This window comes from Amblyomma mixtum, chromosome 3, assembly GCF_055824585.1.
Source record: "Amblyomma mixtum isolate Tamu chromosome 3, ASM5582458v1, whole genome shotgun sequence".
Lineage (NCBI taxonomy): Eukaryota > Metazoa > Arthropoda > Arachnida > Ixodida > Ixodidae > Amblyomma > Amblyomma mixtum.
Window position 1 is genome coordinate 54,312,212 of NC_143014.1, and position 72,089 is coordinate 54,384,300.

Here is a 72,089-nt window from a genome sequence, read left to right on the forward strand (position 1 = left end):
ATCGCAGCAAGAGGGAAGTGATGCTTAAATGGGAATATGCTTCGATTTAAACACAAAAAGGAAATGTTTTAATGGCTTATGCGAGGCTTTATGGAACGTGTAATGAATTCGTGACCAATAGCGTGTTACAGATCCTGAATGAACTAAGCAAATTCGAGAATTCCACTTGAAATCGGGAAACATTCTCGAAGATAGACGCCTCGAGGCAAAAAAGATAAGGCGAAAAAAAAATCGCTAAACACACACTCGCTCACTTGAAACTGGATAGGGAATGAAGCACCGCAATGCACGCATACGAACAATGCGAAAAGTTATTAAATACGAAGAGCATTCAAGGGTTGCATTGCAGGCTGCAATCGCGGATGAACAATAGCAAAAGCTGATCACTGGCGCGTACGTGTCGCTTCGCTGGGTGAGAGGATAGGAGGGAGCCACGAGCCATCCCGTTGGACGAGCACTGCTCTGTGCAAAAAGGTCCTCCAGGCTCTTAGGTGAGGCTCTAAGGCTCGCTCTATTTTGGTGGAGTGAGATAAGAACGATGGCTCCTCGCCAGTGCGAGTAAGTGTCCGTTGTGGGCAAGTCATACTTGCCATGTATATCCCTGTGTGAGAGCAAAAGATCGGTGCTGCCTCAGAACTGCTGTATTTATTACAACCTGCCAGCCTTCATGGATGCATGGCACTGGGAAAGGTTGGTACAAGGTACTGCTCTGTTTAGAAGTGCAATATCTACCCATTAAATGGAACGGTGATGGCATAAAAATAATATGCCCAACACCTACAACACAAATGGTCTACCCATCCAAACTGAGGAAACAGGCCAGGATTCATGTTCACTTTCGGAACATCATTCAAAATGGTGATTATTCTTGACAAAAAAAAAGCGACAAAAAGAGGAATAAACAAAATCCGTTCTGCATGAAATATCTCCCTTCTTTAATATATGGTCCTCACCTACGTTATACGAGTAATGACGTTATTCTAACACACTGCTTTTCAAGCACTGCTTGCTCAGCTTACTGAAATAGGCACTGAAATAGGCGCTCGAACAGATCAGTTTCCGTATTTTGTTGAAAGGATAAATTCGCTTGCAGCCACCTCCTTGTCCAAAAATGCCCTGATCGAGCTTGTTGTTCCGGCTTACCTGATCCCACCGTTTGCACCTCTCTGGTGCACGAGAAAGAGAGAAAAAAAATGTGCTCAGTCACTGAACTTATTGCCTTTTCGTAACTTGTATCATCACTGATGTTCTGAAAGACCTCTGAATGCTTTGGTTTAAGCTGCCAAATTCTGAGACATCTCTCCGCTTATTTGCCGGTTTGTAATAGAGAAAGGATCTGCCATCAGCCATGATCAGCCATCTACTGCAGTGGGCCTACAGATCCACTTCAGTAGATGGCTGATAATTTCTAGGAAGCCACAAAATGAACAGGAGTTTCATGGCTCAGCTTGCATACACCCAAGCGGCTTACCTCCATGCAGGAAGTGATTTTAATAAGTGGGTCACTCCGTACAATCAGCGGGGCGTTTGGTTGGTTGGTTGGTTGGCCTCGAGTAGAATGGCACATACCCACTACGGGGGAGTGGCCAAGACACAGGCGGTGAACTGTTGGAATGATTAGGAGCTTTAGAGGAAAAGGAGAATTAATAGGGTATAGGCTGACAGATTGGACGACGCAACGAAAGGGGTCCTGTTAGCTGGGAGATCGAAGATGGGAGGACGGCATAATGTACAGATTTGAATGCAACATCTGGAATGGTTCAATTTTGTATTGACTGAAAGAGAGGCAGAAAAAATAAAAAAAAAAATAATAATAATAAATTAAGAGATTGATAATCAGAAAAATGAAAACAAAAAGGGGAAAATAAATAAATAAATAAATAAATTAAAAAAAAGTAAAAAATAAAATAAAAAAATTAGCATGGGAGTCGCTGTGTTTCTAAAAGAAATTTTTGAACTGCACAGCGCGCACTCCTGTTGCTTCGTCCAAGCGAAGTAGCGCCAAAGGAAAGAACAACCTCAGTGGACACAGGCAGACCCAGCTGATGAAACGGAATTTCTAATAGGCGCCTCCTCAAAGAAGAGAATCGGCGGCAGAACAGCAGGAAGTGATCCACTGTCTCAGGCTCGGCACAAAATGAGCACAGTGGAGAAACCGCCAGACCAGATCTGTGAAGGTAGAAATTTAGCAGAGGAACTCGGCATCGCAAACGCGTGAAAGAGACCTCCAGTCTGCGCGAACTCCAGTCTTTGCTGCTCCAAGGGTGCAGAAGATGCTTGTATTCGGGGGAAGAAGTTTGAGCTGCGCACAGTAACACTGGATTGTCATCGTCGTCTCAATGCGCGCTAGAGTTGGATACATTCCGCCGAAATTGCGATCTCGGACGCTATCAGTTAGCTAGCAAATGGCCGCAATCGGTCTCAGAGAGTTCTTAACGGCAGGGATTTAGTTTGCCTCCCGCCGGCGGTGACCGATAGGACCATTTTCCCAGTGACGAACAGGAACACCAATGACAGCTGAACGAAGACAAGCGCTGATTTACGAGTAATTTTTTTTTTTTTTTGAGGAGCGTGTCGGAAATATACCCAGAATCCAAGTGTGAACAGACAACGAAACAATGAATCCCCACTTCTCACCGTGATCGGACTTTACCTTCGGGACTCAAAATGCTCAGTAATATACCTTGCGTGCAATGAGGTTGGTTTATTGGTTTATTGGGGTTTAACGTCCCAAAGCAACTCAGGCTATGAGAGACGCCGTAGTGAAGGGCTCCGGAAATTTCGACCACCTGGGGTCCTTTAACGTGCACTGACATCGCACTGTACACGGGCCTATAGAATTTCGCCTTCATCGAAATTCGGCCGCCGTGGCGGGGATCAAACCCGCGTCTTTCGGGTCAGCAGCCGAGAGCCGTAACCACTGAGCCACCGCGGCGGGGCCCGGGCAATGAGGGTATACTTGAAATAAATAAATAAATAAATAAATAAATAAATAAATAAATAAATAAATAAATAAATAAATAAATAAATAAATAAATAAATAAATAAATAAATAAATAAATAAATAAATAAATAAATAAATAAATAAATAAATAAAATACTCAAGTCATTAGAACGTTAGTGACTTTAGTAGTCCATTGACTTTGCGCGTCGTCCCCACGTGCTATATTTCGTTGGACTAAGCAGTTTCCCGCGTCACTTGGCATCTGCTGCTTGCAAGGATTTCGCAACTGCCGAAGTCAGGTGATCAACGGCACCGGCTATAGTGAATTCGATTCCTAGTGGCCTTACACTAAGCTCATAGTGGCAAAGGCGAGCGGATTATTATTAGTCGAACCTCGTTATAACGAAATAATGGACATAACGAAGGAATGATTCCCCTTGGAAGCTCGGTCAACACGGGCTATAACGAAGTAATCGCCGGGACTCATCAACATCGTTATAATGATGTTTGTGTTCGACTGCTATTTCGGGGCCCATACAAGCGGCGCCACGGGCTCGCTGCAACGGTGCGGCAGGCCCCGGAGCGGCGCCCGACGACGCCAACGCGGAACGAGCCGAGGCTGCGCCGTGGCTTCTGGCCCGGCTGACACCTGTCGCGGGCGCGCAGCGGCTGGGCCGAGGCGAGCACAGGTGGCCCGAGCAGCTCTCCGCCGCCGCCGGCGCGGCGGCTTTGCACCGGAGCCAGCGCACTGCGCTCCGTCTCCGCTTTCCGACGGTTCCAAATGGAGTGCATATGTTCAACACGCACCCGTGAAACATAGTTTTCGAAGAGAGCTGGCGCAAATTGATTTGTTTTTATTGTCTTACAGGCTTCCACAAAAAAACCCCGCCGCGGTGGCTCAGTAGTTACGGCGCTCGGCTGCTGACCCGAAAGATGCGGGTTCGATCCCGGCCGCGCCGGCTGAATTTCGATGGCGGCGAACTGCTAGAGGCCCGTGTACCGTGCGATGTACCGGGTGGTCGAAATTTCCCGAGCCCTTCACTGCGGCGTCCCTCATAGCCTGAGTCACTTTGGGACGTTAAACCCCCGTAAACCGGCTTCCCCAAAGTGTGCAGGCACGTAGCCTGGATTTTTTTTTTTTTTTCGGGAGGGCCCTGCATACAAGGGAGGAGGACGGGGGGGGGGGGGGGGGGGGGGGGGCAGATGGCTGGATACGTGCCTGGTACGGGGAGAGATATGAATGTGGTTTTGTTTGGTTTGTCGGATTTAACGTTCCGAAACCGCTCAAGCTGTGAGGGACGCCGTAGTGAAGGGCCTCAGGGTAATTTCGACCTTTCGACCCCCTGCGGTTATTTAACGAGCGCTAACATCACACAGTGCACGAGCCTCTAGAATTTCGCCTCCATCGAAATGCGACCGCCGCGGCCGTAATCGAACCTGCGTCTTTGGACAGGAAAGAGTTTATAAACAAATTTTTTTCATATATCTTCAGATTTCACTATGACAATCGATATATATCCGCAGATCTCGCTTGCATTGTTTTGCTATTAACGTTTTTGCTCCCGTCAAAAGCGTTTCCTATTGCTTTTCTATTGTATAGTCTTAACTGCTCCATGCGAGCGATGGAATAACTTTAAAAGAAAGATTTTGCCACACATCGAAATATTGGGCCATTACCTTCGATATTTCCGTAACAGTACCTTACAATTTTACAATGTTCAGAATTTTTGTCCAAGGATGTTGGACATGCGTGCAATAAGACATTAAGACACATTTCAACAAGAGGCCACCCTTAGTATTCCGAGAAAAGAGGGTCGCTGATAACAATGGCGTAAATATTCCGGGTATACGGTTTCTCGGTACACCATTGTGCTGGAAGATAAATACAGCGGGTGCAGCCATTTATTCTCCGAAGATAGCCAGGAAAAAGATAAAGCAAAAGCACTCGACGAAACAAATGCTCAAAATCTTCGGAAAGAAGCCTTGTCCCCTAGGTACCTGCAGGTGTCATTTGCAAGGTTCCTATTGTGATAGAACAAATAACAAAACAAAATAAAAAGCTACAGTTCACCTAAGGACACCACGGGGCGGTAACGCGTGACTCATAAGCAGAGATTTTAAATAATAGCTTACTGTCGTTGTCTGCCCTGCATGTGCTTTCTCGGTGCCATAAAGAATGGCCTCGACACGCGATTGTGTAGCAGTTCACGCCCTCGGCCCTGCAGTTTTGCAGAACTATATTGAGCATGTACAGAGGGCAAAACGCTTGTCTAGAATACGTTCTGGGCATGTTTCGGGCTGAACACGCGTTATCTAGCGATAACATTTGGTTTAAAATGGTCTGTATGTTAGCGCGTGCAGTTGAACTCATAGGATTTCAGCGTCTTTTTTTGCGTTCCTGGTCGCAGCGGCTTTGGGAGCTGCGGTACACACTGTTCGGTCGTTCTATACAAGTTTTTCTGCCCTCTTTACGTGTCTGGAAAAGCTTTGTTTCCCGTTAGAATGTAATGCCACCCGTGATGAACGCGTCTTTTGTTAAAGTTGAGGAGACGAGCTTGTGCTTTTACACGCGTGGCGCATTCATCGACGTTCCTTTCCCCAGTGCCGCAACACAAGGACTCCTCATGAAGGGCTTCCAGCACCCAGTAACACGGGTCTATGCGGTGCAGTTACAGCGTTTAGACTGGGCAAAGCTGGCTGATGAAAGAAGCCTTGTCCCCTAGATGCCTGCAGGCGTCATTTGTGAGGTTCCTATTGTGATAGAATAAATAACAAAACAAAATAAAAAAAAGCTGCAGTGCTCCTAAGGACACCATGGGGCGGCAACGCGTGACTCATATAAACACTAGCTGCACTCTAAATGTGCCTATATGGGAGTAAAAAAAGAGCAAGCTGTTCTCTAGCGCAATCCTTTCATAAAAAGGATTGCGCTTACTCCTTTTTTTGCGCCTTTCTGTTTAAAGTGTATTGCCGCTACAGACACTACAATGTGTGCCACTTGATGTTAGACGCTGGAAGGCAATAGTCACTGGAACGCCGCTGCTCGCTCGAATCTTGCTGACTGCCGCTCCCGTCGGGTGCCAGTCATGTGCAGGCGGCCACAAAAGTTTTCGGAACACGAAAATTACAACAAAATTTAATTTCTGAGCAGTTTCAGCATGCAACCACGAACTGACGGATGAACTCCGCACTTTCCTCCGCAAGCAGCACGATGTACTTCTTAATGCCTGGCTGTACCTCTACGTAGCGAGAAAGTTGGGGTTTTTTGTGATTTCGCCGTTCCGAAAACTTGTGGGCGCCTGCACAGTGCAAACCAAAAGTCCCCAGGCCGCAAGATCTGCTTTTCAGCCTTGTAGTGGGGCATTTATGACACCCCTGAAGCTCAAAATCTTTGGAAGGTGAGAAGGAGATTCATCTTCACCACTAGAGTCCTTGGTAGCTTCATATGCGCCGTATGTACTCAGATATATTTCTCAAAAGCAGAGCCTGTGGTCTGGGTGCTTTAGACCAATCCTATACATGTAGCTAGTGCATGCGTGTATGATGAAACGCTCCAGCTTACTGCCACTGCGCTACCACTGCTGTTATATCGAGCCAGCAAGGAACTGCGCATAAGCGCAGCTGGTCGTCGGCCGCTGGGCCTGAGACAATGTTAGGGTGGAAGCCGGGCACCACCTATCGCCAATCACCGCGAACACACCGTGTAGAATGGTCTCGAATCCAGCGCCAAGCGCTCAGCAGCACTAATGTCAGTGCAGGGCCCCCACTCAAGCCTTCGTGTTAAGCGGGCTGCCGGCGGTACGATAATGGTCCGTTAAAGCGTTGTACATAACGGCATGTTATGTGCGGGCTTGTTTCGAAGGGCTTGTTTCACTGCAAGTTCTGAAGCAGAAAACGAATGTTTGGAAGGCCCAGAGGCTTCTTGCGTCAGTCTATGCTTCAACAATAGAGAGAGGGAAGAAAGGAGGGGAGACAAAAAAAAAAAACAGCAACATTGCCCGTGGCCGCTGTAAGGTGGTGATTTCGACGGACACCGGCAATCGGTGACACTCCAAAGCTAGGTGCTGCATGGCGCACCTTTCCTCGTGGGCTGATAAGTCGGAAAACCCTCCGCGGCCGTGCGCATGTCATGGCTAAAGGCAAACTTCCTCCGATAGAGGAACAAACGCAATATATCACACGCTTCGTGTTGTATGTTGTATAGTTCATGCCGGTCCGCTATCTGTTTTGTGGAACCCTACGAGATATGCAGGGCGGCGATATCTCGGTTTCTCCGGAGGTGCTTGCACTGCCGCACGCGCATCGAGGCAAGGCAGTGACGTATGTACTTAATGTGTTCTGGAAGAGTGCAACTGTAGTCGTTTTTACTTTTACTTGATCCGGTCATCTTTTGTCCCTGCCTTCGTCACGGAGACAAACGCAGGAAGTGAAGTGAACGACACTGGAGTTGAATTAGCTCGCGGTTTCTGTGCTATAATATAGGGGGTGCTTCAGCGATGCCCGGCAGTATCTTTTTTTTTAATATAGGCGTTTCACGGTACCAAGATGGGTTTTACCATCTTTTGCCAGTGAGGGAGGCCGTGAGGAAACAGGCGAATCATGTTAACTAGTATTTTTAATTATTGAATTTTTAACTACTACAGTCAGGAACCTGATTGCAGTTAAAAATTTGTAGCTGGCTGTCAGTAATAGCATGGTAGTAATAGCCACCGTCAGTTTTCAGAATGTCGAAAACGCGATTACCCTCGACGCCAGGACTCAACGATTTCTGACCAGTCCACGCGTCATTCGAAAGCCGCGTGGCTGTGAAGCGCAAACAGGGCGCCCACCACGTCACTTGGTAGCGCACGTGTCACGTGACCTGAGAGCAGGCTACAAGAAAGTATTTAGGATATAATCTCTCGTACAGATTAGGCTGAATGCTCGTAGACCAACGGCTCCCGGATTAATTGAAGCTGACGAGATTGTACTATTAGCTGATCACAATGCAATGTCATCAGATACTCAGGGTGGCCGTATATAAATGTCTTGGGGTACGGGTGAACGGAGGCCTGGTATACATGGAAAAGCATGACGACACTACTGGGGTGAAGGACGAAGGTATACCGTGATAATGAAGCATAGGTAATTATGAAGGTACAACAGGTATGAAGTACTGAGCGGTATTCATGGCGCACTCCGCAGTCAGTTTCATCAACAAGGTCTCGATCATTTCTACAACGGTTAACAGAGATCCTGACCGGAGCGTCAGCACCAGGTCGGTCAGTTGCTGGCGCGCGCGCTGGGTGACAGGCATGGTGCTGAGGCCACCTGCAGCACGAGCAGGAACTTCGTATTATTTCTCGCCATGTCGCCGTCGAATTCAAAAAGCGACTCGGCGAGCACGTTGCGTGTCATCCAAACTTTTTGCACTGTGCCATAGCGCGCCGCAACGTAGTTTCCACAGCATCGCGGCTGGCGATTCTTTAAATGACGGCATATAGTGCATAAGTTGGAGAGCCAGTTGGCATGGCTAGGCATATGACCGGCTGGGTCAGCAACGCATGCCTTGTAGCTGGCATTGAAACTCTCAAATCGCTGGTATCGGTTGATCATCGAATATGTGTAGTAGTTTCGCTTTCTGCACAGCTCCTGCGTCGCGCCAACCGCTTTTCGCCTCTATACTTCCGACGCTGTGCCCAGCCGGCAGACAAAGCACACACGGCTTGACCGGGTAGATCATCGGTGCGCGCGAGCTTGACCGTTGGTATCGGTAGTTTCAAAGCCTCCATTTTATTGTTCTTTTTGGACCATCACTCTGTTTCGAAAGGAGGGGCGGGGATTGTATCCGACTGTAGTCAAGACAGGCAGACCAACGCGCCTAAACACAGCACACTTGTGCAGAAAATAAAGAGTGAAGTGGAGAGCAAGGTACGCAGCAATGAAGCCGTTCTTTTTTTTTTTCTGCACAGTGACCTCAGTACACTACACCCGGGAAGACCGTAACGAGATGGAAGAAATGACTCTTGGCGTGTTCTTCAAGTGGCGTCTTTGTATACAGCCTGATCAGGAGCTGTCCGCAGGGCCTCTCTAAAGTGAACTGAAGGCGCTTATTAACTACGCCGAACAACGCACGTGTCGCAGCCACTATATAATATACGTCACAGATGTAGAACGGACGCACGCGCCGCGGTACGCACCGAGAGGAACGTGTGCAGGGTATGTTGCAATGCTCGCACGCAAGGCCCTGCTCAACACAAATGTTTCTCGATAACTTTCTGCATGACGCCAATGCACGGAGACAATGGATATCGCTCCGTTCTTGCACACAAAGAGGGCTAGAAGAAACTAACAGAGCAGAGCCAACAAAGATAGATAAAACCTAGACAATACATCGCCGTGTTTCGCCGACGGGGATGTGCTATTAATGCTGTACTGTGTCTTGTATTGTCACTGGAACATGCACTGACGAAGCTGCGGACAAATTACTGTTGCCGTTTCATGTCACTTGATGTGGGGTGTCTGAAGGTGTCTTAAAATATGGCTTATTTTTGCGTCGTCACTTGGGCTCTATAACGTACAGCGGATCATTTCAAGAATGGCCGCACACATATCGCAAAACCAGCAGAAGAGGTTCAGGGACTGGCTTTGATGAAGCAGTTTAATCTCTTCACAGCAGTCGCGAGGTCGACCTATCTTTTGATTAGGCATCTCTGTTAGCAGCATATGCAATATCCAACCGGCCTGCTCATCAGTCGCGGCAAGCTAAAACACTCAGTTGATCAGCTAACCTTCGAAAAGGTCCGATAGGTAATCGCCAACTTCCTAAAAGCAGCTACTAGGGACATTTTTACATGAAGGAAACAAATTAAATAGCTACTTGTCCTCGTACTCACACGCAAGGAAAAATGGGCGGCTGAAGGTATGTGAATCGTGACGGAAGACCAACGTTTGCTACTTGCAGAGCAACGCAAGTCTTTACGGACAGTATTCTCGCAATGTTTATGTGTTGGAATCCATTAGTTAAGAAACATTGGAGGAAAAACTCACAGTGATTAATATACTGTCATTTTAAATACATTAGACGGGCTGGGAACATCTTATTAACTACATGCGCAGTGAGCGGCAATTAAGAAAACTAAAGCACATCCTGTCCGTGTCCTTCATGGCCTCTCTGGGAACTCGAATGAAGCCCGCCAGCAATTACGTTATCCACGAGCGTCCGTGTTCGAGTTCCTTCCACAAAGATGGCTCGGTAACAACTGCTGCGGCCATTCAACCTCATTTTGAACAATTGGTTTTGTCGAGACTGAAGCTCGGCAGCCAACATGCCTATCGCTCTGTGACGAGGAGTACACATGAAATTTGTCGGGAATTTGCCTTCTCCTGGCAAACGATTACTGATCCACAAAAATAGTATAGCCGTCACGGCTGCTTTGAGTTCCAGGTGATCAAATCAGCTTTATATCAGGGACAATAATTCACAAAAATAGCATTCCCAGTCGTCGCAGCGTTGTTAATAGATGCTCATCATTTGGCTTTTTCGTGTTTGCTTAGGGAGATGACGGAGCCTTCGATTTGCTTCGCGTGACAACACTGCACAATATAACTATAATTACGCTGCAAGCGTCAGCAATGAGGTCGAATCCGTATAATTCTTGAAACTCTGGAATGTCACTGTTATAAACACAAACAATACTAGACTGAACAAAGGCGAAGCTACATCAGCGCACACCCGAACGCGTCATGTGGGCGAGATATGGGTTTCTACATATTGCCGTTGCTGCAGTAAATTTCTTTCTGAACGCATCGATCATGTTCGTGGATCTTTACTCGTCACTGGTTTCCCAATCAATGTATTGCACAATATAAGCAACTGTTGGCGGCGTAATCTGTCTCGCATGCGGATCTAAGAACTCGCTGCTCCCTTTTTCGCAGGCCGCGCCCAAGCCTAACGCGCGCTCACCTCTCCTAAGACCACCTGAGACACAGCAGCCGAGGTCAGATGTGTGCCAGTCGTTTTCGAGCAGCGGCAACGTCAACGTCTGTCTTCAAGACAGGCTGCGCTGCTGACATAGGACTTCCAGTGCCATTTGCACTAGTCGTTGATTCGCACTCTCAGGTCGCTAGGAGCATGGTAATATAAGACCGTCAATATAAGAACTTTGCATTTTTATCTGCTCAACAAGCAATAAATCCAGGAGACTTGAAGGGACGAGCTGGCGTTGCACAGGGGAAAGTTAAAAGCTTGGCGCTCCACTTGCAGTGAGTGCATAAATGCATTTTGTCGGCTAGAATCGGAGAAAGGTACTCTGACAGAGAAGTTGTTCCAGCGCATATAGTGTTTAAGAACTGCAGCGATTCGCGAGTTTTTAGAGCAAATAAAGGATTCAGGAGGCACCTTCCTCGAGCCTTTAGCGGGACATGACGGCGCAACGCAGGCATTTCTGTGTCAGTGTGTGCTGCATGGGGCGCATTAGTGCCCGAACATAGCGCCGCGGGCTGCGTTGTTTTTGTGTCACCGCCCTTTCAGTTCGAGCACGTTTCAAAGGTAGGTTGTGGGCAGGAGAAATAAAGAACGGAGAAAGAAGAAAGCGTCACTATGTCCAACCTTGCTCTCTAGCCGACGGCTGCATTTACGTGCCGCTATATGAGTCGGCAGAGCCTCCAGGCGGCTCTGCCTACTCATACGAAAGTTGCAGATATCAGCTTTAGGAACACCGGTGTGTACGTTGTTAAAATCGCATATAACTCTGCCACTCATTAACGAAGTTCGTTTTTTGGCGGTTCGTTTTCTTTTTTCGAGTTCCCGTGCATAGACATCCTTCCAGAAAAATTTCCCTAACACATAACCGTCCAAAAGCAGCGCGTTCAAGCCACAAACACGCGGGATGGCAGGACGCTGCCGCGGTCTTGCGGGGGGCGGTATTCGCGGCGGACAGACGGAAGGAAGAGGCACTCGATGCTGTTTTCTCCCGCGAGCGCATAACCCGCAGTGCGCTACTGCCGCGCCCAGACGGCGCTCCTCGTCTCCGCGTAGAGCACCGCAGAAGGGCGCATGGCTGCGAAGCCCTCGGGAGTCACGTTGGCTGGCTAATGGCCCGGCGGCGCACCACATCCGCTTTCACCGCTCCCGTCCGGCGACGACCCCCCTACGCTTCGCGTCGCCGTACATCGCTGCACGGCCCCCACCGGCCTCGGGGAGCTCGTTCGGAAGTCACTTGCGGCGCCGCGGCCTCTTTGGCGTCGAAAAGGGCGCGCGCGGATTGCTCCGCGGCATCCTCGATTTTTCAGTGTGGTTCGCAATGCAGACTTGCACAAAGAGTGAATTTTAACATCCTATAAAGCAACGCATGGACAGCTGGGGGCACCGTGGTTGAGGACAGCACTGACGATGGAAACGATTGGACAGCACCAACAGGCAGGACAGCGCTGTTTAATCGTTTCCATCAACGTGCCCCAACCACCCCGAGAAAGCGCTCTTCTTGAACCTGGTCTTCACTAGGGTAACGGTTCGGGTTGGTTAGTAAAGCATAATAAGGAGTGCATTGATGAAACGGGACACGGGAGCAAGGAGCCGCTGTAGGCCCCCTTGTTAAAACACGGGCCTCTTTAACGAGCTCAAATGGCTTGCTTCGAAGTCACGGCAACTGCCATGTTGGTGAAACGGGAGCACAGCGAGAACCTGTGCGTTTCTGTTGTCCGCCCGTGACGTTCTACGGGGGGAATTTCGCCTTTTTCAGTGAATTTTAGCTGTAAAACTTGGCGAAAAGGGAATCTTCTTCATGGGTTTTCAGGACATGCGAAGAATCTAAATTATCGCGTTGTTTTTTTTAATTGCCGGTTTTTCGAAACTGCTGCAGGAAAAAACGGCTAGAAATAGTTATCGTTTTTTCTTTTTTTTTCGGGGGGGGGGGGGTCTAATTAAGAGAATTTTTGGTTAGGATACCTGTCATCACTGTTCCCTGCTTATCGCCACCTGCTCTACCTTGCACAGTGCAAGCTATGCGTGGTTGACTATCATAACGCCATGTTGTTACGTGCAAGCCATCTGCCGCGGATCGAAGCGGCAACCTTGTACTTAGCGCTGAAATAGCAACGGGAATCAGTCGTTTGTTTTTACGTTCTCAGTCACACACATTAGCGCAATGGAGGCACCCGGAACACACATCGAGCTGATCGGCCCTGCTGAGCGAACCAACGGCGCGCTCAGCTTGCATGCAGCGGGTGCATGACAGGGATGCGGTACAATGGAGCAAGCATTACGACCACGGATAGGTCATACAGCACACAGTCCTGACGACGAGCATTTCAGGAAACCGTCGTAAACGGCTGATCAGCGGTTGCCCCAATGCACTCTGCCGACTGCCGATCGGCGCCCGTGTGTTTCAGTGTTATCTCACGGCCGCGTTTTGCGTCTGCGACGGGGGCTGACTCAGGCGCAGAATCGCTGCGCATGGGCGCGTGAGTAATCTGGGGAAATGTCCGTCATTTACATGCGCGTTTTCCCCTTTGCGTGGGAAACAGGTGTAAGACGACTGCTTGTTGTTTTTTTTTCTTCTCTCTGGTGTATAAGTATTTACGCTTGCCGATGTTGCTTTTTGCCTTTGCGCTTCCTTGCGTTGCGAGTAAAATAAACAAAATCGGTTTTATTTCAAGGGAGTCGAAAGAGAAAGAGGTAACATGGCAAACGTGCCATGTTCAGGTACACATGCGAGGCTTTGCATTTGGAGCCTATGAGAAGGTTTCCTGCATGGGTGTGCATGATTTCAGCGCTCCTATGACTCAGTTTCTCTTCGCAGTGTAGTATGTGTCGAGTAGTATGTGTTACATGCGTTACAGTTCTTGATTTTCCACTGTTCTTCCTGATCGCATTCGTGAGCATACTTTATTTACATACACAACGGGTTTTTATCATATTGAAGAATCTTCGTTCTGGTTCAGCCTTGCATTTTACCTCCTGAATAACTTGACACCAAATATTCGTCTGAGAAAACTTTGGACAACCACGCAGAACAAAAAGTAGCAATAAAAAGGTTAGAAGGCTCGAAAAAGGAGCAGGCGCTATAAACACGAGTTTGTCGCTCAGCAGGTGGCTATCTTGCTTCTGAACGCGTCAGGCATCTTTTTCTGTTATAATTGTTTCGTATGTCCAAATAATGTCGACTTTAAGATCTCAGCAATGATGATCCTCCGGCTACTCTGAAATTATCATGAGCAAAGGCAAATTAAGGCGCGAACGGACGGAAAGTGGACCAAGGCAACTGAGAAGCAACATGTAGCGTTAGTGGCGTTTTGTGGCATGGCAGGGTATGGTATACAGTACGTATACGGTTTAAGATCCCGAAGCTGCCTTTGGGCTTTATTTGAGGGACGCCGTGGTGGAGGTTTCTGGATTAATTCACCCATGTGGGGTTCTTTAAATTGATCTGACGTAGCGCAGCCCATGGGAGTTTTTTTTTTTCTTTTTTTATCTCGCCCCCATGAAAATGCGGTCGCGTTGGCAGGATTTCTATCCCGCGACCTGCTCAGCAGCCGAACGCCTGAGCCATTGCGCCACCGCACGGGCAAACAACGCTATACTCGGCGGCTGAATTTCTTGAAGGCGAAATTCTAGAGGCCCGTGTGCTGTGCGATGTCAGCGCACGTTAAAGAACCCCAGGTGGTCGAAATTTCCGGAGCCCTTCACTACGGCGTCTCTCATAGCCTTAGTCGCTTTGGGACGTTAAACCCCAATAAACCAAACAACGCTACTGAGCGATAGACAACGAAAACGAATGGCCGCCACTCGTCCCACTGCGCCTGACGTTCGCCGTACGAACAATAGATCTGTGAGGAGCTGACGTCAGCTTTTTTTTGTCCCCCCACCCTCCTCTTTTGTTCTTTGTTATTTTTCGACTTGTGCCGCATGCCATCTCGCTTACAGTGTTTCGTTTCTGACGTCCCGAAATGAGGTTATATAAAACCATGGTTGCTCACTTCAACTTCCGGCATTAATAGTCCCTCTTTCAGGGACAGCTTCCTCTGCCAATGAATTGCGCGCAACCACTAAGGCACGTGCGTACCAGTTCCAGTGCGCGCTTTTCGTGCACCTGACCGTGGAAAAAAAAGAAAATAAAAAGCAAGTAACACCAGAGCCAAGCGTTCCCCGGCCGTTCCGTTTCATTGCCAGCCAGACAAGCGACCAAGCGCGGTTGTCTGCCTGGAAGAAATATAGGGGAAAGGCAGCGAGAGGAGCCCGCTGCACTGAAGCAGGCTGCTGGGGTATACGTATACACGTACTACACGCAGCAGTCGCGAGCCTTGCCAACACTCTCCCGAGCGGCCAGAGTCGTGAACGCCGCCAAGGTCTGCCTCATTTTCAGGACTGACCATGGCGTTCCCGCGCTCAGTTAAGGCCGGGCAGCGTGATTGCCTCTCTCGTTATCCCGGAGCGTCGCGGATGCCCTGAGTACCCGGATGAGAGAGCACGCTTCAGGTTTTCTGCAATCCACCCCCCTTTGTGCAGCTGCCGTTTGGTGGCAACAGTGGCACGCGCTGCTTTAAGGAACTAGTTTAGGGAATCAGGATATAAAGCCGAAAACGAACGAAAACCAGGAAAAATTTGTTGCTGCCTTAGTTCCAGAAAAGATAACGCACGCACGTCGATGTAGACGACGCTTCAGCCTGTAGTTAGGCGCGCTTGCACTGCTGCCGAAAAAATTCAACCATGGTTGCTGCACGGCTTATGCACTTAGTGGATATATTGTCCAGCTTCTCCGCGCATAACCTTAGGACTCGAGATGTGCCTTCTGGTGAGCATTTAATAATGTTTTTTGAGCGCTGTAGGAAATACTTTGCAGGGATATGGAAAAAAAAAAAGTTTCATTTCGCGGACTGAAGTAACAGAACGGTCTTACAGCTCCATCCTTTCAAGAAGCGGCGCCACGTGCGATCCACCAGAGCATTTCCAAGTAAATAACTAAATAACACTCGAAAGTGTGAGTATAGACCAGATTTTTTTACCCTCGCACGCAGGCTGCGGACGCGCGCCTACTCTCGACGCCAGTCGCCATCTGTCGGCGCGCGCGGCCCGAGGGACTGCGGGTCGCGCCGGCGCCGCGCGTAGAACGCATGTTTACGTGTTCGCTTCTGCCGTTGTTGTGCTCCATCAGCTAACGTATGAGGGTGTGTGCTGTGCGTCACTACTCACATTTGCCCTCTTCCAGACAGTGCTGCGGTTATCTTGTGCGCAGTTACTCGTTAACGTGACATCCGAGGGTAGTCGACCAGGTAGTGTACGGACTGGAAACCGGCACTTCGAAGCAGATTTCTGCGCTGTCGTGTCGTTTGTTGTCGCCTTTTACGTGCGATATCATCTATGATAATATTAGGCATTAGAATGTAGATCTATTGACTTGACTCAGTGGAGTAGTAACTGGATAGGCGAGCTGCAGACTGAAGGTTGTCCCGACGAAGCGTGTGTTTTCGATCACCAGTACGTGTTCAGCATCCTTGCGCTGAGCTTGCTCTTGTTCCCATTCAGAACATTTCATGCACAGGATTGTAAGCACGACCGCTACCGATTTCAGCTGCTTTTTCCGCACACATGTCAGAGGTATCTGGGGGGTAAAGGTTTATCTATAGTATCTTTCTGCTGTTGGTATCTACCTAAGCTTGGTTTGGTTTATTAAGGTTTTACGTTCCAAAGCGACTCAGGCTATGAGGGACGCCGTAGTGAAGGGCTCCGGAAATTTCGACCACCTGGGGTTCTTTAACGTGCACTGACATCGCACAGTACACGGGCCTCTATAATTTCGCCTCCTTCGAAATTCGGCCGCCGCGGCCGGGATTGAACCCGCGTCTTTTGGGCCAGAGCAGAGAGCCGTAACCACTGAGCCACCGCAGCGGTGCGGTATCTACATTATTCATAGGAAAATATGCGCGATTTCATTACATTTTCCACACTTAGCCAAACGCCTACGCAACGCTCTCACACGCGGCGAGAGCTCCTGAATAACATAACGCGACTTCGGACCTCAGAATTAGTGAAAGCTGGATTAGCTGCTCATATCTATTCAAGCTTTTATAAATTAAGCGAAAGTACGTTTTTATGCACAAGGTTGCATAAACCATGACAAAATTTGTTTTCTGTTGGCGCTGCGACTCAGTTGAGCTCACAGCGGTAATTTGTTGATAAACTGGCGCGGCGACAAGAAAGCCGTTTGTGGAAGGGGGGGGGGGGGGGGGGGGGCTTTATGGCCGGCAGGAAGGAATAAGAGTGCATGGGAATTGGAACTGCATACTAGCCGCACACCTAATTCTTGATATTGAATAAAAAGTTTCTTTGCGGTGGAGCACCAAGACGGAATTCGATTAAGCACGAGCGCGTTCTAAGCGCCGGCACAATTAACCTGAATGTCAAACTAAATGTCATTAAAACGCGTCAATGTTATCGCTTTGATAACGTAAATACTTCCTGCAACACAGCCACGCAGCGGAAGTATGCTTGACAATGTTTTTTTAGCGCCCGAAGCGCGGCTATATGCAGGCGCGGCCGCGGAACTGCCGCAGCCCCGCAGTCCCCAAAGAAACGCCCGCACCGCGGCGCGCCAGTCGGTGCAAAATGGCCGCGCCCAGGAGAGGCTCAAAAATCTGGTCTATAGGCCAGATGGTGTATGCTCTTGAACTACGGGAAAACGGCACTAACACAGACGCTCGTGTCTGTCACTTATTACTGTCCCGCATAGGCGCAATTTTTTTGTGCAGATAAATTGCAGGTGTATGCTTACAGCTTTCATTTCGCAGGCATCGCCCTACCTGCGCCACGTCTTTCGATCGCTGTGCGCAATTTGATGTCAGGCTGCAAATGCAAACATCCCCTATAAAATATAAGTCGTCGGATTACATTCCCGTTTCACGGAACGTATGCTCCGCGGCGCCGAGGTGGTGGATCACTGATATGGCCGAGCGCGATCTCCGCACAGGCAGGGATGAGTGTCGCGTACACAACAGACAATGGGCCATATTGAGTGTACATGTGTCCCCTTTCTGTGCAAGAGCGACGGTTGGTGCGGATCTCTCTGGCATGCTTCGACAACCGGCCTGTGTTGGGAGCGGTTATCGCGTGGGCCTATATGGCCAGGTTAACGGGGTGCAGGAAAGGTGACGAGGGTGATTATTGGCTTTCCACGCACAGTTGGCAACCGAAATCTTGAGTCGGAGGGAAATCATTGTGCCGTTGTGTCGTTTTTATTTCTGTCGTCACTGTCACCCACTTGATTCCCTCTTCCTATTCTTCAAGCCAAACCCTTTCCCCTTCTCCTCGAGCCCCTTTCCTTGGTAGTAGGCTTGGCCACCACTGATCGGTGGTCCTTAAATAAATCCACACTCTCTCAGCACAACTGTAGTCGCATACAACTCAAGAACGAAGTGGCTTTTCCCTCATTTCCAGCCAATAGCGTCGGCCGATTCTCATGACCCTGCTAGGGTGACAATACAGGCAGGCAGCAGATGAAAGGGGATAGTCTCCTCCTTTCATTATGGCGCCACTCCCTGCATCGTAACGCTAGCGGTGGTGGGAAGGGGGTCCTTTGTCGGGGAAAAGCCGCTTCCTTATTGAGTTGTATCCGAAATGAGTGTCGTGCGGTAAATAGCTGTAGCTGTTCACCAAAAGAACGATCCTTCCCATTTTCCAAGACCTTACTTTAGGTGTTTCGCTTATGACACAGTAGGCTGGCCGGAACCCAAGCGCTCGTACATAGACCGTGGGCCGATGTCGCCCGTATGGTCCATCCTTCCAAAGGTGCACTGCATGTCTGCGCTGAGAGGGCAGCTTTTAGCGTTCTTGAATTTATGTTGAGGTTCCCCTCAGGCAACAAATTATGTGGCGCGAGAACAGCGAGTATGACACGTGATATGTGAGAAACGCTGAAGCGATGAAGGAGATATTCATTTCGAAACAGATTCGAGGAACGGTGAAGCGAGGTCCGTGCTTTGATAGCCTGTGGTGAAATTAGTCTGCTTCATTAAAGACGATGGAGGTGGGTACTCCAAGAAATTAGCCGCTGTTCAACGTTCAGCCAAGTCGCCGCCATTCGTATACAAGTACAATGAATCGTTTACGTGCTCAGTTAAGCCACGAAACGAATGCGGATACGCAAAAGAAAAAGCTCACTGCGACGCCATCTTTTACGACCTGAAGGGAAGTACAAATGAGGTCGGTCTTTTTTTCGTAAAACTGCTGCCTAGGCGTGCAAAAAAAATACAAATCATTAACCGTTGCATGACAAAGTTCAACGGCAGTCGTTTTCGATAGTCATCTCACTCGCGTGTGCGCGTCACACGCTGCTGTACCAATTCAAAGCTGCCCACAGACCCCATAATGGTGACGTCGCAGCTGGCTGCCTCCTGACCTTGCGTCATCGGGGCGAAGTAGCAGAAGTGCCCGTTTGTAATCGGGAATACCGGCGGGCGCTCGGCGAAAGCGGGCATCTCCTGATCGTGGCTGGCGGTGCGTGTAGGGCCTCGGCGGCAGCGCCGCGCGCGTTTCCCTCCGTGGGCGCGGCCCCGCTTTTACGGGCCATAAATACGCGCCGCCGCGCAGCTGACAAGTGGGCCAAGGAACCATATGAGACGCCCGGCGGCCCCTCACCTCGCTCTGACGTCAGAGCCGCCGCCTCCCGCGCGAAGCCGCGCCGCGCGCCCAGACGTGGGTTGGCCGCCGCGGTCGTGCCTCGGGTGCGCTGCCTGTGAGCTAGCGTGCTACCGCTCGCTGCACGCACGTAGACCACAGGTCGAGATTGATGGACGGCCGCCTTGATCGGCGGGCTTTGTGTAGTTCCGTTAGCCCGCGAAAGCCACCGCTCACGCACTGAAACGAACTGAGCGGTGCGCCTGGGAGAAAAAAAAAATACGGGGAGAAGAATAAAAGGGGTGAAAATGAGTACGTTTGCAAGCCGCTTGACAGCCTGCAATCCAAATGACGACCTCGGGTTCGGCATGTGCTCCCTCCCACTCACACCACTGTGCGCAGTGTTCTCGGCAGTGGATCACGGTAGATGCTGAGGGGATGCACTGTCGGCAGCAAAAGTTTACTGGATGCGGGTGTGCGAACAAAAATATATTATTTCGATGCAGACACTTAGGCTAGTTGCCTGAAATGACTCAAGCTATGAGGGGACGTGCATGATCCATCCGCTGGAAACAGTTCCAGATGACTGGAGCGTGAGGCAGTACTGTACAGTGTGTATATATACAGGGTGTCCCAGCTAAATGTAACCAAGCTTTTAAAAAAAGAGGATGCTCCCTAGCCCAATGAGACCAACAGAGGGTTGTTGCCAGTCGCGTGTCCTAGTCTGCAGTATTTTTTTTAATTATGCAAACGTAATTAATTAGCAGAGACTAATCAGCTAACTTTTTAATTATTGCCTTCAGGAAGAAAGTGTCAATGCGAGAATTGTAGATCCCATAATAAAGTAATCAGTTGCCGTGTTTGCAACCAATTACCACTGATATAGCCTCGTTTATTTACCTTGAAAGAAAGCCCGCGAAATTCAACCACGTGATAGGGAACCAGTTTCAGCGCTCCCAGACGACCGCGGTCAAGCAACGATATTAGCTTATCTCTGCTTATCTCAGGAGATATACGCCAGCAACTCTCACATGGGCGCTAGGGCGACCGCTTCGGTGACGGTGCAAATTCGGCGGCACGGCCACATGCCTATCACGCGAGGCGAGGTTGAAAAAGCGCTCCATGCGAGCCGCGCTTCACTCCCTTGAAAAGCAGCGTCCGTTAACTTTCCATGACGCATAAGCAGTTCCATCTCGCCACCACCTGAAAATCCGAATCCTGTTCAGGACAACGTTGCAAACATAAACGGATGTCGTTGCTTGACCGTTCGTTTGGGAGCGCTGAAACTGCTTCCCTATCTCGTGGTTCTTTCTGTATTTCGCGGGCTTTCTTTTTATGCCTAAATAAAAGATCGTTTCGTTTATTGGGGTTTAACGTCCCAAAGCGACTGAGGCTATGAGAGACACCGTAGTGAAGGGCTCCGGAAATTTAGACCACCTGGGGTTCTTTAACGTGCACTGACATCGCACAGCACACGGGCCTCTAGAATTTCGCCTTCATCGAAATTCAGCCGCCGCGGCCGGGATAGAACCCGCGTCTTTCGAGTCAGCAGCCGAGCGCCGTAACCACTGAGCCACCGCGGCGGGGCGCCTATATAAAAGAAGCTGTATCAGTGGTACTGGGTTGCAAACACGGCTAACGGTTATTGTTCTGTGGGATCTACAACTCCTGCATTGACACTTTCTTCCTGAAGGCAATAATTAAAAAGTTAGCCGATTAGTCTCTGCTAATTAATTACTTTTGTATAATGAAAAACTACCGCAGAGTAGGACACGCGACTGTCAACAACCCTCAATCGGTGTCACTGCGCTAGGGAGCATCCTCTTTTTTATAAGCTTGGTTACATTTTCTGGGACACCCTGTATATATATATATATATATATATATATATATATATATATATATATATATATATATATATATATATATATATATATATATATATACATATCATTAGGTAAATAGGTAAAAGTGTCAATAGGTAAAATACCCGATGACTGGAGGACAGCCCGGATTGTTCCCGTTTATAAAAAAGGAGACCGTCTTCTCTTGCAGAACTACCGTCCCATATCATTGACGTCCCCATGCTGTAAGCTATTAGAACATATAGTTGCACACTGTATGAATGAATTTTTAGAAAAAAATCGCGTACTAACAAGCTTCCAGCACGGGTTCAGAAAAGGATTCTCGACGGTAACACAGCTAATTACAGTAATAAATTCATTTCCTTCCTGTATAGATAATAAAGGCCAAATCGATGCAATATTTCTGGATTTTAGCAAGGCATTTGATAAAGTTCCTCATGATAAACTAATTTTTAAAATGAAAGAAATTGGCATTCCTGATATTTTAGTGACATGGATTACTGCATACTTAAAAGACCGCAAACAGTTTGTTGAAGTGGGTGGACGACGTTCGGGCTCTCTTCCAGTTTCATCCGGTGTTCCCCAAGGAAGGGTTTTGGGCCCTCTGCTTTTTCTTTTGTATGTGAATGATATTGTTCAAGTTGTTAACCCACCAGTGCATATTCGATTGTTCGCTGACGATTGCGTTCTATACCGAGAAGTTACAAATAAGGAAGGTCAATGTGACCTGGACAGAGCTTTGAACAATGTTTTCGAATGGTGCGACCGATGGGGCATGATTCTGAATGCTGATAAATGTGTTTATATGCCGATAACCCGAAAAACCGTACGTCATAGCCACACATATAAATTAGGCTCTCTCCCTCTTAAACAAGTATCCAACTACAAATACCTAGGAGTAACCATAAGTAGCAACCTATCGTGAAACTTGCACATAAACAATATCTGCTCAGCTGCATTTCGAAAACTGTGTTGCTTAAGGCATAAGCTAAAAAAATGCTCCTTCTAACATTAAGCTACTTTGTTATTCTTCAATAATTAGACCTAAACTGGAATATGCATGCATAGTGTGGGACCCGTATACTAAATTTAACGTAAAAAATCTGGAAAGAATACAGAGAAGAGCCGTCAGGTTTATTTTTAATAAATATGCAAGGGCTGACTCCCCAACCACTTTAATGGAGATTAATAAAATTGACTACTTGAACATCGGAGAAGAAAGCTTAGGTTAGAATTTATTTCTCTCTTATTACATAACAAACTTGGTTTGGATCCCTCATCATACTTAACGCCGGCACCAACCAGACAAACTCGTCAACACCATCCCACTTCTCTAACTCCTATATTCGCTAGAACAGACACTTACAAGTTTTCGTTCTTTGCACGCACAATAACAGATTGGAATCAGATAGTTAAATCATTGTCTCATGAGTTTTAACCAATTATTGCTGTATTGTGTTGTTCTTTTTTATTTTGAACTGTTGCGTTTTTTGCCGTTTGATTGACTTGTTCGCCCACCCTGCTTGGACTCAGTGTCCGCAGTATTTTGTAAATAAATAAATAAATAAATAAATAAATAAATAAAATATATTGGCTACGCGTCTTCCTCTTTACAATATATATATATATATATATATATATATATATATATATATATATGCGAAATTGAGAAAACATTTATTGGGAGTCGACGTTTCGGACAGAGCCTGTCCTTGAAAAAGGACAGGCTCTGTCCGAAACGTCGACTCCCAATAAATGTTTTCTTAAACGAAGCGTTTCTCAATTTCGCATCTTACCTCTAGCAACCAAGTACGTTTATCTTATTGTGCTATATATATATATATATAAGCTGGTGGAGGTTGCCTGTGCCCCTTCACGTCCCGCTGCAGCGGCCAGGGAGCGAGAGACATATGTAGCCATAGATATTTATTCCTGCCATAGCGCTCCACTGCGCTGCAGTATGCATAAATAAGTAAATAAATAAATATCCAAGGAAAAGTATCGGCGGGGCTAGGAAGAGCGTATTTTGGATTTATCTAAGCCATCCGCAGGGTTCTGAATTTCTGAATGCGTTCTTCCCGCTTCAATACCGCCGACATTTTCACGGCTCCCCTTCTGCCGAAGAAATGCCGCGACAGGGAATGGAACCCGCTGCCCCGTCGGGGTCAGCGTCTGGCTGTCCCGTAGCAACTGATACTCAGGGGCGTGCCGACCGACGGGCGCTCAAGTGCGTGAACCGCGCGGCAGTGGGCGACGCTGACGACCGGAGGTCCGAGTCGCGGTCGCCGTGGCGTCTGGGAGAAAGAGGGGGTATCTAGCGGAGAACGCAATCGGCCTGTTTACGATAGCGTTTGCGGACGCCCACTTGGCTCGTGGCGCGGTGAGCGAAAGTCGTGGGCGGCTGCCGTCACTCATTTGCATGAGAACGGCGCTTTTCAGGCGACGCTGTTCCAAAAACAGGTGCCACACAAGCCGCTTCGACGAAACTATGCTCCGCGCGCGCGCCGTGTCGCGGAACCGCCGAACAGATAACGCGCAAAAAAAAAAAAAGAACCGCAGCATAAAAGGTGGGACGAAAACGATGAAGACAGCAGGCCGTCATAACGGTATGACTCGCCATCGCGTCCGTGAAGGCCGTGAGTCAGTGCGCCCGGTGAACCGGGGCACGCCTCGTGGCGTGCATTGTGCGTATGCGCACGCGTCTCGATTCAACGTCATCGCACCGCCCAAAGGGAGACGTCCTGAAGAGCCAAGGCTACGCGCCATAGTGACGTTATGAGCGATGTTCGTGAACCGCAACCCGTCAGACTTTGTTGTGAGCCTATATTTGCTGCATGTTAGCGGCTAAAGAGAGCGCTAGTTTAGGCTCTACACGTTAAGAAAAATCAGGGAGCAAGCGCTTTACGTGCAACCTGTCAGCGCTTTCATCTCATCCTTTTCTGTTGAAGCCAGGCCATGCGTTGTCTTTCGCATTGTGCGTGGTCTTCGCCCAACTTGGTGAACATGAATTTACTCTGTAGATGCGTAACAGCGAGCGATATGTTTAAGGTACGCGAGAGGAGTCGGTCACGAAGGAAAAAAGGGAACAGGGGCCATTAAAAGTCCAAACGGCCGTAATCCTCACTCGCTATTTTCTGCGTATACTATTGCGCGCAACAACACAATCTACGATCGTTAAAAATAAGCAAGAACTGCTGCGACTGGCTTCACTTTACTGGCCCCACTTTATCCAATTCGTGCGTCGTACGTCGCAGATGAAAGGCAAGGACCTGTTGCGTTAGCCATCACGTTGTTACGCGCATGTACACGAATCGGAGCAACCGCGAGCATTGCTTCACCCGAGCCGCTTACAACCGCAGCCGCGCGTCCGTATACTGCAGCACGTGGCACGCGCCAGCGTGGTGCTGCTGCAGGTGCTGCTGGAAGCTCATTTGTCGACGACTGAAGCGTGCAGTGCGAAAGCGCCGCGGCTTTGGCGCTCACTGGTTCACTCGCAAACGCTTCCTGCATGGTGTTTCGACGGATGCGGAAGTAATGCTTTTAACACAGGGCGAGGCAGCTGCCAAAGAGACGGAAACCCGCTATTTGCGCGCGGCTGTACGAGTCATTCAGCCGTATGCATTGCCGCAAATACCGCCAACCGATAACCGCGACTGGGCCTCGCCATGAACACTTCCTTTGACTTGACCTGTATTTTTCCGCCATTTGCAGTCAACGCCTGTCGGGGAAGTTTGAAGGCGGAAGCCTTTAATGCCTCATCGTTGTAAGCAGAAGTTGTCGACAGAAATGTCACGCTTTTCAATTGGTCGAAACGGTCGTGACGTCACAGCGCGCGAATTTCAAACGCAGGCCAATTGTATTTTGGCTAGTAATCATGCAACGAATTAAAGGGATCGTATAGCGTTGCTCCGAGTAAGTGGGACTGAGTTTAGTTAATTGCTTAATTACACAATTAGCCTAATTAACCTTTCTAGTCAGGTCAGATAAATAAGTAAACCAAGTAGGAAATTCGTCAAGTTTGGGAGTCGAACCCCGGTCTCCAGAGTGCGAGACGAGCATGCTAACCGCTCCGCCATGCCAGCTCGATGGTTTGGAATGAACAAAGGCGCGTCTAGTGAATACGGTGTCCTCGTTCACTCCCATCTTCCTCCCTTCCCGTTACGGCGAGGTTCAGGTGTCCACCGAGATACGCGAGACAGATACATTTCCTTTCCCCAAAAACCAATTTACCGACGAGCAAGGCGTAGAACCGAACGGGCGATGGCGTTCTATGGACTCCCTGCCAGCGTTGCTAGACGCTTTCGCGTTTCACTCTTAGAGGCGAAGCCTAGCATCTTAGCCACGCATCAGTGACACAAGCAGCAACAGCGCCTCACCGCACTTTAGGTCAACAAAGTGCCCCCCTGATTTTTCGCTCGCAAACGGCGCGCCAGCAGCAACTGAGAGAAGGCGATCGAGTGACCTTCTATGTCCCTCGACGACGCCCACTTTAGCCCGCGCGCGCGCGTATGCGACGCATCCGCTCCGCGATGTCTTTTTCACGCCCGCAGCTGACGTTAGCGACGATAGTGGCTCTTGAGTCAGCGCTCTACGTCATTGAATTTCAGCCTGCGGTAGACATTGTGACAAACAAATGGACGCCTTTTGTCTCGCGGCTGCTGCCGGAGTATACCGTCGCGAACAAAGGGCGCGCGAGCAGCTGAAAACCGCAGCACAGGACGGCACAGCTGACGGCCGCTACTTCAAGGAAAGCGAAACCAAAGAAATATACCAGAGAGAAAAAGTGATTTTTTTTTTTAAATTTCTGTTTCCCACCGCAAAGCTTTCTGCTCAAGTCGGAGGTTTCCGCGGAGGCAGTAAAAATTTGCTGTTCTTGGCTCGTTAACTTTAGCGCTACCCGAGCAGAGAGTTTTGACAGAAATCAGCTATCTTGTCTTAAGCGCGCAGTTCAAACAACTAACCTCGCAGAGCGTGTCCCATGCTCACCATAGCTTAGCCACCTCGGAAGTCCTGAGTGAACAACTAACGCAGCGTCCTGTAGCTCGGTTTCTTGTACTCGTATACGAGCAGTGACTTGTCTGACGATGAAACTTCTGTGCCCGAGAAAGCAATGATGCAGCAACGGATACGTGGGGATCTCTTGGAAAAGGCTGCTGGCTGGGGCCCGGATTGCTGTCTAATTTGCACAATGCATTTCTTGAACTTTCTTCGCTGAAAAAAGAAAAGGGAAAGGGTGATAACGAGGCTTTCCTGCACGAAATTTCTCTCTTACGGAGGGAGATGGCTCTCCCCTTTTATTCCGCCCCTGAAGAGAGCATGTCTGGGTACTTTTTGTCCCCTTCCTTGTTGCTATTATTATGCTGACGTGTATATGATATAAGGGTAAGACGCGCCCAAACAGCGATTCACTACACCCGAAAGTTTTCGACAGAGAGTGAAAAACGAATAAACAGGCGTGCACCGTCCACAAGACACTTCCCTGCTTTTGTACTTATCCGCTGCCCTAATCTCGCATTTCAAGAGCCAGAAACACTTTATTCGAGCGACTAGTTTTCGAGCTCAGCTAGCCCGAATAATCGCAAGGTTAATTTTCCCCTATGAATTGTTTTAAATATTGGCGAACGAAACATGCATTTGTATCATTTCCCTGATTTTCATTTTCTTCTGAATCCTCAATCGGACGAAATACTTGTGCATTCCACCCGGCTGAGAGTCTATCCGCCTCGGTGGTCCTGGGAATATGGCGCCCTACTGCTCAACACGAGGCCGCGGGTTCAAAGCGGACCGCGTGGATCGCATTTCGATGGAGGCGAAATGCAAACAAGACGCGTACTGAGATTTCAGTGCACATTAAATGACGTCAGGGGGTGGAAATTAATCCGGAACTCCCTACTACTGCGAGTATACGAGTTGCATGTTGTGCTCTTTACTGGAGTTGAGGCGTCGCCCTCGTTGTTGGTTTTTGTGTAGTGTTGCAACAACAGGTGGCTCCTAAACATTATAATAGTAACTTTATTTCTTTGTTTGAACCAAACGTCAATACATCGTTGTTAATATTTTTCCAGCGCAACTGAAACGTTACAAATTAACGTTGACACATTGTTTTCCTAGCAGCATCGAAACATTTATATAACAATTAAAAACGTTAAAATTAAGTTAAAGAATGATTTTGAAGGAAGGGCCAGACAAACGAGGTCTGATTGTACGCACATGCACACCAGCAGACTAAATCACTTCGGCGTGGAGAATGCTTTAAGGGCTAAATTAGATGAGTATAACACGGCACAACTGCAAGACATGCCACACGCATGCACTCACCTGATCTGTGTTGCAACCCTGAGCTCATGCTTTTATACTGCTATCCATGTGCACTGCACCCGAAAGCTTCAGTTGTAAAATGTCAGTAAGTAAAGTTTTCTGAAATAACTTTGGCAGTATGTATATAATGTATGAGCGGCACAAGCCAGTAGTTTTAATTGCAAAGTTCTGTTAGTTTAATGTCATCATTTCTGCCTGAAATATGGGAAAAAAAAAGCGCCGAAACAGTGCTTAAATTAGGTGCTTGAAGTAAGCTCGTGTTGGTCAGGGACGTTGTATTAACATTACAGCAACATTTTGCTTATGCATAAGTTACAATTCCACAAACATTACTGAAACATACTTGCAATGTTAATAAGTAGTGTTTTCCTGACTTTTATTACAGCTGGTAACTGTTTTAAGGCGAAAGCCTTTAATGGCTCATTCTCCCCGTCCGTCCGGCGTTATATCCAGCTCCTGGGGTGACTCATCGACTAGCGCCGCTGACGTCATCAAACGGATGACGGGTGTCCACCGAGATATGTGAGATAGTTACTGCGTAATTTCCTTTCCTCAAATACAATTTTCATTTTCTTCATTACATCCCCTCTTTCTCTTTCTTCTTTCACTCCCACTTCCTTCCTGTACGGTGCGGCTCGGGTGTCCACCGAGATGACAGAGAATTACTGCGCCATTTCCTTTCCTCGAAAAGCTTTGCGTTCAAAGCTGTTCCCAACCGGCAAGGCATCGTGCCGAACGGGTGGTGGCGTTCCGTGGACTCCCTGGCAGCAATACAACACGCTGTCACGTTCCATTCCTAAAGGCGAAGCTTATGCGTCATTAATTAACAGTTAATTTTTATTTAGTCAATAATCAATAATTACCCAGTAATTAGTAATTTGTCATTACTTAGTAATTAGCCATTAATTACGCGTGACGTCACCCAGTGATGACGTCACCAGTGCCTCAGAGGCAGTCAAAGTGGTGCGGAAAACGCTTTCGCCTCTACGCACTTTAGACAGTCAAAGTGCCCCCTGAATTTTTAATAGCGAGCACGAATTCTTGATGGTACAACAAGCTCCATGCGTTACGTATTTGCATGTTACATCCGTGCTTATTTCTAAAGGTAATTTCAAGTCATATATGGGACATAACATAAATATTTCCTTCATAAAAATACATTATATGCCAAGTTGCAAAATGTTTTACTAATATTTTATTGCTAACGTTAGCATTTCGTTTTATAGAAAACATTATATAAACATTCTGAGCACAACAAATACGTTATATATTAATTTTACACGATTTTACATCGCTGAACGCTATTTTAAGATTCGCAACAAATATAAAACGTTATTATAATGTTTTGTGCTTCCTGGGAAGTTGTGTACCGTCACAAGTGGCGGGCCTACATGGCCATGCAGGGTTGCTTCACCATTTTCGAGAATGTTGAATTTATGTTTAAATGTTTAATAAGTTAGGAAAAGGTTATTCGAAGCGCTCATTTGTAACATTGCAAAAACATATATAAGGAAAAAAGTAACTGCGAACATTGAATTATTCTCTAAGGTGTTGGCGCGCTGTACTTAAACACAAAGGCTTACAACAAAGAACAGGAAGACGAGACAGATAACGTGCTCGAACTTTCAACTGTTTAGTAGCAGTGCCGCTCTCCTTATAGGTATATGCACATACCAAAGAACAAATATACAAAACGAATGAAAAACCCAACAAGATGGGAAGGGCATGCAGCTCATTGCAAAGAATGCAAGCCAATATTCGGGGAAACCGCTATAATCGGGCGGTTCACAGACCGGGATGAAATATTAATCTTAATTCGAAGCATACGCAATGGCACGTGCCGGGGTCACGGAATGTGCAAGTAATCCATCGTTATTGCTGACGCAGAGTGAGATTGAATTGTTGACAAGCAGCACGAGGTTATACACGGGTTTCGGCTTCATGACTTGCACTTCCCGTCTTGTTGGGTTTTTCATTTGTTTTGTATATTTGTTCTTTGGTATGTGCATATATAAGGGGAGCAGCACGAATAAACAGTTTAAAGTTCGCGCACGTTACATGTCTCGTCTTACAGTTCTGTGTTGTAAACCCTTGTGTTTAAGTACAGCGCGCCAACACATGAATTATAAAAAATCAACCAGATACCAATGCAGCTTTGAATTTTTTGTCAGACCAAAGCAAACATACCATGCAGTCAAGATTATATAGCAATTGCTGAAAGTTTTCAATAATGGCTACATGAGCTTGACTCCATGGTATCCGTCTGGATGCGAGTGTATACGCGAAGTGTCGGGCTGGTTGTTGGCCCTTGCAAATTGTTGTATGCCTTCACAATTGGCGAGCCTCTATGCTCTCGCATGGTTACTTTACCCTTTTAGATAAATTTGCATTTGTTGTTTCAATCTTTAACTAAGGTTAGGGCAAGGTTATTCCAAAGTTTATTTGTAAGTTTCGGAAACGTTACGAAAGAAAAGGACAGTAAGAACAATATATTAACGTTTGAACGTAATGATTTGGTGCTGCCTGGGATACAACAATTTAAGTAAAGATTTGTGGCACGAAATCCTGGAACAGGTTATATGATGAACCATATGACAACAAAGCTTGTTCGATCATGAACTGGTGCACAGTTACGCTAAACCATGTGGTTACGGTGCGATGGCCAAGCGTATTATAAAAAGCAACTGTTGCAATCCAAAAGAGCAAAGGTCTAAATGGAGTATATCTTTCTCGAGCGACATATGCGAAAACATTTAATAGTCATAATTAACAGACGGTATTCTATCCTCTGGTTTCGTAGGTGTGCTACAGCGCTGGAAAATGAACCCGAAATGAGGACGCGAAGCGCGCGGTACTGACTGAGCGTCCGAAAGGGGCGTACTCGACGCGCTGCGCGCATTCCAGCGCACGGCAAGCCGCGGCGAACTACATGCCACATCGTGCGCACAGTCTGTGCGCGCAAAAAAATAATCCTTGTGATGTTTTGCAAGAACTTATTCATTGACCGGAATAAAGGCTTCAGCTTTAAGCCTCAATATTGTAGTAGTCATCAAGATATTGCATTGCTGGCACGTGACCGATTTAGTCTCGAACACCAAACGTCACGTCACGAGAGACGGCAGCGCGCCCTCGCTGACGCGCGCGTCAAGCAGGCGCGGGCGCAAGCAGGCGCGGCGGAAGAAAACGCGTTTTGCCATTTTAGCTCCGGAGGTGGATCGGAGGGCTGTGTGTGGCGTTGTTGTGCGTTTCTCGCTGTACTGAAGTTTGTACTCGTCGCCAGTAAAACGCAAACATGGTGCAGGGATGTGGGATGTCGTGTATCAAAAATCTGCTATTCATATTTAACTTCTTTTTTGCGGTAAGTGCGACTTTTTCTTTGGTATTATCGTCCCCATTGGGCTTGATGCGCTTTTGTTCGTAGCAGACGACGTCTTACGTGTTGATATGACCGTGTTCGATGCCAAATGTTGTTGACAGCAGTTGTGAACCACGCGACAGCGTCGGTTCAGTCAGTTGTTTCCAACGCGTCAGTGTTTTATAGCGAGCGGCTCTTTTCTAGACCAGCTTGCGGGGAGTGTCTCTTCTTATGGGCGCCGTCCATGGAGTCCCTGCCATCGTTGTCAGGCTCGAAGCAGAGCTTCGCGCTTCAGAACTGGTGGCCGCTAGCCAAATAACGTCAGTTTTGCATATGTGGCTGTGCCTTAGCGAAAACACTACACAGGTCGCATCATGCGTCTTTGTACGCTTTTGACATAATGTTTCCCATTTGGAAGAAAGATCGCCTTATCTGAGTTTGTTTTACAACTGGTGGAGAAATTGGTACTTGCTTGAGCAGTGTTGAATACATCGCGCGGCGTTACCTGTTGCTGTAAAGGTCGAGATTTAGTTTGGTGCGTTTTTCTTCCGACATATTTTGTTAACCCACGTCGCATGTTGAGCACACGTTTTCGCCGCATATGTTCAAGCTCATGTATTATGACACGGTTGACGTGTGCTACATGCACGGGACGCTGCGCAGCTCTAACTATCGCGGTTATTTCAAACTGAGTTCGGAGTGTTTACTGAGCACCTGGCTTGATATACTAGGCATGGAACAGTGTCGTGCGTGTAGTTTCGCTGCGTTTGCAATTTAGTTTCATTTGTTTTGTTTTTTTTATTGCAGTGTCGGGTAGTGTAGAAGTTACAGGCGTATCATGCATTCATAACTGACAATTGCGGCGGCTGCCGATGCAAGCGCGTTTTTCCGTTGGATTTAGCCAGCTCCGATCAGTAGTTATTCGAGCCACATTTATATATGTGCATCATTTACCTCGACAATTTTGGTTGCACGTTTTAATACTTTTAAAGGCTTTTTTCGTGCCCCCAGTTTTTGCCGTTTCGTACCATTCTGCAGTTTAGCGAAGCCTGCGCAATAGTTTTTGCGAGATATAGCCGCAAGCAGCGTAGAGTACGTCGTCATCCTAGCTAGCATTAACAACGTGCTGAAGACAGCAATGATAAACTGTTATGCACTGGTATGCTCCATATGTGAGAGGTTCATGTAGCAGCAGTAGGACAGAGCCATTTTATGAGGCAGTGCAGTGAAACCTGCTCATGCAGCATTGCACGTTTATTTCTCACAATTAGACGAGGCTGCATTTCAGCAAGCATATGCAGTGTCAGTGAAATTGTGTAAATATCAGCCCACTCTTGTATTTTTTTCTATGATGTCATGGTAATGACGGGCTACACAATGTCTTACTGCAAGAACTTTCATGTGCATCTTTTAGGGGATTTTGAACTGAAGCCGAAAAAGTGCAGGTCTTTTTTTTTTTCGAGAAGTCTGTCTGCCATGAGGCTTAAGTTCAGAAAGGGGGAGTGGAATGTAGGATATAGAAAGTTGAAAGAAGGGGTGAAGACCAGTTACGGCGGGGTAGTCACATAGGCTGGTGGTGAACTGATTTTTCATGATCCACTTCACATAGTCTCCTTCGCAGTTCCACCACAGGCCCACCTCCCTGCCCAGGTCTTAAATATCCAATTTTATGACAGTACCAACTGTATGTTGGACCTACATTCCAGAAATTGCTGGATATACTAGCTGTTGGCAAAAGTTAGATCCTTGTGAAGAATATATTAAAACATACTTCTTTGGAACAGAGCTGTTGGCCGCTGATATCCATGTCATTTTTTGCTCATTTGCTCGTTATTGAGATACATATGAAGAAAGTCACTGAAATTGAGGAAAGCATAGGGGATTGTTTCGATATTTAATTTATGAGTTTGATCAATGGGAGATTAGTAGAGCAACCATTTTTTACCCGAAATATACTGGGTTAGAAAGTAGAAGAAAAAGCAACCACATGTTGCTTGTGGTGCTCTACCAACTCAGGTACGACGGTGGCTGTCTAATCTCCTTTCGAGTGTATGCGATGGCCTTGGGATCAGTAGCCAGAGCCACAGTAGCGGGTTCACGAATGATGCCCTCGACAACATAGTATACACCTGTGCTTGATGCACAAGCCTCAGCCATCCAAAACCCATCTGTAAAATAAGTGTAAAAAAAACTGACAAAGTTAAAAAGCAATGTGAAATAATCCATATTTAGATGAAGGCTTATTATGATACCCTCTGCACTTTACTGAGTTGTTCTCTTGTACTTGAAGCTTGAATTCGTCTTCAACTGTACTGCTGAAAGGTGTGTAAGGTAGCTTGCTGGTCATTGCTTTGGATGACAGATGGTTCTTGTGGCAGTTGCTTCATTTCTGATAGGGGGATTTCATTTGTGCAAGCTCTATTGATGCAGTCACGTAGCTTCTTATAGCAGCGTTTTTGTCTTCTTTTCTTTAGATCACCTTGCCTTAAATGCTCAGTGCATTTATATGCTGCCATTGTGATGCAGCCTCTTCGCTTTAGTTGGTGTGGTACAGTCTGCTTGAAAAGAAATAGGCACATTAGTTTCGTCTGGTTTGCAGAAAGTGGGTTATATGCACTGCAGCTGCAGTAACATTCTGGAAACAAGGTTGCTGGTGGGAAAACTAGCAGTTTTCTAACTGTGCTAGTCATTGTCATAGTTTTATTTTCTTGCTTGATTGCTAAGAGCCTAGATAGTGCCAAAGTTTTGTGTTCTGGACTTCAATGCACACTAAGCTACCTAGCAAAATGCACCAAACATAGGTTTATGCAGTACTGGTTAAGACATCAGTTGTGACCTTGCCATGGTGACTGAGTGGTTTTGGTGTTTCTCTACTGATCCCAAAGTTGTGGGATCGAGTTCCGGCTGTGGTGGCTGCATTGTGATAGAGGTGAAATGCAAAAACTCCAGTGTGCTGTGGGAAGTCTGGGTGCGTTAAAGAACCCCAGGTGGTCTAAATTTTTCTGGAGCCCTCCACTACAGCATCCCTTGTAGCCCATGTGTCATTTCAAACGCCACAGTAAACAATTTAAGACCATTCATCCAGCATGCTTTTTTTCCATTTGCATGTCAGTTGCATTTGCCTTCTCAAGCATGCGGAGAAAACTGGGAATGGCACAGCCATCCTCATTCTCCATGTTTGACACCAAGTGCCAAAATTTTCTCTGCAGCCGTGGTTTAATTAAGCTATTTATTTGATGCCATTGTAGTTTGTGCTAAGCCGGTTGTGCTTTATGTGGTGCGGGCTGGGCAATATAACTGGCCACAATAACTTATCCAGTTTGTGCTAGGGCATTCGGTGTCCAAAAACCATGTGGCCTGTATTTATATGTCTCAGTCAGCTGGTCAGCAGAGTGGACTAGTGCTCAATTGTGCCTTAAAGAATACAGATTCACACTGGCTTGTGGTGGTAAATGTTTCTAATATCTCGCACTTTATATGTGTACTGTGGCTCTTTAGACGATTAAAGTTTGTAAACCTTCAACACTTATGCCAGCTAATCAATTTTAAATGATATAGATTGCATTACGTGCAGAAATGGGAATTGCATATAAGCTATTTTCATGGCTGTGATTGATCTAAAGAAAAGCTTAACGAACTCAGACTACTTATTTTCAATGTAATATTAGAAATAGAATCGATTAATGCTTGCTGGCTAAACAGGTGTGACATCCACAATGGCAGTTGTCTGATGTTTCTATTTGTGCATTATTTGACTCATTACAGAAGGTCAGGCATAACCTTTCATGCTTAAATAGTGTTAGCCTTTGATGAATTTTTTTTTGGACAGATTTGGTGAATCTAAAGAATTCCGTTGTAATGGAGTGGTATCAATAACTAGAATATGTGCTACCAAGTTCTGTGTTGACTTGTATGTCCCCTCCTTTTCTAATGTGGGAGTTCAGGCTATTTGATGTGGTGTGGTGGGTGTGCACAAGATGAGGAATGACATTGTAGAACAAGCACTGATAGACTCGTATTTGCTGTTATGTGTAATATGCATGTGAATGAAAGAAGAGGGAAACAAAAGGAAGCCCACTGAGAAATTAACTATTCTTGCCTCTGTACAGTTACATGTTCCGTGATGAGCTGTAAATTTGAGAATAATGACCCAAAGATTCAAGACCTCAAGAATCTTTGATTCATTATTTCAACTATTGCTCTTGACTGTGCCTCATGAGGCATTGCATGTTGACCCTAACAGAAGAGATGATTTAACACACAAAAACCAAAAACATTCAGCCTCTTTACTACTACTGGTGCTACTTCTGCATTGCTTTGCTTTTCCTCTTTTATTGCTAGTCCTCTCTAGTGGCAGCGTCAGGCTGCCGAACTGTATTATCTGGCACTTTGCAAGCCTTGTGCATGCTGGGGGTGAGCGGTTTTGTCTTCCTCCTCTCTCGAGCTCCCTGCTGCTTGGCACGTCCCAGCTTGTCTTAAGTAAATTTTCCCTGCCTACGTCAGCTGTTTGCCGGTGGCAATGCGTTTGCTTTGGACTGGTCTGAATTTCTGTATAGCTTAAAACCTGGGTGCTTAGCACCCAGCTGTTGTTACTTTTTAGCCACTGGTTGTATATAATGACATTTGTGTCTCGTCTACAAGAAGGGCTTTTAATTCTCTCAGCCTGAAATTTTGATGTACAGGTAATTTTACATTGTTACACGTGGTTGATTCTGAGGCGTTGTGAATAAATGTTATTATTGGTTGCATAGCCAGCACTCTTTTTCATTGTTATTGTTAGCTGTGGTTTTGCTTCCTCCTCGTGGATTAACTATCTTGCGAAAATCTGTGCGAAGAGTGAGGGCATTTACGCTTTTTTATAACATATTCATGCCTCACCTTTGTTTTGTCAATGTGCCACTATGATGCCGAAGCTTGTTTCATGTAGACTGCAACTGAAAAATTGAATCCACATGAAATGTGGGTTGTGAATGAAGACATGATGAATCATTGAGCTACATGCACATCTAGGCAATTGTTGAAGCAGTATACATAAGTGTGGAAATGAAAGACTCAGCTGAATATCATAGAATTCAATTGGAAGTCCATAATGCATGTGTAAAATGTTGAATATATGTCTGTAGTAGCAGCGTGTCATGCCATTGGTGGTAGCCTGAAAGAATGGAAAGTTAAGACCCTGGCAAACTTGTGACCTTTCATGTGCAGAAATCCTCTGGCAGAATGTTGGAATGGTTCTTTGAAATCATTGTTACCCAAATAACGTACAGAGAAGGAAAAAAAAAATTGCAGCTGTGGTTATGAAACTTGGAATGTTTAGTGTGAAAATGAATTTTCTTATACTCACCACTGAGTCTTTATTTTTTATTCATACCGGCAGCGAAGAAACGCAAACACAAAGAAAAGGGACATGCAAAAACACGGATGAACGCTGCACTCACAACTGGTTTATTAGAAAAGATTTCTAGCATAAAAAAAGGCCCATGCATCTGCGAGCTACAGATGCGTGGGCTTTTTTTTATGCTTGAAATCTTTCCCAGTTGTGAGTGCAGCGTTCGTTCATGTTTTTGCGTGTTCCTTTTCTTTGTGTTAGTGCTTCTTCGCTGCCGGTATGAATCAAGAATGTTACTAACTTGCCCAAAAAAGTGTTTTACTGAGTCTTTAGTTTCACAGTGGTGCTCTTTTAAAGCAAGGACAGAAAAATGGAGCTTGGAATATGCTGCATGCAGATAACTGCAGTGTGTCTTCAGTTGTAGGAAAATGGGCAGGAAAAGCTGTTAGCTTTGCAATTACTTATATACCTATACCATTTGTGCAGTGCCACATGGATGAACTTAGTGCCATTTCCCTAACAGTAGGAGTTTGCCACAACCCATTTGCTCACGAAATGCATGTGCATATCCCTATTCCTTCTGTACAGCAGCATGTAACTTAGAACCTCCATTTAAGTAATGAATGATTTATTCATAACTCGGCTGAGACATCTCCACAACATCTTCATTGCAGCTGGTGAGTGCATGTTAGACAGCATCCCTCATAGCCTGAGTCCCTTCGGGACCACCATAAAGAAATCGTTGCAGATGGTGCCCTTTGTACTGCCACTTATGACTAACACTGTTTTGCTTGTGTGCTAGCATGTGGGTTTATGGCTACTTCTTGGCTTGCAAAGCGAAATCAGCAGCATTTTCTGTAAGATAAATCTGTAAGATAATGAAGTGGAACTTTTTTACTGGTTTTATTTGTTGTGTCCGTGTGATGCAGGTATTAAACCATTACCACTAGGAAAGAGGGGTCCCATTTCAGTTACTGTGGTTTTGTGGTTGATGAAACAGTTTTTGGTTGTGACGCCAGTGCTGGGAAGTTTTGAAAACCTCCCTGGTATAGCTATCGCAATAAAGATTAAAATTTGGCTACTACAGGCACATCTTGTGTGAAAGACCTGGCCACCTGCGGAGTCGCTGCATGTCCTGTATGACCTAGTGTGGTGGCACGGCCAGATGTAATGGTGGTCTGAACAAAGAGGTGCAATTATAGGACACCATTTTCTTTCTATGCACCTTGAATTTTGAAAATTTATGGCACACCATAACTTTTAGTGCAATGGTGCTTACATTGCCACTCGTGCTGAGGGGATGAATCTGCTGCATTACATGTGCTGCTTCTGTGCACTGGGGCTCTGTGCTCACTCTTTCTTGGACGCTTCATGCACAGATACTTCATATGATGCACTGTGTCACGGGCCTGTGCAGGTCATAAATTAGCATTAACAGATGTTTTAAATTTGGGAGATGCTTTATAAGCAGCTTATTTTAGCTTACAGTGTAACTGGCATGTATTGGGTGCTTTGTAGTATTCCGAGATAGAATGTGACATGGAATATGGGAGGCTAGTTCTGTAGCATATTATTTGTAATTAATGTGCATTTGTTGCATGACAGTAGTCTGTATTAAACAGATGTTAGTGTTCTGGTATCAGCATAACGCTTCATGTGTCATGTGCTTACAATGTGCAATATACCAACATATTTATAGAAGTGTATGCTCAGAATGCTCATGACCTTAGGCAGTGAATTTTAGTAAAATGACCTACCTCTTTACATCATTATATCAGTGTAGGTTCGGCTGACCAATTCTAAATGTCTTTTTTACCACTATTTAAATTGCAGATAACTTTCGTCTGAGTGAAGTTGGTTGATTGTATTTTTTTCTTCTACAGATTTCTGGCATTGTAATCATAGTCTGTGGCGGCTACAGCTTGCACCTTTTCAAGAAGACAGGGCCAGTCATTGGTGATGACTATGTCTCTGCACCTGTCATCCTCATTGTGGTCGGCTCCATAGTGTTCCTCGTTGCATTCCTGGGATGCTGTGGTGCCATGCAGGAGAGCTACTGCATGCTCATGCTGGTATGTACGTGCTTCCCACAGTCACTGCCGTATTTCTTTTTTACTGGGCTCCCTTAGGTTCATGTAGTGGAAGAGCATTCACTACATAACATATTCGAGATTGCAGTGTAAAAGCTGATGATGTACGCAGTTTAGGCTTTCAGAGCACATAAGTATACTCGGAAGGTACATTCACTTGGTGCTAACTTTTGACATTTTATTGTTTGTAAGAGCCATAGTTGAAATTATCATATCGGAATTCTAGTTTTGCTTGTTTGCTTGTTAAACTTGCTGTGCTAACAGAAATTGTGCTTCTTTCATTGTGGTAGATATACATTGAATGGCGAAACTTGTGTCCAGCGTCGCGCTTTTTGGCCTTTTGTCGTTAAATGTGTGCAATGCTGTGTTTCTTGTTTTGAACATAGTGCATTTATGGGCAGACTCAAGTGCGAAATGGCTTTACCAACTAATTAAGCTAAGTTCACTGTAGCATTTAGTGATGCCTTTGTAAGAAAAATGCTCACATCATTATCGGAAAAATAGTTTTTGCTCATGTTGAGTTTTGACTACAGTTGACTTAATTGATTTGGCCTAGTTGCTGCGTGCTTAATTGGCTTGAATTATCCAGCATTTAAACAAAGGAGTGCAGTCAAAATTTGCAGCAAATTCAACCCGATTGGAGTGTCATTAAGGGCTTCTTCCTTCCCTGAAAATACTCGTAATAGTGGTCTCTAGTAGTGCTTAGAAGGCTGCACTGAATAAGCAGTCTTGTGTACTGATCTGCACTGTAAAGCCTGGCTGGCATTGTCTTTGTGCACTAAGAACTCTTCTGCTGATAAACATGCTGTCTACGTCAACATCAGCAGCAGAGAGTTGCATTGCATTGTTGCTAAAATCAGCATTGTGAAAGGTGAGGTTTGCATCTGAAGAGTGCTGAAGTGGACTTATTGGTGCACTGTTCGCAAATGAAGATGGAGGGCGGAAAGGCTAGTTTCACTATAAATTCAGCGTAATCTAGTAAAGGTCAAGAAGTGAAGTACAGATGTCCTTGCCGCATGCCTTTTCATAGGCAAACTGCAGTGATGTTAAGTGGTCTTTTGTTGGCAAATCTGAGGCTAAACCACGCCGCCATCTACTTGCAGTCGGTGATCATGGACACCTGAATGCATTTGACGTTGTCAGTGTCATGAGTTTGAATCAAGTGGTGGGGAAAGATGTTCACCATTTAACTCTAATTTTCTCAGCACTACATGCTGTTGGGCTAGTTTGTTTGACATTACTTGCATAACAGCATAAAGAGAGAAGATGATGAGGATGATGCATGGCAGCTGTGCTATAATAATAATAATAATTCATATCATGCATACTTTATTCACATCATGCATACATGATGCTGGAGGCCTGCGGAAAAAGTTCTCACAATGGCAGCCTGACAAGGCCACAGGCCCCCACACTGGTAACATCACACAGTGGTCAGCAAAATGTATAACTAAACGCAGAAATTCGCACTAGTTATTTTGAGCACAGAGAGGGGAAAAAACATAAAACGGCGGCATTCAGCGTTTCAGAAAACCAGAGATGTCTGGTCTTTGTCTTCCTCGTCCAAGTATTCTCAGCTATAAACTTCTCTTGCTGCTGGTCGAATGCAGTAGGACTACAAAGAGCTGAACAGTCGAATTTTATGAAACAAAAATTCGATAGGAGTTGTCCTCAGTGTCCCTTTAACGTGTGGCACCCTACAGTCGGGTACAACTCCAGAGTGAAGTGGAAATTCTTCTCAAAGGAGGCCCTCCAGACAACGGTATCGGCAGATTCTCGGGATATCATTCTTAATCCCCTTGCACCTGATAGCGTGGCTATGGTTCAATTCGATCCATGGTTCAATTCGATCCATGATTCAATTCTATCCATGGTTCAATTTTATCCATGGTTCAATTCAATCAGCAGCAGTGTTGTGACATTCGGTCTAGCCATTGGCTGGAGGACCTTCTATGAGCGGCTGGCGCTGCTTTGTTCTTGAGTCGTATGACTTATAGCACCCACATATGCACACTCCACGCTTGACATGCTGGCGTGGACATTTGGGTTCTAGAGTTCAAAATGATCAGAAAGTGATGATTCGAGTGAGGCTTAAGCTTCATGAAGTTTTTCACGTTTCTCCATGATTATCTCTTTTACATGTAGGCACGTGGCCCTATTTCCTTTGTGTAACAGTCTCTCTGTTTGTCTGTGAATAACCAAATATTTGAGCAGACATTTAGGCAGTGTATTAAAGAAAGCTTCTTGTGGTACAAATGTTTCTTTGAGGGCTGTGGTATCAAAAAAAAAAAAAAAAAAACGGGGAAATTGTGTTCATTAGTAAGCTGGCTAACTAAAGGAGCTTCATAACTTATAGTTGGCGCCTTGTTGAAATTGGTAATCAGTAGCTTTGAGTGTGAAGCCAAAGCTGGGTGGCGACAGAGCTGCAAGTAGGCACATTTTCAGTTGCTTCTGGGTGTGGTAATGTATTTTCTGGTGGTTGCATTTTGATTTCACAAGACTCCTTTGATTAGAAAGTTACACTTGTTGGCAGCATGCTAGGGAAACAGGTGAATTCAGTGCTTAAAGCACATCACCTCACTAGCTTTACTACATCCCTTGGGTGAAGCAGAATAAGTATGAGTTCAGAAATTTTAATTTGTTTTTTACCAGGGATATTGAACCTTGCTGTGTTTTTTCTTTTTGAAACATGTCCATGCTGAGGCACTTTCTTCCCCATAGATATTTCTGAGAAATACCGCTAGGGGTATTGTACCTTTGTTCATCTAAAAGTAGCATCCTCTTGGAAGGCACCTGTTGTCACAGGAGGGCCCTACTTGTTTTCCCTGCTTGATGGTTTATTCTTTCTTCAGTTTTCAGTATTCTTGTTCCTGATCCTGGTGGCTGAAATTGCAGCTGGTGCTCTGGGCTTTGTATACAAGGGCAAGGTAAGAATTAAGAATGAAGTATGCAATCTTTGGTTTTGCTTTATTCCGCTGTGTTTGTGCATTGCAGTTTTCCTATCGTAAGCCTTTGTCTTTAAGCAGAGGTCTGCTAGATCATTGACATTATAATCATTTAAAATTTTTTGTCCAGTCTCTGAAGCATAGTCGCCAAACAGCATAATGCCTGTTTGAAGATGTGATATTATGGGGCAAGAAGCTCTTGCATGGAGCAGCCTATTGTAGTAAGAATATTTAGCAGTTAATACCTCATGTAGTAATGCTTTGTGTTTTTTTTACATGGTATGTGCCATCTAGCCTGATAGAGCAGTTGATTTAATTTCATTTGGTTTGAAGGTTTTTGAATGATGAATGACTACAGCTGACATCAGTCTGTGGATACCTTCTTGAAAGGGCCCTGCTGCTTAGATGGAGCATAGTTTTTTTTTTTTTTGCATAGTGCGGGACATGATTTCCAACACCTAGTGAGATTGTTGAAATAGTATCATTTTATACTGTCGTCTGCTCCGAAGTGCTTGTTATGGACTGATGGTGTCAAAATTTAGTGGCGTTTTTTGGTAGTGGATACAGTGTGTCAAGCGTAATTGGGCGTTGCTTTGGTGATTGGTTGGATGTCCAGGTGGGACTTCATTCCTTTACACTTCACAGGTGACTCCAAAACATAATACCTCTGAGTATTAGACTTTCATTCTGTATGCAAACAAAGTGAAAATAAACGTTAGGGCTGAATGAAAGGTAATAAAAATAATGCTGAGGGGGCTGTTTTCCACTTTACCTCAATTCTCGGAGGCACATGCTGCTATTTCTGATAGTCAGGGATGCAGATACTGAGGAGACAGTGCAAGAAACGCACACAAAAAAAATTCAAGTTGGAAAAAAAGAACAAAGGGTAAATTCAGCCGCTCTTGGATGTGAGTGTTCCTATTCAAGCTGAAGATTCTTAGAATACAGCGGGGGAATAAAAAGCTGGAGATTGGCACTATGGCTAAAAATGTTTGCAAAGAAATTAAGCAAGAAAAAGAAATGGTTGGCAGAAGAAAAAAAACTTTACAACCCTACAAGCATTTAAATGCTATAAGCACATATGAAGGTGTGATGTTTAGGGTAAATCCGTAAGGTGGAGTAGGTTTGTAACAAGGGAGTAATTACTCATTAGCATCCACCCAAGCGTAGCCGTACGGCTACAAAATAAAGTTATGCTAGCTCCCACAGAAACTTTGTAGTTGAAGAAATATTCGTCCTGGTCTGGGATTTGAGCCCAAGACCACCGCCTGTCCGGGGAAGTCGCTCTACCAACTATGCTAACCAGTATGGCTAATAGACCAGATGGTATGGCAAGAGCAGATTGATCAACTCGAAGTGGAAACGGTGTTGGTTCAGTGTTTAGAGGAGTCTTCCAAGGTGGAGTAGATTTGTAATAAGTAACTACTCATTAGCATCCACTCAAGGGCAGCTGCAAATGAAAGCTATACAGCTTTCACAGAAACGTTGTAGCTGAAGAAAAATTTGTCCAGGATGAATTTTTCCTCAACTACGACGTTTCTGTGAAAGCTGTATAGCTTTCTTTTTTATTTTCTTAATTATGCATGCAGTGTCGAAAAAATGTAAGAATTGTTTGCACCCATAGCCAGAAGGCTAGCGCTGGGTCCAGTACAGTCTGTGGTGCAAGAGTAAGCATACACAAAACAAGAATGGCTCATACAGGCTCTCTAGTGGTCAGACAAGAATATCTTAGAAGTGAGTGCAAGGTTAATTTAATTTTTTGAATTACTAGGAATTCTGTTCCAGATTTGGGCACTGTTAAATGCTTAGTCTTTGACCATAAGGGTTATGGCACAGTGGGAAGTTAAAACTGTGGTGGGTTGCAGCTCTCTTGGTTCTGGTGGGAAGCGTGGAAAGGTCTAAGAGAAGTGAGTTATTAGATGCTACAGTGCTATGTACTATTTCTGTACATTCTGTATACAGAGTTCAAAGGTAGACCAAAGCACTCGTTAGCCTTCCACAACAAGTAACAGGCATAAGCAAGTTTTGAACATACAGTGTGTTTTTATTTTTGAATACATGTCTGTTGTAGAGATAATGCCCAGGTAGTAAAGCACGACACCGTTCCAGTCTCTCATCATCTAAATGTACATTTAACTGGTTATAATTTAGTTTCTGCTAGAATGAAATGCAATGTATATATCTCTGATCTGCCATCTGATGTACCGGATGTCTTGGTTAGCGGGGTTGGTAGAGCAAGCACCCAGACAGGAGGTAGTCCCGGGTTCAAGCCCCAGACCTGGACTAATTTCTATTCAACTACAAAGTTTCTGTGAAAGCTGTACGAAGGCTTGTACAGCTTTCCTTTGTAACCGTTTGGCTCGCTTCGGTGGATGCTAATGAGTAATTGCTCCCATATTAGGAGCAGGTGTGAAGTAGCCCCACTGTGTTCGTACCTGCAGTGTCTGTGGCATTTGGAGGAACAGTTCATGCTGTCAGGGATGCCTGTGGCATGGGTTGCACACTGCCTTTGCAAGACATGCAGGCTTCCCCTGCAAATGTGCAAAGTGCTATAGTAGCACTCGGTTTTGTCACTGCAGGAGTGACTTGCGATTTTGTCTGACCTTTTAATCTGCTTGTATTTTGAACTTTTAAAGTGGAATATTTTTTTGTTTGCATGTCCTGTGTGTTTGCATGTGCAGAAGTGCAAAGCTTTTAGTACTAGGCTGTGGTATGTGTCAGGAATTATTTGAACCCAAATAACTGACAAAGAAAAATACATTGCACTGCCTCTTTAAGAACATTCTCATTACTTTATTTCAGTAAAAGGCAACGGATCCTAGTTGTAGCATATAGTTCTGCTCACCATTTTAGTGTCCTTCTGTGTGCTTTCTAAAGCAGCGTTTGCATGAATTTGACAGTTTTGCATTGCATTTCCTGGCATATCTTGTTAACTCTTTCCCTACCGCGCCCATTGAGCATCGTTAGCCCGCTAACGATGATTTCATGCCCCGATTTCAGAACCTTCTGCATTGCTAATGACAACGCTGCAGATGAAGCTTGTAGGCAATGAACCAAAGTTTTGTTTCCGATGTAGCTTTCTTTAGTTTCGCGAGGGGGCACTTTCTAACGCGCTGCGAAGAAATGAAGACGCGGAACTGCGCTCATTGCCCGCCTTGTTGCCCGCAGATGACGCCTTTGCCACTCGACTTCGGAGCCTTCCGCGTTGCTTACAGGCACGATGCGCATCTGGCTTGTAGCCGAAGAACTGAAGTTTTGTTTCCGTTATAGTTTTTTTTTTTGCCCCTACAAAACGGCATTTTTTGAACACGCTCCGAAGATGCGGTACCATCAAAGTCGTTTGGCAGCCTCCACATGCGCGCTACACGCTCTAAAACATAGCAAATCTCAGGACTCCGTTTCGTCTGCGAGTGATTTAATCAGTGTCCTGTGCAACAACGAGCCTGAAGATGTTGCAAGATGCTGACAATGATTCAGTTTTCACATCGGTGATGATGGAAACCAGCCTGAAACGCAGGCGGCCGCAGTCCGATGCACAACTTTAGGGTTTCCAGTTATTGTTTTGTAGCATGAATGCTATTCAAGACAGAAATGATTTTTTTGTTGCAGATAGTGGCCAATAGAGTAACAAACATTTTGCATATTTCAGAAATTTTTTTACATTTTTTTCTTTTTAAATACAAGCTTGTGTTTGAAAGTTCTGTACAATTTTTTCCTAAAATCTCGTTTTTAGCAAATAATTTTTTTGTTGCAACATGCAATTTGTTTAAACTTATATGAATAGAAAGCACCTTTATTCAGCTCTATTTCTGGGTATTGCAATAAATATTGAATGCAATAGTTTTTACAGAAAAAAAATGTACTGAAACCTTCAGATAATGGCCATTTTCCCCATGGTATGGAAAGAGTTCAGCCATTGCATCGTTCACATGTACCACATCAAGTCTTACGGGATGGCGGTGCCACACGCAGTGCATGTTGCTAAGGGGTCAGCCATTGCCGTCTTATGCGCCTTCTCTTATCCGGCAGCTGGGGTACTGTGACCAGTGCAGTTGGCACAGGCAGGTGTGCCTCACCATTATCAAACTGGCTACGTGTGACCTGCTTAAGGCCGATTCACACGACTGTCCGTTCGCCCGCGGCCCGTGCACTACGTGTTCATGCGTCAGCACATTGAGAGGCGCCCTGGATGGATGGATGGCTGGCGGCCGACAGCGCGCCTCTCAAAGTGCTGACGCATGAACACGTAGTGTGCGGGCCGCGGGCGAACGGACCGTCGTGTGAATCGGCCTTTACAGGTTCTATGGAAGTCGACGTGCGCTTTTCTGTCTAACCACCCTGTCTGATAGTTTAGCGTAACACGCTTTCCTTGTTATCTCTGTTTACGTGAGTGTGATATGCCAGAAAGTTGACGTGATGCCCTGTTGTCGCATTCATGTTAATGTGTCTTAAGAAAGCAGTGTCTGTAGGAATATAGCAGAGGTGAAATAGCAGCACAGATTAGAATGTCTCTATGTACAACTGTGCATTGTTCCTTACTATGGAACTACAATGGAGCTGGTGAACTGATCAGTGAACAAGTTTTAATATTTTAGTTGAGTTCAGTTTATTTATTTATTTATTTATTTATTTCGTGTACCCTCAGGGCCAGAGGCATTTAGAGGGGAGTGGTTACAAAAATTTCAGAAAAAAAATGTACAGTGCAGCAAACTAATTAGTAATACAAAAATGATTGCTCCTAGTTATACATTATTAGCTATTGGGTTCTTGGTGTGCTGGTTAATAGTATATAATACACAAAATACAGCGCAGCAATACAGTGAAAAACAAACAAACAAAACGCTCGTACAAAAAACAACTAGAATATAGAATTAAAAAAAAAAATGATGCTCCTACTTATACAAAGTTTTCTAATGCTGTTTTGAAGCGTTGGTTGTCAGTAATGGTAGCGGTAGATGCAGGAAGGTGATTCCACTCAGCAGCTGTGCGCGGAAGAAATGACTGATACATGGCATTGGTTTTGCAAAATGGAATTCCGACTTTGTTATTGTGATCTAGCCTTGATGAAATGTATTGGGGAGGGGAGATCAGTTCGTGGCGAAGTGAAGGATGATAAAATATCTTGTGAAAAAGTGAGAGTCTAAGGGCTTTACGGCGAGATGCTAAAGATGGCAGGCTGAGATTTAATTTCATTGCAGAGATGCTGGCAGTTCGGTTATAATTACATACAATAAAACGAGCAGAATTATTCTGGACCATTTCTAATGAGTGAATTAGGTTTTGTTGAAAGGGATCCCACACTGCTGCAGCATACTCTAGCTTTGAGCGGACCAGTGTCTTATATAGAAGTAGTTTTAGGGAAGAAGGTGCCTTAGAGAAATTACGTTTTAGATATCCCAGCATGCGATTAGCATTATTAATTACGTAAGAAGTGTGAATGGACCAAGTGAGGTTGCTAGTAATATGGATACCAAGATATTTGTAAGAAGAAACAGGATCTAGAGGGACATTATTAAGGTGATAGGAAGGTAGCTGGCCGGAAGTTCTTGACACACGCAGAAATTTACATTTTTTGATGTTTAATTCCATTGACCATGATTGGCACCAAATACAGATAGCGTTAAGGTCTGCTTGAAGAGAAGATATGTCATCGTCGCAAATTATTTCCCTGTAGATGACGCAATCATCTGCGAATAAATGAATGTTAGAGGAAACACAAGAGGGTAGATCATTAATGTAAATTAAAAAAAGTAGAGGACCAAGTACCGACCCTTGAGGTACGCCGGACTGTACTTTACTTGGCTGCGAGGTTGAGTCATTAGCAGAAACCAATTGCGAAGGGTTAAAAAGAAAGCATTCGATCCAAGCAAGCAGTTTGGGATCAATGTTAAGTTGATGTAACTTAAACATTAGAAGGTTATGGCATACTTTATCAAATGCTTTCGAGAAATCTAAAAATATACAGTCGGCAAGTGAACAGCGGTCAAGGATGACGTCTAGCTGATGCGTGAATGATACTAGTTGTGTTTCATATGAATAAGTCTTGCGGAAGCCATGTTGCGATGGTGAGAAAAATGAATTAGATTCGAGAAAGCTAGCTAGATTTGAGGCAAGGACATGTTCTAGGATTTTACATGGGATGCAAGTGAGCGAGATAGGCCGGTAGTTAAAAGGACAATGCTTGTCACCTGATTTATGGAGTGGGATCACCTTCCCTACCTTCCATTCAGCCGGCAAAGAACTTTTTTCGAGCGACTGCTGTAATATCTTTGTTAGAAAAAGGGAAGAATAACAGCTCGTGTTTTTCAGAAATTTCGTGTTGATTAAATCGTGCCCAGGACCGGAAGATGGTTTTAGAGATGAAATTATTGATTCGACGCCTTCTGCTTCAATGGTTATGGGAAACATTGCTGTGGCTGTGGCTAAAGTTGTGGCTAAAGTGAAAGAAAAAGAATTTTCAGCTGTGGGACTTGAAAGCCTAGAGTCAGTACAAGTTTTGTTGAAAGTATAGGCACCATCCGCATCAGTACGTTATATCGCTTTTGTGGTGTTCCAGACTGAATACGATCAGTTGCTTGCGTTTTTTATTAGTGCCAACATTAAAATTGTTACCATGTTAGTTTAGCATGTGATGCTTTTAACTAAATTATGATGTGAACGAAGCACTGTCTTTGGATTTATTGTACAACTAAGCATTAATTTGCAGTAAGCCCAATAGGGATTCCATGTTTTGTGATCAAGGCCTTCAGCCTGCGTACTTCATAGAATTATCTGTTAACACCAGGTTACTTATTAGTTCAAAGCCTTTTCTCCCAGTTAGAATCATTGGGACTATTCTCTTTGAACAGCTGTGCACACCAAATGAATTTGTACATGCTGGTCAGTAGAGCAATTGTAACATCATAATGCTCATGCAGTAAAGTGACTAATTCTTCATTTCAGGTCAACAATATCGCCAAAAAGAGGTTCATAGATACTCTGCAAGACTACAAGAGAGAAAGCGAAGGCAAGGTGAAGCCTGTTCAGGAGGCTTGGGATTTCATCCAGGAACAGGTCAGTGTTCTGAACACTGCTTTAACCTGTAAACTACCATATTTACTCGCATAATGATCGCACCCCGAGCTTTCCGCTGCGATTTCTTGTGTGCCAAGTCTTGCCAACGATGATTGTACTTGCCATCTGTCTCACAGATGGCACATGCAGATGACCGTCTTGCTCTGTCAGCATATCAGCGGCAGCCGCGTGTTGGTTGACCTGCAGTCACACGGGCAGTCTAAATGCAGTTATGCTTAACCACAGATGCCAAACTGAACTGCGGTTATCTTGAATCATGGTTCGTCGTTGTCACAAGGCTTGCCACCGTTCTTGGTTGCGGTGCAACGAACGAAGTGACGCGGTGATCCGGAGCGAAGCAACATTTTCAAATATCTTACAGCACAGTTTGTGCAGTGTCAAGAGAGCTATGCGACGGCTCTGTCCGTTTGCAGCACTGCCTCCACAGCCGAATACTCTAATACATCACTGCACCGCCCGTACCAGGGAAACATCTCTAAGGCGGATCCCTGGCGCCAGCATCAGAAAACCGTGCTAAACTTTCTTGTTCTCATAAATAATAAGCCCTGGGATATGGGAATGTCAAAAATGGATCCTCCTTGAGGATTGCTGACCGGTACCGAGTTTCTGGTAAAAGTAATAACTGCGATGCAAGCTAGTTTTATGTTCACAGCCGCATAGCAGCTGCTGCCGTTGCAGCGCGACTGATCCAATCTGCTTGCACGCCAGCTCCGCTGCTAATTAAATCGCTCATATATCTTTCTTTTAATATGGAACAATTAGGTTGTCAGTAAGGCAGCGCCATAAGAGGCAGGCCATTTAGTATAGCGTTGGTCAATTCATAAGTGCCATCCGCAGGTGACTTCGGTAGGAAACAAGTTAGGCCTAGTGACGACTAGGGCACCAGAGCACCGCCATCCGCCGCGCTCGCGGGTGGCACCATCGTGGTAAGCGCGCAGAATCCAGTGCTGCGAGCGTTGCGAACGTGTCACCTAATTTAATGTCTGTGGCAGGGACCGGACATTTTTCGGCGTAACGGCGGTAAAATGCATAGCTGGAACGCCGCTTGATGTTGCTGTTATACGCTGTTGCTGCGCCTTTGGACGAGACCAAAGGCTGCATAAAAGTCATACACACTGCCTATATTGATGCGTTGCTCTTGGAACATGATTTAGTGCGAAGAAAGTACGTTCTTGAAGCGGGCCAGCTCATGCGCTTTTCGCACTCTACCTTCTCGGTTAACGATGTAAACTGAGGTCGCCAAGCTCGGTTCGCGATAACCGCGTTTAGCGGTGTAACCGCGGGTAGCACGCCTGTGTGACAAGGGTAGTCTAGCCTGCAACTTGTTTGCGTTTTTGGTGCTCAAAAATTTTTTGTCGAAAATTTACTCCACGTAATGATCGCACCTCTAAATTTGCATCAATTAAAAAAAAGAAGTGTGATCAATATGCGAGTAAATATGGTAATCTCCACTTGACTGTGGTTATACCTTTTTGTGAGTTAATGTACAAGGAGCAGGTGCATGCTTCACACATTTAAGCTTGTGGTGCATTGCTTTCATGCAGCATACCTGTCGCACTTCGCTTGCTAGCCAATAAGTTAATGGATTTTAGTTTCATCTGCACCCATGTTATTAAACCTTCCTTAGTGGAGTGCTCCAGAATAATTTTGACCACCTGAGTTGAGGCTCTTTGTATGCCACTTCTAGCTGTCACTGTTTGCGATGCAAAGACATTTACATCACTGGCAACTATTGATGCCATTTGTTGTTAAGCTGCGCTTGATATTTATGGATGTGTGGACTGCTATGGTAGTTCAGAGGACGAAGCCAGCTCTGCTTCCTCTTGTTGCTAGTTCTCCCTAGGCTAGTTGAATGCTACAGAGGTATAGGAAGCTTGACTCCAGCCTTTTTAATAGTTGTGGATAATCTCTGGCAGTCAGCTTTGTTTGTGTAAAATGCTGTTTGACAGTTGCTGAACAGCCAGTGTGAAATAATCAAGAATGGCTTCATTTGCTCAATTTGTAGCTGAAATGCTGTGGTGTGAACGGGCCTGGCGACTGGCAGACGTACGCTCAAATACCGCCTCCTCCAAGCTGCTGTTCCAGTCCTGGCGATAACTGTCCGACTTTTAATAAGGTATGCTCATTACATTTTTATGAAACATTTCTTTTTTAAGGATTTTGGATTGCATCTGGCCAGTACCATCATGTGGCTAGTATTCTTGTGCACTTTCATTTTTGCATTCACTGAGCATTTGTTGCATTCTGTACTTTGCCTTGAAAATAGAGTATTTCAGCTGTGAATACACATCCTTCTTTATACCAGGTGTTTCAGGGAAGGTGATCACTAACTTTTAAAAATAGGATTTTTGAGTTAGGGAAGATTTTTGCACCATAGTAATACCAGAGTTGGCAGACGTCAAAAAGCAGGCAAATCATGTTAAGGGGGGACACTACCCTAAAGGGTGAACTTTGAACCGCCTGCTCATTTCGTTGAAACTTTCAAATATCACTGCTGGGACCGCCTCTGCCAAATTTTATTATTCAGCTGGGGGCTTGTCTTGAACACTGTAGTGCTTAAAATAAAATGGGATGATTTGCAATCATGTGGATATTTTTCTCATCCCCTGTTTCTTCAGTCAACTGTCAGCTTAGAAAAACTATCATTTCAATATTACTTGATAATATTGGTATTGTAGCAGGTTTTCTGGAGCGAAATTTTATGAGGAACACAACTGTGCGCTCAGTTTGTCTATTTTTTTCCCTTTCTTTACACTAAAAAAATGAGTTTAAAAAAATTGATGCAAAATGAAAATCCATTGTCATTCTTTATGTGCTATCATTCTTTCAAAATATAGGAGAACTAAGCAAAATAATTCCACAGTTGTGTGCTCTGGACATTTCCAATGCCACATAACACAGAAAATTGGCAAAATTACACTTATATTTCAAACAATAGTTTTCCTAAGCAAGCATAGTCATCCTCGGCACAAAGGTTGCATAACATGCTTCATACTTATTCTAGAATAATTAAATTTGGCAGAGGTGGTCCCAGCAGTAATTTAAACTAGCCCCCACAAGTTTCAATGATATCGAGCAAGTGGTTCAAAAGTTAATTGTTTAGGGTAGTGTCCCCCCTTAACTGGTAAATTCATTAACTAAATTCTTATAGTTGACTTTTGAACTATTACCGATAGGCACCTGATTGGAAGTACGGATTTGTGGCCGACTGGTAAAAATAGCCATATCAGTTTCTAGAATTTCAAAAACATGATCACCTTCGCTACTGTGGCTCGACACAATTTTGCTATTTTGACTAGTTATGTGCACTGGAGGGGATTACTTTGCTTGCACGCTTTTCGAAAGGGCATGTATTTTGGCATGATGTAGTCAAATTTTGTCGAGCCACAGCAGCAAGGGTAGTCGCGCTTCCGAAATTCTAAAAATTGATGTGGCTGTTACTAATGGCCGGCACAGATATCTAATTGTAATCAGATGCCTATCGGTAATAGTTACAAAAGTTAACTAGTCAAGTGATTAACTAAATTCTAATAGCTGACATGATTAGCTTGTTTTTTGATGTCCGCCAGCATTGGTATTACTGTGCCACAAAAAGGTTTTTGTTCCATCATAAACCCTGTTTTCAAAATTAGTGATCACTTTCCCTGAAACACCTGGTATATTGCGTGTACGTACCATCAGTGCAATGCCATGCAGCACATTCAAAATTGGGTGGAAACTGAATACGGTTACAAAGAATGGTCATGTTGAGGGAAGGGTGTGTTAAATTCAAGCACATGAATGAGAAAACATTTGAACTTTCCTTTGTACGGCAAGCAAGTAAGTAGCTAAGGTTATGGACTGCTTAAAGGTAGAGGTCACTTTTAAAACTCCATGTTTTAAAATTTTTTTTATGTTTGGTTATCAAAGTACCCATGCATTTCTGAGTAAACTTCAACAAAAATTGATTCTAATTAACACTACTTCAAAAAGACAGCCAAAGTTGTAATCCCCTTCGCATCTTCTGAAACCGCAACTAATGTTTTTCAGCAGAATAATTACCTAGTTTTTGCAGCATTAGTTGTTTTTTCTTTATTTTTCAGTTTAGACTAACAATGATTGTATCTGGCTGTCTGTGTCTGCTCTTTTTGGATTCAATAACTTCCTTGTACGAGAGATTTGAATGAATTGTGTAGACCTATTTCTTGTATATGTAGCTGTGCAATGTGCCACAATAAGAAATTTTTTAGGTCATTGCACAGCTCATGCCTTTATATATATAAGTGCAAAAGCAATTTGCCTTGTGATGACCTGAATTGAAGTTTCGACTGTTGGAGTCAGATGTGTATTTAGCGCATTTTTAAAATATTGAAAAATATTTATTTTTTCATTTACTTTAACACTTTGATTGGGATAAAACAATGTGGTTTTTAAGATGGACCACTGATATGCTGTTTGTACTGGCTATTAAAAAAATTTTCACCACAAAGCCACGTCATACCTTAAGTGAAGAGGAATCCTGAAACAAGTTAGTTTGGATGAACATTCTGGCTCTGTGGCTGTTGTATTAGGTTCTAGTGTTAATGAATAATGTGGTCATTAGCTCTTCTCACAACGTTGGAGAACAGACATTCTAGTGACACTTAAAAAAATAACTGCCAAGCACTTAAGTTCCCATTCAGCTTCGAAACTTTTGGCTCTTTCCTATCCTTGCTGGGTATGTAATGTTGTGATTCAAGGCTACTCGTTCACATTCTTTTCTGTAAGTGTTATTTTTTCGTCTCTGACTGAAGCTGAAAGTGTGCTTTTTAACTTGGGTACTGTAGCCAAATATGGTAACATTTATGACACTCACATTTTAAGAAATAAACTCCACTTTTCTATGACTCCTGCTTGACAATGATATGTTCTGTAAATTTAAAAATGTGTGACACAATAAACAGTGCTTGTTGATTGGTCTGACTAATGGATGTACTAGTCACTTGGCTTGTGGAGAGCGAAATTATCTACTTTCATGTGGTCCTGCCTTTGGTATGTTCCTGTGCATATGTACATTGTATGCGAAATTGCAGATCTTATAGCTGTACCTGACTGCCATGTCATCCAGGGTTGTCATGATTTTGCAAGATAATGATTTAAAGGACTGTAGACACCTAATTTCATTCACTGTTTTCTTCATTAAAGTGGTGCGTTAGACATTACAATGGTATTTGACTACGACCGCTAAATAATTTATAACTGAATTTCTTCTCTCATGCTGTTCTGGTTTCCTCGACCGAACGATGTCTGTGACGTCTAGTTGAACTTTAGGTCACATGAGGCGCCAAAAAACTGCAGTATAAACACTGATATGTAATTTTAACTCACTACAGCACTTAAACCAGCTTGCCTCGAGAGCCAGAATTACAATTATATTGCGATTTTTTTGTGCCTCACATGACCTGAAGTTCAACTACACGTCACGGCCGTTCAAAATTCATTTATAAGTTATTCAGCGATTGTAGGTGAATACCATGGGATACTGTATATATATATATACCAATGTCTAATGCATCGCTTGAAAGAAGGAAACAGTAGCAAAAATTTGTATAGTCCTTCAAAGGTATCATGACACCATTTTTCAGACTTTGTTTTGTTTGGTATACATCTCAGAGTAACTGGTCACAATGAGCTCATTTGGTGCAGTGAGTAATTTGTAATTGAATTTTTAAGTTGTTCTGAACCATGTGGCAGTCGGGCAACTCTGGCGCACTCAATTCGTGACGACATAAGCCGAGGGTCATGTGCTTGCTCATGACTGAACCACTGAACTGCGTGTTTGGGGGAGCAGGAGGGAAATTAAGGAGCCCATACCTCATGCCAGCAGGACAAAGGCCTGTGTCCTTCCCTTTTCTGTCTAGCTTTTGCCCAGTCGCGGCTACCTCACCACAATGTGCCATGGCTGGACTCAAGTAGGCGTGTGCTCTGCTCTGCACTGACCGTGCATGAGCAGTTTTGCAGCAGACGACGGCGCTGTTGGATTGTGACATCACATAGGCTACCGCATTATGGCCGTTGCTGCCAGGGGAAGGGGCTTAGAGCCAATTACTTCAAATTGCAATTTCTAGCTCAGATGTGTGCATAGAGCCCTACTTCTCTTTTATATGTGCCTAATAACGTCGTGGCTAGTAGCCGCAACGTAAAAGCACGACTTGTTGGTAGACCTTGTCATGACCCCTTTAAGCAGTGTTTGTTCATGGTTAAAGGTGCACTGAAGAGGATTCTGAACATGTCTTTTTGCCGCGGCAACTCGATCCACACGTGCCTAGCATTCTTAGAAACAGTGACTTATTGCCCTGTGTGGCCTATTTCCCCAATTAAAACGAATTAACGTCCGGCTCCCGCCTTTTTTTTTTAATTCTGCCTCGTACGGTGGGTGGAGTCGACCAACGCGTGGAGCGCCTTTCACCCAGTCCCGTGGAGGCATTGCTTTCGCTTTATTTTGTTTTTTTAGGTTTCCATGAATAAATAGTTTCATTCGCAGATAATATAGCCGCAAAATAAGCCCGAAGAAATAAAAATACGCGCGGACTATTTGCTACTACGGACTACTACGTATTACTCCGCCGATGGCAGAGCGGCAAGCCGCCACGGGATTGGGTGAAAGGCGCTCCACGCGTTGGTCAACTCCGCCCACCGTACGAGGCAGAATTAAAAAAAAAAAGGCGGGAGCCGGACGTTAATTCGAATTAATTGGGGAAATCGGCCCCACAGGGCAGTAAATCGCAGTTTCTAAGAAAGCTCGGAACGTACAGATCGAGTTCCCGCGGCAAAAGGACAAGTTCAGATTCCTCTTCAGTGCACCTTTAAGGACAGGCTACTTCAATAAACTGTTCGGTCGGCGCTCGTCCTGTCTACCTTGTTTTCTTGTCATGCGTTGCACTATGAAGCAGTCTGTCTATAAGTTTCAGCTGCCATTTTTAGTGTAACATCTCAGTCATTAACATGCATATTGTTTCTCTTAGGGATGCTTTGACAAAGTGAAGGAAGACATCTCACAGTATGCAGTCTATGTTGGCATTGCAGGCATCGGTATTGGGCTGATCGAGGTGAGTTGTTCAGCAACATTTTATTGCCTGTTTTTAAATGTACAGGGAGTGGGAATTTTTGTAAGACAGATCAGGGCACTATAACTAAATACTTCCTGCGAAGCACTATTTGGGAGCACGTCATGTTTGGTTTTATATATATAGTCTCCACCCAATATTTTTTTTTAGTGTGCTTTTCAGGGATTCTCAAACAGGCGTGGATAGGTAGCCATGGTGAAGCACAGCGTCCATAGCATGCTGTCGTGATCAGTGTGGCTGATGCTATTATGCTGCATATCGAGAGGAGACCACAGGCTCTGAGGAAAGGCTGTGCACTTTGTGCGGCACTGGTATCCTCTGCTTCCACCAGTGATGTCAGGGGTGTTCCCGTGACACGAGAGCCAGGGCTCTCTGCACTGGGCATGTGAAACTCTGTAGGAGCTTGAGATGTGAGTGGAAATTGAGTACGTGCAGCTGGCAAAACTGACAGCTAGGAATGTGGACTTGCTGTAGTAACGAGGGACACTGATTCTGTGACACAGTCTAGCATCTCCCCGAGAGCCTGTGGAGGCTAGGTGTGGTAGGGGAGGGAATGTGCAACAGAGGAGGCATGCTAGCATGCATGGAGCACAGATCAGTTGCTTGGCATGTCTGCAACTTGGGTATTGCTTCACCTTTAAAAAAGTTTGTCTGGAAATGCCTCTTGAACAGCACTTTGGGAATGGCAGTTCATAACCTTTTAAACTAAATTGGCAACCTCCTGCCATATATGTTGGATGGTTTATAGCGATAGCTGTGGGACCTCTATTGAAGACCTGCTCTTCTATACCATTGCCATATCTGTGCCAGCTCAAGAGGATCAATTTAATACTTCTCATGAAGCAATGGAAGTAGAGCACGCATGCTGCAGGGTTGTTTACTCCTTTGTGTTCCACCTTAATACTTACCTAGCTCTCCTTGGTCACCTTGATATCTCTTTACATTCAGTCTGGGTCTGCTTCACATTCGTGCCATTTTCTTGGCTGTAAGAATGTAATAGCAATACGCAAAACCTGCAGAGTGCTTTTGCCAGGCTACACTCCCTTCAGCGTGTAGCTCCAAATCTCTGCACTGTTGTCGTCTCCACTCTTTATTTTATCTCTTGTGTTCACCGATGGCCTGCCCTTGCGACGAGATTTGTACTGTACACTGTGTTGCCATGGTAGTGGCTGGTGACTGCAATTTTATCTCCAGGTTTCAGCTGTGCACTTCGGCACTTCTTTCGGTTCCCAGTTGTTGATCTTGTTCACTGCTTTGTAGAGTAACCCTTATGGGACGCTGTGCTTTTGTGCTCAGACATCCAATACGCCTGCCCATCCAGGTTATGCCATACAGCTGTCAGTGCAATATGTAGGTGTCTTTGAGGGGGGGTAATATGCTGTAGTCCTTTTAACTGTTTTAGTGCTGTCTTATGTTGAATGTGTAGTTAGTAATATTTATTGTGATCACTCGGTGGCCCCTTCAGTGGCAGTAATAAAAAAAAGAGCCAGATTTGAAGACTGTGCTGTGTGTGTTATGGTGTGTTTCATTCTGGAACATTGGCATTTCTCCTGAATGGATGCAAAAATGATATACTGTGGTCATCAATGCCTTCACGACGATTATTTTGCCTCCTTTGACAGTAGGTGACACGGCTTTTCGTAGTCTTTCTTTTTGTGCTTTTGTACCACCTTTAACCCTTTATTGTCCGTATTATGAAGGATTCGACGAAAAGAGTCATTACCTTTAAAGTTTTGCTAGGTAATGTATCCACATTCAAAAGCGAATATCAGAATTTTATTACCACTTCTAAAAGTGTGAGAAGTTGGTATGTTGCCAATTAGCTACTTAATATTTGGTCAGTTTTGTGCAGCTGATCACTTTTGTGCGACTTGAAATGAAAGGTCCAGAGACAGTAAATAATTTTTTTTTATCCAACAGATGTCTCCTTGTTTTTTCTGCAGCAGTTGTCAGAAAATGAGCAGAGAATTTTGGGTGCTGGCTGGTTGCTACGCATTTGTGCCCCCTTTTTCTTCACATAGCTTGTTCACAGTAACACCAAACATTTTGACCGGAAAACACTGGCTGCTGAGAACACGTTGACATCAAACTTTTTAAACAAGCTCTGTGTAATAATGAGTGCAGGGCATGCAAATGGTATGTCTTGAATTCGCAACACTGGGCACTAATTAAAGGGATAAGCATCCGTGCAACCCACAGGTGTACCTCTCTTCGGTGGGCCAGGAGGATCATGGGCTCCTGGGACCCTCCTTGCACACGCCTATTGTGTGGACATAAGAAAAGTCATAGTAACGCCTGTTCAGAGGCTAGTGCAGTCTACTTGGGGTGTATGAAGGCAGCTGTGGTTTTTCAGGCAAGAGCTAGGGGCAAATCGCATGGTATGGTGTTGCTTGCCTTTTTTTTTTTTTGCAGTCTTCATCTGTCTTCTAATAGCGCCATCTTGATGTAAAAGACTTCCATAACATTGCTATCAACCTACCATAGCTCTAGCCATGCACTGGTGCAGACGCATGTGTGCATTTTTTTGTTTTGAGCAATACTGAGCTTAACTGCAGGGTGAAAAAAAGAAATTCGCTGCTTTTGCAAAGTACATGCACTCAGCCAGATTTGTTTGCAAATCGGCTAAATTTTTAATTTCAATTCAAGGTAAGTATTACATAGCTGTCATTTGAATTTTACTGACATATGACTAGTTGTGATGCTATGTGGATTGTTGGTGGCAATGTTAATGATCGTGTGAGTGAATGATCTAGGGATGAAAGAGTGGATATGTTGCAAAATTGGTCTGTTGCAGAGGTGTACTCATTTCTGAAGCTTGCAGAAAGGCCAGTACTACTTCACAAGCTGTAGAAGAGAACAGGTTTACTGGTCACAAGCTTAACCATACCATCTGTATGCCCACTCATGAACACAGTATGGTCTCAAAGTTAGAGGATAAGTCAGTGCTTGTGGGTCTTGGTACTGTGCCCTGTTTATTTCTGGTTTCAGTTGTAATTAGCTTGTACCTGTGATTTTGTGTGTAGACCAATTGTACTAAAAATGCTGTAGCCATCTTAGAGCTATAAAATGCGTGGCGAAGCTTTCTCTGGACAAAATCTAGAATATTTTCTTGCTCTGTTTTTCAGATTATTGGGATTATCTTCTCCTGTTGCCTTGCTAACCAAGTGAAGTAATGGCCTCATGCCTCGGAGACGTGCAGGGCTGTTGGTCTGCTCATTTGATTTGTGGCTGCTGCTATAAGTCGCACGCCTGTGTGTTGTGGTCTTGATCATATACCGGACACGTTCATGCTGTAATTTTGACGGAAAAACTTCTGTCCCTTTGTCAACCAAAGCTCATCCCTACCTTGTATACAATGTCGATGTGCCTTAATATTGTTGAACAAGGAATATTTTAATGTTGCTGAGCTTCGACCTTCACAGTTGTGCCTCTTCTAGAGAGACATATCGTGAGGGCCAAATGCGCACAATAAGATCAACCCTGTTTTCATTGCATTTGCACAGTTTGAGACAAATTGCCATGTCTCTTGTTGCAGTGTACCTCAAGAGTTGTGTTGTTTGTAAATAGCTGTCATGAATGTTTCTGATTATTATGGTGGAGACACGAATATATAAATATATATGTTTCAATACTGATGCTGTGCGACAAGTTCTGTGCAGTGACAAGAGCATTCTCCGAAGGGCTATTTTTTTTAATCAACATAAAGACCTATTCAGGCCTGTATTTTCGGCAGCGAGATTTACCAGTTCTGTGGGCTGCTAATTTACACATCAAATTAACTTGTTTTAGACTGATTGCTACAGTATTTACAAATGCATATTGTTCATTGTAATTATTCAATAAAAATCTGTGCTTGTGGAGTGAACTGCATGTCTTGCCTATTGTACTTATGCACACAGATTACCTTTTAGCTTTGCAGCAACCTCTAGGTACTTATGTAGGAGCTAAAATACTTGAGCAGCTTACCAATCAAGAAGTGACAGTGGAGATGCGGAGCAACAGGCTAAGTGGGCGAGGCGGTTATGTGTATTAAGTTAGATATAATTGCTAAAGGCGAGAGAACACACTGATGCTTTATTGCTACACTGGTTGTCTGGTGCACAAAGTTTTGAAAGCCTCCAACACCATCAAAGACGTGAGCCATGCATTATAGTATTGACTGCACATGAGATGGCTCTGGCAGGCCAAGATGCACAACTTGAAAAATCTGCACTTTCATTCCAAGACGCCCTTTTCATTTTCTTGTTTTTTAAATTCTCTTGAAATGTATGCCTGGTTCATGGATGTTTACTGCAGGAGTAGGTAAACAATTTTCTACACTTTTCACAGGTAGGTGTACAACATGCTGATCATTTTACCACATAGTCTCCACCCTTTTCAGTACACTTTTTCTATGGGGCCACAAAAACTTGTGCGTTTCTTCCAAGAAGGTTTTCGGTTAGTTGTGAAGGTACTTCTTCACTGCTGCCCGCATGTCTAGGTCTGTGGGAAATTAACGACCTTGCAAAGCATGATTGAGTGACTGAAACAGATTAAAGGTGTAGGGAGCAAGATATGGACTGTACGCAGGCTTTTCCTGTACCATAAGAGTATGGATTTCTGCCCCTTTCACACCTTCTGACCAGAGAAGTTTGCTGCTCATTGTTCCTGCTTGGTGCAAACTGCTATAGTGGAGCCGCAATAGCTGGAAAGCAAATGACTAGAGATCAAATTGCGCACGCTTGACCACAGGCGTATCAGCTCGACGCAGGCTGCAGTACAACAGCAATCTGTGCATGCATGTGTTGCAGAATGCGCATTGCAGAGACATGCGGGAAGCGTTGCAAAAAGTGGCTTCACGAGCAGCCAAAACCCCTGTTATTGGAAGAAATGTGCATGCTTATGTCCTGATGGACCAAGTGCATTGAAAAGGGAGGGACTATAGATATATAATCTTCTGCTTCTGTGACAATCGTAGAACGAGAGGTAGGAAATTTTTGCTTACCCTCATATATAGTAATAAGGGCATAATTACTCATTGACATCCACCCGAGCGCAGCCATATGGCTACAAAGGAAAGCTATACAGCTTTCTCAGAAACTTCAAAGAAAAATTCATTGTGGTCCGGGGTTCGAACCCGGGACCACCACTTCACCGGAGTAGTCGCTCTACCAATTGAGCTAACCGGGACGGCAAGGGCGAGAGCGAATTGAGCAATAACTCAAAGTGGGAACTGTGTTGGTCAAATGTTTAGGGGAATCCCCCAAGGTGGAGTAGATTTGTAATAGGGGAGTAATTACTCATTGACATCCGCCCGAGCACAGCCGTGCGGCTCTTTCTCAGAAACTTCAAAGAAAAATTCATTGTGGTCCGGGGTTCGAACCTTGGACCACCACTTCACCGGAGTAGTCTCTCTACCAATTGAGCTAACCGGGACGGCAAGGGCGAGAGCGAATTGAGCAATAACTCAAAGTGGGAACTGTGTTGGTCAAATGTTTAAGGGAATCCCCCAAGGTGGAGTAGATTTGTAATAAGGGAGTAAGTACTCATTGACATCCGCCCGAGCGCAGCCGTGCGGCTACAAAGGAAAGATATACAGCTTTCTCAGAAACTTCGTAGTTAAAGAAAAATTCCTCCTGGTCCGGGGTTCGAACCCGGGACCACCACTTCACCGGAGCAGTCGCTCTACCAATTGAGCTAACCGGGATGGCAAGCTTATGGTAGGGCGAGAGCGAATTAACTCGAAGCCGGAACTGTGTTGGTCAAATGTTTAGGGGAATCCCCCAAAGTGGAGTAGATTTGTAATAAGGGAGTAGTAGGCTAGTAATTACTCCCTTATTACAAATCTACTCCACCTTGGGGTGGAGTACCCCAAGGTGGGTACTCCCCTAAACATTTGACCTCGTATATAGAAGTTTTGCAAGTCTCCAGTTGTAAGTTCAGCACATGCCTGTTGCCTTTTTCTCTGGTAGTATATTGTCTTTTGCACTGTTTTTGAGTTATGGAGCTATGCAAAATTGCTGTACAACTGCATGGCATGCCTCAGATTCTGAAAATATCTGCAGATGCACTGGTCGCAGTCTGAAGCCCAGCAGCATGCACAGTTCAGTAATCATGGTTACTGACCTCTCACAGCTGTGCCTGTATGCATATACAGCCATTGGTACCAATACTGAAACTGGCGCACCTGCCATCTCGGTGTTTCTTTGCTGGGAGGAAATTTTTACTCGGAATTACCGAGTGGTGTGTATATTCTGCTGCCAATTTTTTTCCATTAGTTATGATTTTGAAAAAGCCTAAACCGGCAATCACTAGTGCTGATGAACCAACAGATTTGATCACTTTAATTTCATGGGCATTTTGTGAATGCTGTTTGTCAGGAAGCTCTGTATTTTGTCGGCTACCTTTGAATTTTTCTGGGTTCATCCAGGATTCTGTTTGACCCTTTGGTTACATGGCTATTGTTAGGCAGAAATTCATGCCCTTGTGTCTACTGTGCAGCCAAAAAGCAGTGCTTGTACACAAGGCATTCGTTTTGCGGTTGGGAACTGCTTGCATCATTCTGTGGGACTACAGCTTTGTGTCCGTAGCAAGTAACAGCAGCGCACCCAAACATCCAGAGCCTCGCTAGTGCGTAGGCATGATTCTCTGCTGCATGCTATAGTGACTGACCTCTTGACTTGCCGAGTGACTTATGAATGGACATCCATCAGTAAAATTGATTTCACGCATTAATTGCAACTAGTGCGCATGTGCACCTACATTCTAGGGCTCTTCGTTTTCCTGAATCTTGCACACTGAGCAGATTTCATAACAATAGGTTAAACCAGATTTCTACCTGAATGAAAACACTCCTTTTCAAAATAATTTTCTAAATTTTAAACCTCTCAGGAATGGTTATTCTTGATGCGCACCATTGGTGTGCACAGGTATCTCCTTAAGGGTGTAGAGGGTTCTGCCTGTTCATGTCTTCTGGGTAGCAAGGAAGAATACGGGACAAACTTTGTGCGCCCCTCTAACCTATACCTATGAGGCAGGCTATGCCTATGCCGCACACACCTATGTGCGGCACAATTTTAGGTTAAGTTCGAAAAGTATTAGGCCAAAGCACAGGTACTGACCAGACATCAAGCACTACCCATGCTAATGATGTCTTGCCCCAAGGCTCTTGTGCTTTCCAAATGGTTGATGGGGTGTTGAATTAACGTTTTCGCTCTGTGCAAATGCAGGCAGTTCTTGTATAGACACTTTGCTTGGTTTGGTTTGGTTTATGGGGTTTAACGTCCCAAAGCGGCTCAGGCTATGGGAGACGTCGTAGTGAAGGGCTCCGGAAATTTCGACCACCTGGGGTTCTTTAATGTGCACCGGCATCGCACAGTACATGGGCCTCTAGAATTTCTCCTCCAAAGGAATTCCAGCCGCCGCGACCGGGATCGAACCCACGTCTTTTGGGTTAGCAGCCGAGCACCATAACCACTGAGCCACCGCGGCGGCCTTACTTAAACGCTTTGCACGAAATGGGAATTGTGCCCAAATAATTGTTATGGATGTGAAAAAAAAAATGGCCCTTTATGCTGATTTTAGTGCACCTTCCGTTTCCAGTATTGGTTATGAAAACAGTCTTTTCTCAGATGGCACACAACGTCCACTGTACATCCTTTTCTGAAGGTTCAGATGCCCTAAGGATATTTGTTTGTCCTACCAATACTTGGACGTCCGTCGGACTATAGTTTGTAAGTCCGCCAAACATAGACATCCAGTGAACGCCCAGACATGGACATTTGGATGCTTTGCAAGCCAGCTCGCAGGGCCAGAAACCCCGATATTCGTGTTGAAATTCACCATCATCAGTGTAAAACTGCTTGGCTAGCATGTGGGCCATACATGAAAATTTAAATTACGCATTGCTGTTCAATTCCTTTGTCATGAACAAGTGAAGCAGACAACAGAAAACAGCTGTTACATGTTCTGTTGCCTGCTGGAACAGCAATGTGGAATTTCAATGCCCATGAATGGCACACATGCTAGCCAAGCTTTACACTGATGCAGTCTCTGAAAGCATGCAAATCAAAGTGCACAAGCACACCATAGAAACATGCGTGCTAGTAAAAGCTAATTTATATTCTTTTTCAGATTTACTGCAAAAATTTCATAAACAGTTTGCACTCCATATCAACTACTGCACACAGACAAAATGGCTGAGTGAAAAGGCAGGCTGACTGGAGTAGTAAGAAAGACGAATAACTTTTTAAAAATCTTGGCCAATACAGCTGCTTGCTAGGTGCTCCTCCTGCAAAGGAAATGAGAACATTCAAATTATCTGTGATGGACTCTGATTAGATTGAAGAGTAACCACCATTTCTCAGTAGCCTTTTCGGGATGGTGGTGCACATGTGTGATGCTTCATTCATGGCGGTTCAAGACTGGGATATGGAGACGAAGCCCTAATCGCTAGTGCTGGGGTAGATTGTCCCTGCCCTCTGACCTATTCAGCAACAGCACACCGGGCCAGATGATGAGCTGCTCGTTTGTAGGCGGGATGTGTAAGAGCACTGCAATCGCGGCGCACAAGTGGACATGTCATGTGGTATTTTTTTTTTGTATTTCGCGAGCACCTGCAGTGAGTGAAAGAAAGCTAATACGTAATAGATGGAAAGTCAGAAACTGTTAAATCGAATGTTTTGTGGACCGTTCTGCAACTGCCTTTTTTCGTTGCTCGTGAAGTTTGTCAGTTAATCTCGACTAATTAGGCAATTAAGCGCAACACAGAATATAGTGTGACTTAATAGTTAGCAGTCGCGCTCTCTCAGTGCCATGGCATATTTTTAAACCCTGGCTAAAGTCTACTAGGACGCCCTGTATATTGTATGCTGCACTGACAAAAAATGGCTAAGGTTTAGCCCCGTTAAACCTAGTTATACGAGCGAAAGCTCTGTTAAGCATGGCCATACACTGGTTTTGCTCCAGAGCAGAGCTCGGTCCATCATTCAGTCTGAAGGATTTCGAGGTCAAGCTTCACTTTTTCGATCTCCAATTCCTGAACTTGTTCTTCAAACTTGTTTTTTTCTTTGTTGCCCTTCAAGTTTTAAATGGTTCATTTCTTCATCAAAAGTTTTCTTGCGATGCCACTCAGCACGCATGTCCTTGTGGTCCTCCTGCATGAGTTGCAGGTGGACCACATGCTCTTCCCGAAGGAGAACAGCTCGTACATCGTTTTCGTCCGATAGGGTTTTCTCTAAAAGGGCCATCCGCCCTCTCGGAGCCCTACTGTCACCAGTGGCCACTGCTGCTCCAATGGTGCAGCTTGCATCAGCTCCAGATGCAGCTGTGTTGGAAGCAGCATCAGACCGAACGATGGGCGACGAGACGCTGTTGTCATCCTCAGTTGCCTCTGGAGCTGCGCAGCTGCCCCACTTGTTCCAGCAGTGGTCACTGATGGCTGTGACTGGCCTCCAACAGGGCTGGCTGGCTCCCACTGGTCATCTGCAATAAACCAAAAAGACAAAAATATGCGGAAAAGATAAATCTAAGGTTATGAAGCAGTATCCATTGCGTTTGCTAACTTCACGTACAAGCTACAGTGTAACACTGCTTTTTCTCATGACTTCAGATGCCAGTCCTACATCAAAAAGCAACTGAAAACTGCTGCAGTGTTCTTGTGTTACACCACCACATACAGCACCATTCTTGTAACAAGTATCGCAACTGCCTGCACGGCTATGTTGTAAATAATGCATGCACAACTGGCAATTGCAACTAAATGAATGACTGAATAAAAGCAGCAACAAAGCTGTTTGCTTCACCTCTCTGCACTGTTCTATTTTTTGTGGTGATACTGCGAACTATTGGTCCACAGTTTCCGTGTGAGCAAACGCACTGCCATCAGTGATGCTATCTTCAAAAGCCCAGAAGCTTTCCAAATTCATGCTACATACACAAGGTAAACAGCAGCCTACTATAAATTAACAGGAAGGACCATAGCCTAGAAAGAAAGTTTCTAAGACACAAAAATCAAATACTGTGTAGTAACATCTCTGCATACAGAACTAAAAGCATGCTTAAAGAAGCGGCCAGGTTATGAAGAAGGCTTTGAGCATTGCAAACAGACCGGCTGCAGTAATTATTTAGGGCAAGAAGTCAGTTAGCCTGAGGATCATTGCGGCATGCAAGTACATCGATATGACACTGCGCGTAGATAAGTGGCTCACATTTCAAAGAATTGCACACAAATTAAACTGGGTTACTGTTGAGACAGCGATGCAAAAATGCCTAAACAAGATGCACAAACAAGAAACAGACAGATGTGATAATGTTGCAGTGGGTGCAGTTAAGACTACAGAACTGACAACACTTGCCACGTACCACACCACCTGAGCTTACTCCCCACCTTCTGGTGCAGAACAGCAGCACACCACTGATATGCATGCACATTGCCAAGGCAGACGTGTCCTCTGTGTATAGACGTTGTTTGGAGCAGCCCATCATTGTAATGCCCATTGATGCAGCCTTCCTCTACTTGCCCAGACACTTGCAACCCCATGTACAACACCTTTATCCAGTGTTGTTTTTCAGTCATGAGAGATTGAACCCTTTCTGTCCTGTATAGCACCCTAGAGTGTTCACAAGGAACACTCAACACAGTGTCTACTGTGAAATTGCATGCTATATGTGACATTAAAAGAAGTGCGCAGGGAAGAAAATGCTTTTCTTGCTACTCCAGTACATTACTGATGCAAAATACCCTACTTGCGTAGTCAAACTCTATGTCATCTGTACCGTTGATCATTGGCTGAAGCAGCCTCACGATGGGCAGAGTGTGGACAGGGGGCAGGTCAGGTGCCCCATCAGAATCGAATTCATTGCGAATTTTAGAGCCCATATGGCTTGCCACTGCTCCCACCTGCTCAGTGACAGGATCCATAGTGGCCGGGCCGGTTCTCCCCCTAAACAAGGATAGTATTTTAGCACACAGTGGTGCCAGCTTTCAAAAGCAAAGTATTTCAATTAGAAATTATCCTCCACCACTTTTCCTTCCTCACATTTATTGGAAACTAGCTTTCGTAAACTGCTAGAATACAAAAAATTGTACACACTAGCCTGTGCTACTACGTGTCATTATCGTGCCTATATACTCGAAAGAATGAGAACCAGTAAAGGCTGGCTGCTCTCTGCGCATGACGCTGCTTGAGAACTGTTGACACAAACACAGGATGCATGTACCATCTTCGCCAAAAGCAACAAGGATACCCTTTCTGCTTCTCATGCTGTCAGGAAACCCAGAGGGGTATTGTCATCACATCACTTTAATTTCCTTAAAGACCCCTTGCGGGGTGTTACACATCTGGTCACGTGGGCCCGAGCAAGCGGCAACCGAGAACGGTCGACTAGGCCAACAACCTCGCGATGGCGACAGACTCGTGTAGTGCTTGTGATGCCCCCCTCCTAGCCTAAGTGCATGGATTAAGGCAGCGGACTTCGTTGACCGGAGGTGACCACGGCGGCAGCGACGAAGTTCGAAGACCGGCGAAGGCCGAAGATGCGAAGGGGGCTGGCGAAGGCATTAGCAGCGGCAAACAGCAGCGGAAGCAGCGGCGACGTGGCGGCGTCAGTTGGCCGAGTCTACCCTTGTGTTGCCGGACAACGGAGTGGTGCTACGCGAAGTCAAGCTGTTGCTAATCGAAAGGTGGCTGTGTCCTCGACAGATGTCTCGTGTTTTGGACATCCGGCGATGAAGCACGAGGACCTTCGTTCCCCTGCTGGTAGACTGCGGGAGATTCATTTCCAGCAGTGTTTGATTACTCAGCATCTACCCTTTCCCATCGACCGAGCTGCGAGAGAGCGGGACAGCCCAGCACCGCCCCTGCCGTGGGTGGTAACACCAGCGTCCACATCTGTCCATCCGATTGGACAGCGTTCTTCGAACTTTATTCCCCAGTCAGGGATCTGGGGAATCCGAACCCTATTTAACTCGGCTGTGTGGCCGAGAGACGCCTGTTAACTCCCGTCGACTCCGGTTGGCGAAGAAGTTCCCGTCCACTGAGAGTCACTCTCAGTCGCTCTTTTGTAAATAATGTAAATAATTGTATAAAGTTTTCTGTGCCTTCCTCTTAACCCAGTCTCCCATTCTCCGATCGTCCCACCACCGGGCAGGCCATGCTACCCGGGTCGCAACAGTATAGAGCGTGCTCACGTCACGCAGGTTATCCCGTTAACTGGCGACGGCAGCGTCGCCGCTTCGTCGCCAGCCCGCTTTTTAAAGCGAAAGCCGTTAATGTCTCATCGTTGTCAACAGAAAGGCTGTCAGCAGAAGCTTGTCAGCAGATGTGTCACGCTTTTGACGGGTGTCCACCGAGATATGTGAGACAGTTATACTGTGTAATTTCCTTTCCTTAAATACAATTTTCATTTTCTTCATTACGACCCCTCTTTCTCTTCTTTCACTCCTACTTCTTCCCTTCCTCTACAAACGGATGACGGGTGTCCACCGAGGTATGTGAGACAGTTACTGCGTAATTTCCTTTCCTCAAATACAATTTTCATTTTCTTCATTACCACCCCCCTTTCTCTTTCTTCTTTCACTCCCACTTCCTCCCTTCCTGCGGTTCAGGTATCCACCGAGATGACAGAGAATTACTGCGCTATTTCCTTTCCTCAAAAAGCGTTGCGTTCAAAGGGCAATTCGCGCCGAACGGGTGGTGACGTTCCGTGGTCTACCTGGCAGCGCTACAATACGCTGTCGCATTCCACTCCTAAAGGCGAAGCTTAAGCAGTTAATTAGTGTTTAGTCATTAATCAGTAATTAGCCATCAATTAGTAATTTGTCATTACCTAGTAATTAGTCATTAACTATGTGCGACATCATCCAGTGGTGACGTCACCAGTGCGACAAAGGCAGTCAAAGTGGTGCGGGTACGCTTTCGCCTCTATGCACTTTAGACAGTCGATCAAGTGCCCCCCCCCCCCCCGAATTTTTTACGTCGTCATGGCAGCCTGATTACTTCTCGCAAAGCCGGCACATGGAATCATGAAGAAAGAAGCAAACAGCACATTTCGTTGAAAGCACGATTTCCATCGTATCTGCGTGCCCTACAGTTCCATAACACATTCCAGCACTTGGCGCTTACGACTGTATTCATGCTGAGCGCGCTGAATTGTCACGCGTTAATCTGCGAATACAAAATATGCACGCCAGCGAAATGTAAACACAGCCCAAATGCGCCAATCGTGTGTGATTCGCAAACTGCGCTTACCGGTCTCCTTGTGGCGCTCCCGCTTTCCCTTCGCATTCTCCTCCTTCTGCTTTTGTTTCATGTTTGGCCAGCACTTCTTTTCTTTGCCGAAGATGCGACGTCTGTTTTCTTGCACTCAAGAACTTGTGACGAGCGACGTTAGCAGAGACTTTTCTTCCGCCGTGAATCGCAGTGCCGCCTTGCGTTGCGACGGCGCTGGGACGGCTGTGACATTGTAAGGCGAAAGCCTTTAATGCCTCATACTGTCGTGACCAAGACTTGTTAGTGAATGTGTCCGCGTTTTGGATGCATGCCTTATTGGGCATATGGCAATCAATAGCCAATCGATACTTAATCGGGTGCAATCGAAAGACATCGGAACATGATATAAAGGAATTTCATGATTATATGGTACTTAATGACTAATTGGTAATTAGTAGTAGTTAAGAAGTGGCATGTGGGACTGTGCACTGCACCTCAACTAACACTAATTAATCAGTGTACTAGTTAAGGTCACGCTATCACTAACCATACATTAACTAGTATCACGAAATGTGCAAGTCATGCTTAACTATCATTAACCATCATTAACAGCTAGACATTTAATAGACATTGTGTCGAACATTCTAGAGTGTTCCATCACTTGACAGGCGAGTGACAGGACATGATGCATGGCATTAGAACCAATTAACTAAATTAAATTGGTTTTTGAGGAAAGGAAATGGCACAGTATCTGTCTCACATATATCTCGGCGGACACCTGAACCGCGCCGTAAGGGAAGGCAGGAAGGTAGGAGTGAAAGAAGAAAGAGAGAAAGAGGTGCTAGAGAGGTGCATTTCCTTTCCTCAAAAGCCAATTTACCGTCGAGCAAGGCGTAGAGCTGAATGGGCGATGGCGTTCTGTGGACTCCATGGCAGCGTTGCAAGACGCTGTCTCATTCCACTCTTAGAGGCGAAGCTTAATTAATATCTTAACCACACATCAGTCACACAGGCTTTGCCTCACCGCACTTTAGGACAACAAAGTGCCCCCGTCAATTTTTTCTGCAACCGCATGTGACAACACCAAGGTAGATATACTATGGTAATGAAGGCTCCGCTCATTGGTCCAAAAAATGGCGGCTCATGGGCACCCCAGTACTCCTGGATTCTGGGGGGCACATTTAGGAGTGCGTGATGTTGATTGACGTCACGGCTACGTGTGCTTTTGGCGCGAATTATAAATATGTCTTTTTGCAGAACCCGCATTGTCGAGCCCGCGTCTCTTGGATGTTGCCGCCTTTCAACGCGCGCCAACCTTTGCCAGTCAAATATGCTCGACTTCCTGCTAGTCATGTCCTTATTTATGAGCTATTGGAAACCCAATGAAAGTGGCTGGCAAAGAAGGCAGCAACCGTTCTAGACACAGGCTAAACATGCATAATTCGCAGCTCAAATACTGGTACAAGTACCCTTACAAGTACTTGGTTTCTGAGTATAGCAAGGTATAATCCACAAAGGACTGGCTCATGTGCACAGTTCACAACAGAGTGTACGGCAGGTATCATTTTCATATTGATGGTTTATTACATCAACCAAACAAATGCAGTGATAAAGCACACCAACAAAAACGCATGTCACAGGCACCACAAACAGTAGCACTGTTTATGCTGGCTAATCATGTCAGTAGTCGCAGTGCAGACAGGGAAAAGCCCTGAAGTGCTACAAATGTTGCCAGTTGGAAGATTTAAATGTACAGAAAACATCTATGACAGCTTCAATTGAGGTAAAAATGACATCAAATAGGCGCACCAAGTTACACATCGGGCATAGAGCTCTGGGACTACTCTTCACATTTAATTTCTTCAACTGAAAGAATATAGCAGCTATGTTTACACCTGCATGACAATATTAAAAAACAAGTTTTCGCATCAACAAACCTGCTCAACGCTAGAGCATTACACCATGCTCATCGAGTAGGCACAGCATCGAAACGCAGCCAAAATTGCTGCCATCTATCGGAGAAAAGCAGAACCAGTGGAAAGCGGCCATGTTGGAGGATGACTGAAGCTCGTTTCGCCTCTGCTCTCTGGATTTAGGCCCGCCCTGCGATAGCTTCCTTACGGCTGTGCTGGCTCGAAAGCCCTATTTCCTTTCACTTGAGCCTGTAAACACGACTGAATGGTCAGTCGACCTGTCTCTGCTTCCCAAGTTTCCAAGTGACTTCGCAAACACTTACGCGCCCAAAACACTTTCCGAACGTTTTTCACGGAGTCCTACGTCAGTCTGCCGATGCCGAAGACCAAGAAATGTACGAGGCAATTACAGTTTTCGTTTACGGCTAACAATTTGCGCATTTAGGTCCAGTTTGAGTCAGTTTTTATTTGATTCGATACTTTTTGCGAACGGGCGTGCCGCTTGAATTGGTAGCGTTCAAGGGCGTCCGCAGAATTTTTTGCAGGGGGGGGCCTCATTGGCTGTTGGCGCCGGAGGGGGGGGGGGGGGGGGGGTTATGTTCGTAGCAAAAAGGCACTATTTGCGGAGTAAATTTATTTATTTATAAATAAATAAAATAAATAAGTAAAATACACACATGAAAGAAAAATTACAAACAGCAAATTAAAGCGTGGCTAGGAGAGATACATTGGAGTTTATCAACGAAGAAACAATTAAAATTAATAAAAATGCAAAAAGATACTATCACTACGTGGAGAAGAGTGCTCAGTCTTGCTGCATACGGGTTCTCGACACACCCGGATTGATGACCAGCACACAGCACAATATGTTCACAAACACGCAACGACAGTCAGTCAGTAAACAGCAACTGTAGACGCCTCGGATTTTTCTGGGCGAATTGCGTGATGACACGGGTGATAAATTCATTCCTGTGCTTCATTACACGCTCTCGGTGCACACTCATCATACAAAGGCCGTCCAGTCTGTCGTTTGTCATCGTTGAGCGTAGCCACGTTTTCACTCTCCTCATTGTACTGAAGGAGCGTTCGACCGTACAGGTAGTAACTGGCAAAGCCAGAGCCACCTCAATGGCTTTTGCAACACCAGGGAAGAATGTCTTGGCCTGATGTAGAAGCTCGCAGTAAGTTATTTCTGATGGGTCCCCAGTTTTGTTGCACCACATCTCGTACCAAGAGATGGCCTCTTCCTTGAAGTTGTCGATGCCGTAAAAGCACTGGAGTTCTTCGGCGAGAACAGCGAACTCAACACGGCTCAAGTGCTTTATTTTTGATGGATGCAGCTGGAGAAGTTTGAAGCTCCTCTCATTGCTTTCAGAAAAGCGCCGAGCTA

General features: G+C 45.2%; 1 protein-coding gene across 1 annotated transcript; it reads left to right on the forward strand.

Annotated features, from left to right (window-relative positions):
- The first annotated feature begins 30,898 nt into the window (after positions 1-30,898).
- LOC149350228 (leukocyte surface antigen CD53-like) lies at positions 30,899-59,461 on the forward strand. Its single transcript, XM_089579211.1, has 7 exons — positions 30,899-31,076; positions 38,286-38,474; positions 41,345-41,419; positions 48,380-48,490; positions 50,517-50,627; positions 55,495-55,578; positions 58,722-59,461. The coding sequence occupies exons 1-7, from the start codon at positions 31,011-31,013 to the stop codon at positions 58,767-58,769; spliced, it is 684 nt and encodes a 227-aa protein (XP_089435337.1). The 5' UTR covers positions 30,899-31,010; the 3' UTR covers positions 58,770-59,461.
- Positions 59,462-72,089: the final 12,628 nt, after the last annotated feature.

What these genes read in the sequence shown, in the direction of transcription:
- LOC149350228 (XM_089579211.1), top strand. Translation starts at nt 31,011, where the DNA reads ATGGTGCAGGGATGTGGGATGTCGTGTATCAAAAATCTGCTATTCATA. An exon ending in TATTTAACTTCTTTTTTGCG is followed by an intron (nt 31,077 to 38,285) that starts GTAAGTGCGACT and finishes TTTCTTCTACAG; the next exon opens with ATTTCTGGCATTGTAATCAT. An exon ending in ACTGTCCGACTTTTAATAAG is followed by an intron (nt 50,628 to 55,494) that starts GTATGCTCATTA and finishes TGTTTCTCTTAG; the next exon opens with GGATGCTTTGACAAAGTGAA.